This window comes from Patella vulgata, chromosome 3 (assembly GCF_932274485.2).
Source record: "Patella vulgata chromosome 3, xgPatVulg1.2, whole genome shotgun sequence".
Taxonomy (NCBI): Eukaryota; Metazoa; Mollusca; class Gastropoda; family Patellidae; genus Patella; species Patella vulgata.
Genome location: NC_065881.2, coordinates 46,151,052 through 46,223,140, shown reverse-complemented (window position 1 = coordinate 46,223,140; position 72,089 = coordinate 46,151,052). Strand labels below are relative to the sequence as shown.

Genomic DNA, 72,089 nt, shown 5'->3' with positions numbered 1-72,089 from the left:
ATCACCATTGGCAAGTTTTAGAGGATTAATTAGTGTTTGCATTTGCGCGATGCAGCATAACCTGTCGAGATTTAGTAACATTGGCACAAACCTGCTCTACAATATATCCAGTTTCTTTCTCTTTTCTGTGAAAAAGGAATGATAATTCTGAGGTACAGAATTAAGAGAAAAATTTGATGTTAAAGGGAATTAGTATAAATAATTTAAAATGGTGAGTAGCCTGTAAATGAATTACAAAGTTATTCATACTAAATATAATTGCTGGTAGTCTATCTTCACACGATTTGACATTTCTCTCCACAAAAGATGTTAAGCGCTCGGATAATGTTCTAGAAGTCCTTTCACAAACACCCAGACAATGATGAACAAATCTAGGGGTGAACTGCTGTGGAATATCCAATATCTGACATAAAGTACTAGTACATTTTGATACAAATTCACGTCCACAATCGGTGATGAGAGTACCACTATACACACTCCGAATGTTGTGAAAAGTTTAAACAAAGCATTGCTAACGGTTATAGAGTCGGTGTTAGCAATCGGTACAGAAAAAATAAACTTACTAAACATATCTACAGCTGTGAATAAGTCCATATAAATCAGCTTGCCATACTTCAAATGGTGCAGTTGGGGAGGGTATACGATAATTCTTGATTTGGTATGAGCTGTGGTAGCTGGAAGTGTTGAAATCTGGATGATTGTATTGGTGGTGATGGCTGTGGGGATGCAGGAAAAATCTGTGTGAGGGGTATGGAAATGACCCAGTCTTTGCTACCAACAAAGCTTCAAAAAGGGAGACTGGGTTTCCCGCTCTAACAAAACATGCAAGAGATGGTGGGACCCTTGATAAACTTCGATCAAATATCCATTTCGGTTTTTGATACCTGATGAAATGTATCAATGATTTCGCGATCTTGTTTAATCGATTCATATTCAGCTTGGAGGGCCACCACTTTACGGCACATGTCACTTACTTATCGTTAGCAGTTTTATGTCGATTTATGTAGAGTAGACCCACACCTCAGGTTAGTCTTGACAAAAAAATGGCGCGATTCTCTCACTCTCATTCAAGTTGTTAATTTTTAGGAAGAAAAGAGTGCATCTCCACCATGTGACGTGTCATTACGAGGATGTAGATTCAAAGATTTCAAGACATTTGCTTTTATTATCTGGTCGAGAAAGTTCATCGGGATTTTCCGACGTGGTTTCCCCTTGTCAGTGGTGCAGAGCAGAGGGCCTGACATGGACAGCTGTCTAGTCGTTCGGGTGGAACGAAATCCGAGGTCCCGTGTATACATTGACATGCATGTAAAAGTGTAAATCCCTTGGCAGTTGGAATTCCATATAAGAGCAGGCCATGGTGCCGCTGCCCGGGCAAAATTTCCCTCATAGCACACTGTATGGCGTATACCCTGTCTTCATTAGCCCCGTCGGAGTAGAAAAGTAGGACGTTAATCCCCATTTCATTTCATTTCATTTATTATCTGGTATCGTGCATTTACAAAATCATAGTTCACATTGGCGGGTGCTGTCCGCTCCGCGCATTCAGCTCTCCCGCCAATTGTCTCGATCAAACCAGACACCTTTTATACTTGGTCTGAGACTCGATCCTACGAGCCTATTATCAAGTAAAAATGTAACAACTTGTGGGGAAACTCTACAAATGTAATATTAAATATGGAGTACCCCCCTCCCCTTTACATGTGAGACGTCATCCTCTGATGTTGGCGTACCATTATTTCAAATAAAGTACGGGCAACGTGCCAACCGCACATTAGGTTATACTGGATGAAATATTGGACTCGCGTAACTATTTCATCGAAATGCGGGATATTGACCGTAGTTTAAGCTGTTGAATGGTCTCGGGCAGTATCAATATAAGGAGCTAAATCGCTAATATTTTGGACCTAGAAATTGGTACAAATGGGTCGCAACACATATAATAATGTAATATGAATTTATATAAACTGTTTTACATTCAATCGTGTCCATTTTACTGTGAATTGTCATCATTTATGTTCGGTAAAATACGCCAGAAGTCTCAACCGCAAGTCAGTTTCTAACGTCTGCTTATTCCAGTCAACACCGATATTATTTATTGCGCATGCTCTCCAAATAAGAACATGATATTACCGTTTGACATGACTTGCGGAATATGTCTAGCCCCATTCTTTGAGCACCTTGTTACAAATGGCGCTGAAACGCATCATGGTACACGATGGTAAAATGTTTATTTTGTCTTAAATATTGGATATCAGAAGCCCATCTTTTCCAGGTAAGATCACAACACCAATGCTGATTTAAATTGCAAAATAATTCGTGTTTCCAATGTCGAAGATTTTGGATGATATTGAGTTACGGACTTAGCTACTTTAATGAAACGCTCTCGACCGTTAAACCACATAGAATGAATAGCGATCTATGAATTTATAACACTCTACAATATTTTAAGACATCTTGTTGGGGAAAATGTTTTCTTTATTTCATACGAAAAAAATACAAGACCCCAATAAATTAAATTATATATGTTATGTATATTTAATGATTTAATAATGTGGCCAAGTTCTGATAAGATTATATAAAGCTTGTCCCGGGCAATCGGTTGAACCCATGTCTCGATGTCCTCTGAGAACGTAGCTTGTTGAAATCTTTCCCTTGCTGACACCACAGGCGATCAATGACTTGACAGTGTTTAAAGCAGCGCTATTGGGAACATGGCTGTTGAAGTTTCCAATCATACAGAAACCTGAAATAAAGATGGCTTTATGATTGCTTTTAACAAGTATTGGTCACTTTTGAATAACGCCAGAATCTGCACACTACTGACATAGTCTTCATTTCAGTGTTCTCTTTCACAGTACTAATAATTTTCCCATTGGTTTGTTGGAAGAATCATTCGAAAGAAAATTCATAGAACGACTGAGTTGATTGGGCACTGTAACTCAAAAATGTTTGCGCCTGGGTGCTAAAACATCTTAATTGCTCCTCTCTTCTAACCTTTGCTACAAGAGCTTATCATCTACGTGTGGTTTCTCATGCGATTAATTTGAAGTTGCATGCAAGAGCGCGAAACATCAGCGATGACTAAAGCTTTATTCAAAGAACGTCATACCTAAGCCAACAGAATTGTATCCTTGAGTATGAGCACCGACAGCATCCCAGCCTCTACCTTCATAAGCATTACCATCTTCACCAACCAAAAAACTGTATCCAATATCATTCCATCCTAAAACAGACACGTCCGCTAATAAAATAGACTTAAAGATACATTATGCAAGAGCTAAATCTGTCTATTGCAGGTCTTTCTTTAGATCTGAAATGTTATCTAAATTATTAATGAGACATTAATTAACTTATCCAGAACATAATCAACTCTCGATGTCATCGCTAGCCTATGATGTTTACTGGATTTGAATACATTTTGTGGTGGATGATTTAACGTCAAAATGGATAACCGAGACTTTGTTTTTTTTAGCGTACTGACTTAAGTAATGATGACCGAGACTAGGCCTAAAATTCAATCGCAAATATCTCGGTTCAGAGTGGAGCGATTTGACTGACATTTTTTAGCATACCCTATTTACGTTATCTATTCTTTAACTATTATAGCGAGAACTGTCAGCCCTTTATCTAATCTCCCATAATGGCCCATTAAATAAACGCTTTTATGATTTGGGGATGAAACAGAGAAAATAATAATCCCATTTACTGTTTAGAATACTGAAATCTACAAACATGGCACAAGTTTGTTAGCAATACATAATCATACCATGTGTATCCATGTGGTAGTTTTGGTAAGACCTCACAATGGCAGCACAAGAACTCGCCGAGCTACAGGAACCACTTTCTCCATGGTGAATAAAAGCATATTTAACAGGTTGGTGAGAGAGGTGGCTAACATGCCTTGCTGCTCTGGCTCCCCATCCAGATCGACTTACAATATGTGGACAAGGTACAGCTTAAATTTAAAAAAAATAAAATGTTTTTAAAAAACACAACATTTAATACATTTATATTTATCCCGCTCGATTGCTGGCGACATAATGTTGCCAGTGGTTAGCATATAACAATATGTTAACATACCTGCAGCCGTAACAATAAGAGTTAAAGTAAACAGGGCCAACATGTTGACGACTTGAATAAGATATAAATTTATGTTTATAGTTGGAATATATTTTTTATCAGACACGTAGTGCTCACATTCTTATCAGTGAAATTATCCACACCCTAACAAACCAATTTAGGATAAGAAATTGGTTGTTTGTTCAGTTCAGTCATGCCTTAATTTATAGGTTTGTCTTCGAAAACTGTCTAGTTCACAGGCACTTGAAGGGATTAAAATAAAATTTCCTACTACTGCTTGACCATGTTTATCACCCGCCATATTGTTTTGACTCTTGACGACATTTCGTCTGCTATCATCTCACAATACTCGCTAAGTCTTCCACTTCCCGTCGGTTTTATTGCCAACGAGACTTTATTTGATCATTATGCAGCTCGCGATGTAATAATTGGTCCTTTTACGGCGTTATTAATTACAAATCAAACCCGAAGCGCTATCACTTGGCGATTATCAACTTCGTTGGACCGGATTTTGCACGAAATGAGATCAATGACGTCGCGTTGGGAAAGCCCTTATTTTTGAATGACAGAATGACAGCTGAATACTCTCATTAGTATGTAACATACTTAGGAAAATTGAATTGATCTCTCGGGCAGGCAGTTAAAGCGGTAAAAAATTAATATAATATTTTTTATGAGAAAAATATTTGGCCTTTTAGTTGGCAAAATGAAGTGCCCTAAATAAAGTCCCCCTCCTCCCCGCCACTGCCCATAATATTTCTTAAAACATGAAGATCACCATTTTCATTTCTGAATACTGATCCCATACGGCAGAGACTGCCAAGTACCAACTTGTAGATGACCTATTCCTGTACATCATACTGAAAATCCACCGAAATTCACCTAAGCTTTTGGGAGTTATCAAAATGCGATGAATTCCCCCGAAAAAAATCGTACGGAAGCAAATATCGATGCCGTCACGGAAGTATAACGTCACACTTTTCTCCCTCCCTGGAAACCATACGCGCGTTCGATATACCCGTATTGGTCGAGAAAGTTCAACGGAATTTTCCGGCGCGGTTCCCCCTTATCACTGGTGCAGGACAGGGGACCCTGGACAACGTATACTCGTTCGGATGGGACGTAAAAGAATACTAGGCAGTTGAAATTCAATATAAGTGTAGGTCGTATCGCCGGTGCCCAGGCACAATTTTCCCCACTGGACACAATAATATAACGTTAAACCACATTTCATTTACCTTTAACTAAAAGGAATATACGTTTTTATGTAATTAACATAATATTAACGAATATAATTTATATAACATTAAACCTCCTGCACTACAACTACAACCACTACCACCAGCGCAAACGATAACACCACGGCCGCCACCATACTCAAAGAAAATAAAATTAAATGAATAATTAATCCCCATCTTATATTAAAATAATATTGTAGACGCCTGCACTGCCAGTAGAAATCTCCGTTCTTCTAACATCTCTAACTAGGCAGTACATTTTCTATGGAATAAACAACAAAAGCCAGTTCTTGTCAGTGGGCCATTTCGAGAAGGAGAGGGGCGAAGAGATAAATGGGATTTTACGCCCACTCGACACAAACTATAATTCGATTGCACATAAGGTCTTTAGATTTGGGAGGAAACCAGTGGGCCAGAATAAAAGTCACGAGGTTAGACGGCGACCCTGTTCCTTGTTACGTACGAAAAATCACGCTTTTGCTTGTGAATATATCACTGTTACACCCTAATGATGACAAAGTTCGAATTTCGTGAAAATCATGGCCGCCCTCCGTATGCAAATAGTGTAAATATATGGTATATCAAGGTTGTGGACCCTCTAGAAGTCACAATTTTGATCCGATTTTGATGAAATTTGACATACAAGGTTATAACCCAAAGGTCTTGGTCCCTTTTGATATTCGCACCCATTGGAACGTAACTTCCTCAATTATGACCCTTGAATGTACGTAAAATCGCCTTTTTTTAGCTTGTTCTCTATCCATCTCTTGCAAAATGTGGGCGTAACTTGCCTGGCAGCCGCTGGTTAAAAAAAACCCAACCTATTCGAAGACGACCGATGTATCGAATAGCTTGTTCATTTATTTTAATCAATGTTATATACCTTATTTATTTAAGTATCGATTACATTCACTTTCGTTTTGTCGTTTTTTAAAATTCAAATATATCTATTGATGCAGAACAGATGATGGTGTAAAGTTATCTTGTATTATTAATATAGCATAACATTATGATCAATCAGGGAAAGTTAAAGATGCCTTACGTAAGATTTCGAAAAAGAGCTGACAGTTCTCACAATAATAGATAATAAAAAGGGAATATGTTGAAAATTTCAGTCAAATTACTTTATCCTGAAAGGAGTTATCGTCGTTTACAGAACAGTATATAGTCTCGATTGTCCTTTTTAAATTAAATCATAAATCTGTTGAAAATCAAAACCACCCAAAGTTCTAGAGGCTTCATTATGGGCCTGGTATGTAAATAAATGTAGCATAAATGATTTATATAACATTTGAGGTCAAAGGAAAGATCTTCAATAGGCAAAATTAGCTCTTAAAAATGCCTCCTTTATACTCAGTTATTATAAAATCTCACAACATTTAGCATGATTTAACCTTAAAGATAAAATCTCAACACGTTTCATTACCTTCGGCATGATTTATTTTTAGCGATAAACGATTAGTGTATATAGATGTCATTTTGTCGGCCATTTGATTGTAACTTAAAAATTTCATTCAACGTCATGATATATATTTACACGTACTCTTTCAAACGGGTCAGTCGTACAAATAAATAATTTATATAGTGTATTTGAAATAAAGGTATTTTTACAGCTACAAAACAAATTATGTTGTTTAGATTTTTTTTAAATGCAAGATGATGCTAATTTCATATGACATACGAATACAAAACACGCTGATATGAATATTATATTGTGACACTACAGGTAGGGTTACGTCGTGACTATCCTTTGTCACGGCACTAAAAATAAAACGACTGTGACACTACCAAAAAAGAGATGGGTATGGCACTACGGGGACAGATGTGACTTTAATCTGGAACTTCCAGAAAGCGGCCCGCGACACTAGGGCGACACTTTGATCAATTCGGAACTAACTTTGACATCACTTTTACTGAACCTGATTACATTACGGCGTAGTGATACATCATTTTTTGACAGCAATTCAACTATTGCAAAGTCCTTTATATTGACCCGGTGTTTCCATCAAGGTCAATCAAATAAAAATAATTCATTTTAATAAAAAAAAAGAAGTTACTTTTAATAAAACAAAAATGAACTCTTCTTTGAAAAGTAGTTCCTTTTTAACTGACCAATCAAAGTCTTTATCTGATTGGTCAGCTTCACAGGGGCTACCCTGGATTTCTACTCATTATACTTACATGGGTACCAAGGAGGGCGGCTATCCACGTTTCTAACGCATGGGGTTGCCATATTTGGATTATCAGACTATGATGTCATTGCCCGATTTTATCTACCAGACATCCTTGTTAGCCTAGTTCTTGTTGTCACTGGTACTAACTAACGACTTCAATACATTAACCAGAGCATCTATATAGAGAAGTTAAATAAACTCCACGGTATATAGGCCCTATAGTATTACAATATGACTTGAATTTATATTGTTGCTATGTATTATCATCCTAAAACATTCGTGGAAAATATCATATGATATACGAATACAAATTAAGCTTGTGTGAATATTTCATAACTTGATTTTCAATTGTTGCTATGTCGAAAAGTGAAGTAACTATATCAACATTGCTATATGTATATTTATATTAAATCACGTCAAGCATACTGCCTCAGGTTTTTGAAAAAGATAATATATGTTCTATATAAAGGCGTAACAGGATAACAATAAACAATATAACAATAAACCATACAAGTCACTTTAGCCCTGTTCGCCTGCACCCATGTATGTAAATTTGCTCATAATAATAATAATTAATGTAAATAATGCTGCAGTGTACAACTCGAAATGTAATATATCAAACCCTATACTAACAAGCCGCAATCCCAAAATAAATAGATGACACATTATTATTAATTACACATTTATTTTTTTTGAAAAGTATCAAGCAATCAACATGATTATCTATTCTTTGTTCACGATCGAACTCAGTCAAGGTTTTGAAGTACCTGGAAGGGAAAATCTACACTTAAGTTTCATCACTCTCCATCAGTTATCTTGTCCCAAAGTATTGAATGATGAAATTATTAAGCTATACTTAACTTTAACGGAAAATGTTAACCATCAAACTCAGTCAAGACATTGTACTTCAATTAAAAGCTACGTTACGTTCCAAAATCTTGGCCAGTCAAAATTATCTTGTCCCAAAGTATCAACCAACCAAATTGCTTAAAATCAAGACTCGAGACTCGAGTGTTGAATGATTTTAATTGATCCCATTATTAAACAGACATGCTGAAATATTGTAATTCTCGTTGAGAAAAATGGCAGCTTTTGCCCCCTTGGTTTGTGAAATTTCAGTTTGTTTTTCAGTTTGATGAGTTAATTATAAACGAACCCAGGACACCTGTAGAAATCGCACGTGACTCCCAATAACCCTAGGTGTATTTCGATGAATTTTTAGTATGATATACAGGGAAAGGCGCTTAATAAGTTGGTAACAAAAAAACTAAAGGAATTTGTGGTGGGTTCGTCCCCATATTGGCGTATTTTGACTATAACAGCATAGTGGGCGGGGTGATTGTGCGTTTGTGCATATCTGATTATCTTCTACATACTTATCCTGCAGATAGGGGAAAACTCTAACCAGGAAGAGGATAAGGGAATTTGAATTAATGATTTAAGAGATAATAGTCCTTTAGAGTTTTTAACAGATAACAAAATTGTCGATCATTTATGGTTTTAAGACGTGTATCGCCATAACCAGTTTCTATAGTTATAAGTAAGAAAAACAAGTCAGCTGGGGATGATAAAGAATCATTTTCATTTCTTATTAAGAGAGTGTTAGAGAATAACTATGATCGCTCCCTTTCAGGCAACACTTTTTAATGTTTAGTTGAGTAAATATTCAGGGAAATACGGCATTTTATTATAGTGGGTACCGGTAAATTAATTGTATTTTTTTACTCGTTTGGTTTTCTCGCTCAAGTCCAAAATTTTTGACACTTTTTCATCTGCCATTTGCTTTATCCCCAATGAAAAATGTGGTGTGGCGTCTTTTACTAGCACGATTTTGGATCAAAACAATACAACTTCTGTTCAAACAATCGTGTTATCGTTGATTGGTGAATTGGGGTTCCACTATCCCAGTATAAAATGATGGGTGTTGCATATTTAGGTGTTATATTACATACTCAGCTGATGGAGGCTAGTCTTCGAAGTAAGAAACTTGTCTGGACAAAAGAATTACTTTCACTGGTATAAGTAAGATCTGGACGATGGCTTACTGCTAAATGGCCCTCGGAAATCATTAATTCGAAATTTTTTTTTATCTTTAATAGCTTTGTTAGAACTGTATCCACTCTGTATTCTAGTTTGTAGGGACACAGCATGGTGTACAAAACAAGTAGTTTTTCACTGTGATACTATACAGATAACCTGCAAGGGCAGAGCCTCTTATAAATGTACCTTAATTAAAGATACATTATGGGAGATTAGATAAAGAGCTGACAGTTCTCACTATAATGTATATAATAGTTAAAAACTAGATAATGTAAAGGGAGTTTGCTGGACCCTCCGTTGTGCTCTTCGCGCCATCAGCGCTCGCATCGTGCGGTGCACTTTATAAAACCGGATTCTTGCCTCAGATCACTGGAAGTGGCATTTCTGGCCTCCTAGTGTTAGAAATTTTCCAGGGGTGTCCACACTGGACCCTCCGTTGTGCCCCCCCCCTCCCATTCTCTGGACCCCCCCCCCCCTTGGACACCCATGTTTTGTTCCCGACTACCTATCATTAATACAGTGCTAGATTTGGAAGTATAATAGATGATCTAAGGGAGATAACGCTATAGCACCTTCTACTATTGAATGGCCTGTGTGTTGTTTTATTTTGTTGTCGTATAAACAATAGAATTTTAAATTAAATCTAAGCTTATAATTTAATACAAAATTAAGGAGTTGATGAAATGCTAAACTAAAAGGGGAATAGAAGATTAACCATTTTGTTTTGAATTCTGGTCTTTTAAAGATGGGATAGGCTAATCACTCTCCATTCTTTTTTTACAAAATCGCATTCAGTGGCCCATACTGAATTTGTTCATTTTATTTTAAAAAAAAACCCAAACATTTTTCTCACGAAGTTAAATTCAGCGATCTTACGGTATAAATAAAAACCAATTACTAAGTCCCTGAACTAGATTTGCTAATCCGCTTAATGCATTGTTGTCGTATAGAGCTTTAAATTCCAGGGTATTTTTGTGTTTGCTGTTGTGACTTTTCCCCTGTGTGAACCATTGTTATTAATACAAAGTTGGCTTTTTTCAAGTGTAATACCTGTACCGTTAGTTTTGAATTCATAATCAATTTTATTTATAACGGACATAAATACTATGCAGTACATACCGCCCATTTGTCACATGCCATAGAGTTTGATTAAATAATTTCATGTTTAATATCAAAAATATGAAAAATTAAATATTTTAGCTGTGTGAACTACCCAAATAAAACGGGTGTTATAGAAATTGTAAACTAGCTCGTTCCATGGCGTTTTAAATATTCGTGGACAAAAAATAAATGAAAACATGAATCGTTAATATTTCTATATTCTTGTTTAACAACATAGCAGCATTGATTAAAGCACACATTAAATGTAGAATCTCGGTACAAATGCATTATTGTTATTCTTAGTGATGTGATTTGAAGGTGATCTCCAATGACGGTTTGTAGAAAGATTTTTCCTTCAAACACTCGTTTGGGTCAATGAAGACGCGTTACCTATGGCATTGATCCTATAATCTCTCACATTAAACAATATGATAACTAAAATGGTTTAGTCCCTCTAGATGTTAATTACAATTCATAATAGATGAAAAGTATAAACAAAGAATTTTGATACAGCTGATTAGGGAAATGTATAACACAACGTTAATTACAATCACATACAATAAAAGAGGGTAATTTAAGTGAATTAAGACCCATTAAAATACTCATTGAATTTCAATAACACAGTGCGGATTAGTACGATGTATTAAACATTTACTAGTGGGCTGAATTTATTATTTGTGAGAATAATTATGATTTGGATTTAACTGAATTGAGGGTATAATAATTAGAGTTCACATTCTATTCTCCAACAATACATAATTATCCAACCATTGTAATTTCTTCTCAGGTAAAGCTTAAATGCCTTAATCTCATAATCTCTTTCTATGTTCATATATAGTTATCTGGCTATCAATCCTTTAAAACAATGCTTTTCTAATTAGACATATTTCCACTCTACTTCACTCACAATTTTATAGCGGAACAGATAGTTTGGAATTTCGAAAAGCTAACTTCTCGATGCCAAGTCAAAACTTATCTTGATAACGTTAATTATTGATCAGACATTGTGACCTTACAGACAGGTCGGTCCTGAAAAACAAAAAACCTTGTCTAGAATATCGGACAACAGGAATGTTCTTTCTTTCTACAATGTTCCTAAATTATTTTGTCACCCAGTAGTACATTCTACAATAGATATCGCTTGTGTGATATATCAATATCGCTTTACATGAATTTGATTGATCAGTTGAAAAGGAACTACATTTTTTTATTTTCAAAGAACAGTTCATTTCTTATTAAAAGTAACTTTTTTTAAAATTAAAAATGAACTATTGTTTTTTAATTGACCTTGATGGAAACACTGGGTCAATATAAAGGACTTTGCAATGGTTGAATTGCCGTCAAAAAATGATGTATCACTACGCCGTAATGTAATCAGGTTCAGTAAAAGTGAAATCTACAGCAAAGAATTATATTTATTTATTTGTGCATGTAAGAAAGGAATGGGTGATAAATAAAATCTCCTACTCGTCTTTTTTGATATCAAAAAACCCCCCCAAAAAACTCGTAGGAGATTCTCTATATCCATATTCTTCTTATTTAGTACAATTTACGCACGTCGATATGGGATGCTACCTTTTAAACATCGTTTATAAAATGTTTTATTTTTTTCAACAGTTTGTACCTTCTGACCAATAATATATATATATTTTTTTAAGTGTATTATGTGACATTAACAATAAATCATAATGATCAAACTCTTTAATTTTTATGTTATATTATTATTATTATTATTATTATTATTATTACAGCATATTTATAGTGCGTTCGTATTTATGAAAGAGGTACTATTCTGTTATGTTCAGGATGCATCAAACATGTTTCACATCATATAGATATCTATGCAAGTACTTGTTTCTAAACTTAAAGCGAGGGATTAGCAAATATTGAATGTTATTATAACGACGAAATGCCTATTATTCAATCAACATACAGTTTGGCCCCAAATTATCAGTATATATACAGTATTATATTTCTGGGGTATAAGATAAGTGTGCAAATTACTGGTGTGAACTCCCTGAAAGGCCAATATCGCAATTAGACCATAATTAAGAAGTGGCGCTATGTTTTCTAAAAGGATTGTGCATACCACGCCAGGTAGACGGCATTTATCACTAGCACACGTAACATAATTTCTCACATAAATGTATATAGAATAAATTGCCATAAAGATGTTGGTCTCAAAAGGATCTCGGTAATGTGTTGGTGAGACGTTATACCCTATTTACGTTATAGCTATAAACTTTAAAGTTAGATTCACACGAAAGTATTTATATGGTAATTATGTCCAACAAAAGTATACCAAATTTGGTATATATGGAAAGTAGAGACACACAATCTTTCTAGGAGGATTTGAAACAATCTTTTGATAGACAAATTAGTTTGAATATGTTTTTAGCCCAAAAATATCACCACATCACAGTACGTGAGAATTCACCTTTATCGTAATGTTGATATCGGTGGTCATAGATATGATAACAATACATGATAACCCGTATATCACAAATAGAACATGTAAATTTAAACCAACTAAACCATCTTATTCGTCATTGTGTGTTCTGTATTGTATTTCGAAATAGACGGCTTACATACCACATGTGACAGTAATGGTAAAGAAAACCCCCCGACAAAATGACTGTTATGTGGATTTGAACTATATTGAAAGGTAGGTTTTTTATTAATGCTGAAAATGTGAAAATAAATTTAATTTGTGCGTGTTTCGGGAATTGGTTCGTTAAAATAATTGGGGGGGGGGGGGCAAAGCACATGGGGACTAAGGAAACAGATTAATTCGATACATACATAAATCTACTTAACTTTTATCTCGCTATCTATCGATATGTGTATATTATGTGAATACAGTCAATATCAGTATCAATACGGGACAGACAATAATCCGCTTTAACACATAAGTTTTTATAAGCATTCAGATGAATCACTTTGAAGATATTTCAATTTGCACGCGTAGTAGGAAGACACCCAAAAGTAAGGTTCGCTTAAATTGATTTTTTGCAAACGAACAGATCGTAGTGATTTGGGCGGATAATAACAGTAATTTCCGATATACTTTCAACCTGTTAATTCTAGTAGGTAAGTACTAAGTTCAGTGTATTTTATCTATAATCGAATATTGTTGAAGCCAGGCGTGGTTCGATTTTTCATATACGGGTACTTTTGTCTGGCAGCAATTCAGATGTTTTAAGGAACATAAACCAAAATATAACACATCTACCGCTGTCAAAATGAGTGGGTTTTCTTTTCTTTTCTTTTTTCACTTGCAAGATCCTACTTAATTAGCACTTACTTTGGTTCAAATTTGTCAAACACTTAGCTTGAATTTGTTAGATTTTTTCTCCAGGTTTTATATTTTGACAAACCAATGGAATTGGTCAGATTTGTTTGATGAGTTTTGTATTTTGACTAACTAGTAGAATCGTTCGCTTTCGTGTTGTATTTTAACTATCTAGTCGAATTGTTCTACGTAGGTCGCATTTTAACTATCTAGTAGAATTGTTCGCTATGGTGTTGTATTTTGACTACCTAGTAGAATCGCTCGCTGTGGGAGGGCATTTTGATTATCTAGTAGAATTGTTCGCTGTATTTGACTATCGGTAGTTAGTTATGATCGGTTACACGTTTCTTAAAGGACCTAAAACCGTAACTCAAAATCCTCCAAAATCTTCAACATCAAAAACACGAATTATTGGTCAATTTAAATCAACATTGATGATGTAAACTTACCGGGAAAAGATGAGCTTCTGATATCCGATATTTAAGATAAAATAATTTTTTTAACATTGGTACACGAATCGTGTACCATAATGCGCTTCAGCCCCAGTTGTATTGAGAGACTCGGGGGACGAGGCTAGACACTTGCACCAAATCAAATCGAGTTATGTAGACTAGAATAACTAGACGCTAGAAATTTGCACTCGTTTGAGATTGCTGACTTATTTCGCCGAACATAACTGATTTGAAATTGGAGTAAAAACGGAAACCATTAAATGTAAATCAGTTTATATACATTCATATTACAGTATTATATGCGTTGCGACCCACTTTTGTGAATTTCTAGGTCCCAAATGTTAGCGATTTAGCTCCTTTAAACACACATTATGTAAGAGCTAAATCTGCCTATTGCAGGTCTTTCTTTAGACCTGGAATGTTATCGAAATTATTAACTAGACATTAATTAACTTATCCAGACCATAATCAACTCTCGATGTCATCGCTAGCCTGCAATATTTACTGTATTAGGATCCGATTTGCTGCTCAACTTTCATTCATGATTAAATCATGAAATAGATAATCGAGACTATGTTTTTATCGTACCGACTTTAGTAATGATGATCGAAGCTAAGCCAAAAATTCAATCGCTAAATTCTCGGTTCAGGGTTGAGCAATTTGACTGAAATTTTCAGTACCCCCTTTACATTATATAGTTTTTAACTATTATAGCGAGAACTGCCAGCTCTTTATCTTTATGTAAATATTTAACACGAGAATGAATGATTGAATATGTTGGCATCTAATACTATTAACTGAGCTAGGAATATCATTTTCCTTTTTTAAAAAATCATAATCAAAATTAAGGTACATATAGAGAATCGCATACTGTAGTAGATAAAGATTTGAGTTATGAGCTTTGATCTATCACCTATTGTTAGACGACATCTTCTGGTTTGTTTATGATGTTCATGATTGAGAGATGAGGTATTACCCACACTCCTACCGCTGTGCTATAGTTTGAATGTGTGAAATGGGGCATTTATTAAAAGTTAATAATACTGTATATATATAAAATATGAAATAAAAAAACAATACTCATATAATTGAAATGAAATTGGGTTTAACGTCCTACTGTTCTGCTCCTTACTGGGTTAATGAAGACGGGCATACACATATAACATGAAAAATTACATATACTCATATAATTGAAATGAAATGGGGTTTAATATCCTACTGTTCTGCTCCTTACTGGGCCAATGAAGACGGGCATACACATATAACATGAAAAATTACATATAACATATAGAACATTACATATAGAATATTATATAATATAACATGTAGCACATATTATATAACATATAAGAACATTGAGTTTTTAAACTATATACTAAGCAGCAAAAGAAACGTCAGGTTGGTATGTTACTCTGAATAGACGCGTTGCATAAAACTTGCCAAATGTTTTTATTGTATATTTGTGACCACATCTTTACCTGAGCAATAAGGCTCCTTCCGAAACACAGAATTGAACCCGGAAAATGTTCTCAAAAACGCAACCTGACTTTTGAGATGGTAATGTGTTCTCCATGATTTTCATGCAACTCATGCTGCACGTTCTGCTCACTGGGACCAGCTCTATAAAATGCACCCCCATACCTGGTTGAATCATTCATACTACAACGTCAGCAGCATGCCACGACTCACGACAGCCCAGAGGAACCAGGCACTTGGAAGACTTGACGCTGGCCACACTGCCCAAGCTGTTGCCAATCACTTCCAGGTCAATGTTCGGACCATATACAGGCTTCAGCAACGCTTTCAAGCCACCAACACTACGGATGATCGCCCCCGAACTGGTAGACCAAGGGTTACCACAAGGCGATAAGACCGCCATGTTGTGCGACAGCACGTGCAGAATCCCTTCACACAGGCATCTGGGACAGCACGTCAGACAGTGGGAACACACGGAAGACCCATCAGTACCGATACAGTGCGCCGACGTCTCACCCGAGAGAACATCCATTGCCGTAGACCTTACCGTGGACCGATCCTCATCCCTCGCCATCGACGTGAACGTCTACAGTTTGCCCAACAACACCAGAACTGGCGACATAGGCAATGGAGAACTGTTCTGTTCACAGATGAGAGTCGGTATTGCGTATCAACTGTAGATGCCAGGACCAGAATATGGCGTCGACGTGGCCAGCGTTATTCTGACCAATGTGTCATGGAACAAGGCTCATGGGGAGGTCCAAGCATAGCGGTTTGGGGTGGAATCGGACTGAACCAGAGAGTGGGTCCTGTGGTGTTCAAAAATCTTGGTCCAGGGAGAGGAAGCGGCATCACAGCAGTGAGCTACATCGATCAAGTTCTCAGACCCCACGTCATACCACATTTCGCACGTCATCGAAACAACGTTTTCCAGCATGACAACGCCCGTGCCCACACCGCCAGAGTTACTCGGGACTTTCTACAGCAGAACGGTGTCAAGGTTACGCACTGGCCAGTCCTTAGTCCGGACTTAAACCCGATTGAACATCTTTGAGATGAAATTCAGAGATTAATAACGTCGTACCGAGACCAAACACAGCCGATGGATTGCGCCAGGCTTTTCTGAGAGTGTGGTTCCAGGTGCCAATGGCGTTCATCAATCGTCTGGTCCACTCCATGTACAGACTTTGCGCTGCTGTTATTGACACTCGCGGTGGACACGCCAGATACTGATGTATAGACTGTGTACAGACTCTATACCTTCTCGTAATGTCTTGGAATTGTGATGAATTAATCACTAATGTGTTAGCATACTGTTCACAAAAAATTGCTTTGATCCATTTAGTAAGTCGTTTTCTAGAATGATTTGATTAAAGAGCCTCTCTGATTTTGAAATCGTACTGACGTTTTTATTGCTGTTTAGTATATAAATATGTACCTGTAAGCCAATATTCTCGTGGAATTTACACCGCACATTGAGATTTACGAATGCAAATTACACTGATAATTATTTTCCCTGATTTCATACAGTTTGTTTTTGGTCGGACCTCTTGGTTAGTGAGTAAGCGACCCACCCAAAGAGTCACCGTGGCTCACGTTTAATCAGTCAAAATTTTATCACAAAAAACATCGAAGGAACACATCTTATTAAAGGGCGTATGGCTCTAATGTTTGGAACCTTGAAATAGAATAAATGGTTCTAAAAGCACGTATTAATGCAATATGAATGCATGTTAAGTGATATATTCAATTTTTGAAAAAAAATATATTGTAATTTCTGATCAATTACGTTCGGTGAAATACGTGAACAGTTCAAATTGAACGGCAGTCGTTTACGCTTGCTTAGTCCATTCTACACTTTTTATTATTATTATTATTTTGTCGTTTGTGAATCAACCTTTACTAATTACCGCCACATTGTATTATATGTTTTTATTTATCCATTACATAATGGCACCCAAAACTATAGAGTACAGGACCCGTGTACAGATTATAAAATGTTAATTATGTCTTTAATATTGGATATTAGGATCCTATAGTTTCATGGCAAGATAACAACATCAATAGTGATTGAAATTGACCAATATTGAATTCTAATTCGTGTTTTTAATTTCAAATATTATGGAAAATATTAAGTTAGAGATTTAACACAATTCAATTTTATTATGACCTAAACAAAAGAGGTACTCTTTGAGATGATATCGTGTATGAAATAACACACCTAGCTGTTTGATTTGTGTTCTGACGTTATTGGTTCCACAAAAAAAACCTAAGTAATCCTTACCGCAAACCTCATAGTATGAATAAAATTACATGGTTTAATGATAATTGTGTTTGTGTTAGAAATGATTTTATAAAGAATAGAAATGTATTTAATAAAGCAAAAACTGAACAGGGCCGAACTAATTTTGTTAAAAATAGAACAAAATATAATGTTATTAAAAACTATGCTAAAATATTGTACAGATATAGTTCTGGTCTAGAATTATGTAAAAAGGCTAAAGACAACCCGAAAGGATTCTGGAGATACATTCAACTGTACAAAAATAATAAAGATACATCCCAACATGCCACCCAGTTGAATTTGTCTGATTTTTATGACCATTTTCAGAATGTCTTTCAATCTCATGGTACTCATCTTATATTTGATGAAAGGGATTACCTTATTGTGTGTGTTTAGCAAATTATTTTCTGTTATAAATAAGCGTCTGCTATCGTGGGCTATAAAGGGAGATGTACTCTCAAATAGGCAATTCGGTTTTCAACATCATAAAAGTACAGTTGATTGTATTTTTGTTTTACAAATGATAGTAAATAAATACCTGTCATCGGACAATAAGTTATATTTTAATTTTATTGACTATTCAATGTATGACAATGTAAATATATGTTAAGTACAATGGTAAATACTCAAATTATTTCTCGTCGTTTTCGGGAGTTAAACAAGGGGATAATCTCTCACCTCTCCTATTTTTAATATATTTGAATAATTATATGAATAACAATGCTGTGGATTCTGTTATTTTAGATAATCTGATATTAACCTGTATTATGTATGCTGACGACATTACTCTAATATCTACGTCAGCAAAGGGGTTGCAACATTTACTAGATAAATTACTTATTTATTGTAATAATTGGAAGCTAACTGTTAACACAGAAAAGACTAAAATTCTGATGTTTGAACAATTAAAGTGTAGCAATTATAACTTCATATGTACAATAATAATAGGTTTGAATGTGTAAAAATCTTTACATATCTAGGAATAGAGTTGTCTTCCAACGGTTGAACAACAATGTTTTTTATTCGATACCTATGTTGGTTATATTTTATCTTACGCATGTCCTGTATGCGGCTTCCATAAATCATCAGACATCGAACGATTACATCTAAAATTTAACAAAAGAAACTCTATGTTTAAAAAGATCCACCCCAACACCAACAGTCTATGGTGATCTTGGCAGAGTTCCGCTTCAAATTACACGACTTCAACTTATCATTAAATATTGGATACATATTATTTCATTTAAAACAAGTCTATTATATCAGGCGTACAATGCTATTCTTCACGATGTATCCATGACGAATAAAAATAATGGCTTTAATTGGGCGCCTGCCTTTTCACCATTGCTTTATCACAGAAAGAATATTTATCAAATATCTTAAATCATAATTACTGTGTATCTCTATCCAAATTTAGATGTGTATTACATAACTTGCTAAACAAAACGGGAAGATACGACAAGATTACCAGAAGTGATAGAATTTGTAATTTATTCAAATTTAAATAACGTTGAAGATGAATATCATTTTTTACTCTGTTGTCCATTATATAAAGATTTAAGAGAACAGCCTATTCTTTTTTATTATAGATATCACCCTTCACTCCAAAAATTTATAGATATTATGTCTTCCACATCACCAGTTATTTTACACTCATTAGAAAAATATATACATTTATCATTTATTAAACGTCAGTCTATTATTTAGTTTTGCTTTAAGTCGTCAAGTAGGTCAAAGGTCAAAGATCATCGACGTATAGTATAGTAAAATAAACCTTAATAATCGTATCATTCTTTCCGGGTAGAATAGATATATATATAATTCACGTGACAGCAATGTCGATGTCCTTCTTAACGTCATGTGTTTCCGGGTTCAAATAGTTAATACTGTTGATTTCAAATTATCAATGTTAATAATGTATACGGGTATAATTTCTTCTATGACTCTGTCGTTTGGTTTTTCAGATTTTTTTCATGAGCTGCTTCAGTAGAAAATTATCTAACATGAATGTGATATCTTCCTTTTTGGTGGCTGTGTTTTCTGGTTGCGTCTTAACCACCGTTTACGTATTGCTGACACACAACCTGCTCCATCGACACTTACATACATCGATAAACATTGAAGTCCATTTATCAAATTTCTCCTATATGTCGAAGCTTTTGGACAAAACACAGAAGTCATTGCCGAAACAGATAGTGCCAGAATCTCAGAAACGAATAATTATTATTGATGAAAAGAAAAATGGAAAGAGTCAAGTAAAACAGACACACAGGGATATAAAAAAGATAAGAAGTTATGCTTATCACCAAGATCTAGATATATTAAAGTGGGTATGTCAAATTTATCAATTACTTTACAAATGGCCGCTTGTAATTTGTTTTAATCTATAGATTTTATTACATATGGGAATATTAACTCAATTTAAATAAATGCATATCCATTTTATATTATAGTCCCAAGTGGGAATGGAAATACTGTACAACGTAAATTGTCAACAGTGGAGTCATATGTTCTAGAAAAAGTAAGCATATCCTGCTTCGAGTAATAAAAATAAGAATAGCCCTCAAAATGCGATGGTCTATATGTCGGTCGACGCTCGTATTTAACTTCTGTCGAAAGATAACCAGGCCATGTGCTAATGTTTAGTCGTAGCATGTTTTTACTGGGCATTTTATTACATTCCATTTATCACTCACTATATTACTGTCTTATTTATGGGATACAAAACCGGTTGATAAGTATATGATGGTCCCCATATCACCGTCTATATGGAGAAAATATTTATTGCACACCGGTTTTTATCTGATGTGTAAATATTTGTCTAAAGTACGTGGTTTAAGTATCTGGTTTATCTTCAAATTACATGTACAATGCACTTCGATGTCTTATACTTCACTATGAATTTACGTTTATACTGACAAGTTTTGAATTTCTAAATATCCATGTTATTAAAATAAATACGGTAACACAACAAATACAGTGTTTAAATACTTATATACAACCGAGGCACTGAGCTGGTGATTCTTTTGGTGACATGACCTTAAGCCTCAAAAGACTAATCTTCTACCCGGTTGCCCTGTAGTACATCCAGTTCGAAGCCTTAGGCCGAATTATCAAGTGGTCGTAACTGATGACGTTCACGGGTTAAGGTATGGTTATTTTTTCCAGAACACTTGTTACTTCTAATTTGTTACGCTCACATAGCTAACAAACATTTGTTGTATTTTTGTATAATCAGAATATACTCATATAAGTTGTAATTTATTACACAGAAGAGACCCAGTTTTCTACAAGAATACAAAAATCCATGCTGGCTCGAAACAAAACATACGAAAACCACGTGCAGACATGGCGCTTTCTATCATGTGAAATTTAAAGAAGACCTAAAACCACCCATCCTCCGATGTCTGCCATATTTTTACATGGTGGGTCAACCTAGATCTGGACTTACAAATATATATGAAAGATTGATTAGACATCCAGATATAATTGCACCACATATGAAAGATATTTTTTGGATACAAAGACATAGATTTCGTAAGTATGCGTATTTACGACTAGGTTTGTATACTATAACTAATTTAATTTCTGAAAAATCAGATCGCGTGGTCTGATTGTAATTTAATTCCGCATAGTTTAAAGTGCAAAGATAATAGCATTGGGAGACAGACCACTATTAGATTTCACCATCTTGGTACACCGAATTTAGTTCCTTACAAAACTAGTCTTTCTTGAAGAAAAGGATTTGAAATGAGATTTATGGCAGGATTTGGTAAATGTTTCAGGCTTTAGACTTTTAGAGGTTGGTTACGGTGATATGTACGATGGATATATATATATATATATATATATATATATATATATATATATATATATTAGTTACATGCTTATTAATAAGCTACTTCAAGTTTGTTTATCTCAAAATTTCAGTGGTCAACCTCATACACGCTCTGGAGCAAACACATAGCTAGTTGTTGCTCCATCAGTAGTGTAAAGCGTTAAGCACAACGAAAATCTGAGAAAAAGTTGGAACCTGGCATAGAGACCAGAATTAATATTGTCAATGGGGAGATTTATGGTGGTCTGCATCCAATCAGGATCTAGTCCTTTGATAGAGTCTACAGGTTGTCTTTCCCATAACCTTAAAGTTCCAACTAAAACAAATTCCTAAACCTTTTTTTTATTGCAGAACTCAGGTGTTCCTCTGTGAATACATATTTGGATTTCTTCCATGAAATATCAGAGAATATACGGATGAATGCAACAATAGATATAAAAACTAATACATCATATTATAATAAAGTGACAGGTGAGATTAACATTATTTTACATAGTATAGTAAATAGCTGTAAACAAATACAGGTTATTTATCTGACACAAGAATGAAGTAGAAATGGGTTTATTTTCTAGTCAACAAAATACTTTGTTCACATTGTGATAAATATATGGTCATTTCTGTTTCTATGTGTACAGTGCGAGGTAGGATAATCATGTCCAGGCTGTGGCGTTCTAGCCTACTCTTCAACTGTCAAGGAGCCACGGTGGCTAGGTGGTTAAGACACTGGCTCGCTAGCCTGGAGGTAGGGTGTTCGATCCCTGCATTGGCCGAGAAAATTCATCCAGATTTTCCGACGTGGTTTCCCCTTGTCAGTGGTGCAGAACCCAGGGCCTGACAAGGACAGCTGTCTAGTCCTTCGGATGATACGCAAAAACCGAGGTCCCGTGTATATATTGGACTGCACGTAAAAGATCCCTTGGCAGTTGGAATTCGATATAAGAGTAGGCGACAGTGCCGCTGCCCGGGCAAAATTTCCCTCATAGCACACTGTATGGCATATGCCCGTCTTCATTAGCCCAGTATAGGAGCAGAACAGTAGGACGTTAAACCCCATTTCATGTCATGTTCAACTGTCAAGGGTTCTGTTTTACGTGCACACCAGTCTCAACACGAATTGAACTCGGTTTTTCGTTCCATCCGAACGATCACTTCTACACACACACACACACACACACACACAAGGCCGGGTCTAAACAATCACTGGGGTTACTTCTTTCTTGAATTTAATTCAAACTGTTTTTATGTACATGTACATGTGTTTACTACAAGAGAGTTATATTGCATTAAACCCCAGTAGTCATTATTTCTTATTATTCACAATTATCATTTCTTATACATTCCCATTCTTCCTAGGTTTGGAATTTGTAAATTGTTAATTGTATGATTAGATCAGAAGTTATCGGGTGTTTCTTCTGCATATATTTAACTGGGCTTTATAAATACCATGCCATTCGGGGTAACTGTTCGGTTGCTGAGATGAGACACGACAGCCACATTCCTTAATTTAAAAAAAATCTGTACTACAAGCCTAAAGCTCACAGCAAAACAAATACACGTCGTCCTCTTTAGTCTACACATCCTAATTGTTAGAAAATAGACTTACAGTCTATTAACCAATTAGGTAATTTCATTAAACAAATTTGTTTGCGCATATTTGTATTTGTCTCTTGCATGCCTCGAGATGTAGTTTTAATCGCAGATGGTTACACAGCGCACTTATTTAACGTCTGTAAATTGTTGCTTTTATTACCAGCGATTAAGTTGTTTTATTTCCTCATCTTAATAATCCTTTTTTTTCTCTCAAGTAAATTAAATTCTCATCGTGTAACTTTGGAGTGCATTCGAGAGCGCCTTATCTCTTAGCCGAACCCCTATTATAAATAAAACGCCAGTTAACGATTTGATACGGCTTTAAGAAAAAAATATGTTGTCTGACTAGGGACTAACCATCATTCTATTAATTTTCAGTTTTAATGATCCTAGATTTTCCAAATCCGGGCTGATAAGGAAATCTAGTCGTTCAGAGCGGACGAAAAAGCGATGGACATTAAAAGAATTATTGGCAATTGGAAATCAAATAAGAGCTAGTGGAAACGCCACTGTCAACTATCAAAATTCTCTCATCTCGCATTGCACACCTAACCATAGAAATAAAAATTACTACAATTACCACATATTTGCCACAAAATTACCACATATTTGTCCCAAAACTTACCACATATTTGTCTCAAAACCACCAAAGCATTGCGTTGACCATATTCTAATCCATTGCATATACAGTATACAGTTTGCATGGACGGACAGTGACATTACAACATGCTTGCGTAAAATGATAGGCTTGGTTTCATTTATATGATCGCAATAGTTAAAGATGTAGACAATCATACAGGGCATGCTTAGTTCTTCTAAACATCTGTATACATTTCTCATTTCAGGGAAATTCATAAAATAATATAACACTTTCTGTGGTACCTTCGCATTGTTAATGTAAGAAAAAAAAACTTTTGTCCAATCTCTTTGTATTGTACGGAATGAAATTATTTTAAACTAATGTAAACTAGTTTATTAAATTCTATCATTGATATGCGTATTGACAGGTGATTGTAGTGGTGATGTTATGTGGGATAATACACGATGGCAAGATTTATCTGGTAATGAAAACTGTACAGAACCATGTCTAACTAACGCTGATTATATCAACCATTTAAATCCATCCGCTAAAATCATCGTAGCTTTACGAGATCCAATAGACAGGTAGGTAAATCAACAAAACATCCATTGAAATGGGATTACCCCAAATACCGAAGTACTTCGTAACGATAGCCCATGGAATCACACTGGAAGTAAAAACTTTTAAATATATATAATATGGAGTGGCAATAAAATTCAAGCTAAATCGATCATAACCCGTTGTCAATATTTAGAATCCAATTGACGAATTCAGCAGAATCGCGTAACGACGGCAAGTGGACTCGTCACATCAGAAAACTCCTATGAAATGGATTAATAGAGACTCTGTTACAAATGAAATGGGATTATAATAGTTAAAAACTAGATAATGTAAAGGGAATATGCTGAAAATTTTATTCAATCACTGTAGCCTCGATTGTCAACGTTACCGATAATTAACAAAGTCTCGATTATCCATTTTTGCGGTTAATTATCAATGGACGTTGAACGGCATATTGGATTCAAATCCAGGGAAAATCGGACAGTTAAGATTGCATCGAGAGTTGATTATGTTCTTTTCATGTAAATAGATGTCTAATTAATAGTTTATATTATATAACATTTCAGACCTAAAGGAAGACCTGCAATAGGCAGATTTAGCTCTTGCATAATGTTTGTTTAGCTTCTAAAACTATAAATATTATATTTTATTACAGGGTATATTCAGATTATTTAGCTCAATCAGTATGGCTGAAATATGATCCTGATAATGAGCTGTTTAATAAACTTGTCATAGAACAAATATTTCAACTAGAAAAATGTTTAATAAATAACCACACTATAAGATATTGTGTATATAATCGAGATATATACCATTCAGATAGTCAGGTAACTTCATTTTTTTTTTTTCGTTTTTAACGGTTAGGCAAAGGGTGTTGGTACCTCTTGGTGATGTGTCTTAGTTGGTTTGTTAACAATACTGTGGGTATAAAACTGTAGGAATAGGGCGGAGTTTGATATGAGTCAACTTAACACTTTTGTTATTTGTGTCCTAGTTGGTTTGTGAACAATACTGTGGGTATAAAACTGTAGGAATAAGTAGAGTTTGATGTCAACACAACACTTTCGTTATTTGACAAGAAAAAATCCGAGATTTGTGCCCTCCCGGATATATAACCATCAAGGTATAGATTCCAATGGACTCATTTCCGGTAGATTCTGACGAGGAGCAACGCTGACTCAGCGAGTAAGACGTTCACTCACTAACCTGGAGGTCCCGTCTTCGATCCTTGGGTTGGTCGAGAAAGTTCATTGGGATTTACCGGCGTAGTTCCACCTTGTCAGTGGTGCATGGCAAAGGGTCTGGTAAGGGACAAGGTACAGTCGCTGGGCTGGGACGACCTGGGTAAATTGGCGTACACGTGAAAAAATCCCTGGGCAGTTGGAATTCGATATAAGAGCACCGCTGTCCAGGTAAATTTTCCCTCAAAGCATACGGAGACGAACAGTAGGGCGTTAAACCCAATTCCATTTCAGATTACCGGCATAATACTCGGGGTAAAATTCGGGTATATAGCATAAGACAATAAATTCCCGAATGATCAGCTGATAAATAATCGCCATTAATGCACCATTAATAAAATAAATGTTATTTTCTATATTATCAGGTACGAGTTGGTATTGGTTTATATGCTATTCATCTCGAGGATTGGTATCGCGTGTTCCCTAAAAACCAAATGCATATCATACAATTTGAGACATTTATTACAGACACTGAGAATGAAATGTCCAGGATATTTAAATTTTTAAATTTACGTAAGTTAGTTCATATACTTCAGATAATTAGTGTTAAATATTCAGATACATACACTATATATGTATATATCAAAAACACATCTGGTTTTTGATATAAGTGTATGATGGTTAAGTGTATGATATTGTATTATCAGCATCCCATATATTCACTGCCTAAGTTTACACCAGTCACCAGTAAAAGACCTATCTGTCGATATCAACCGACTCCATGTTTCTCCGTGTATTCCAGACACTGGATGCCACAGTGAGGGCGGAAATGGGAATATTTTGACGTTTCTGGGTGCACTTTCTGTCTAGCCGTTTTATAAATTGATATATTATCATCATATTTTCAGAAAATTTAGGCAGCTCAGAGATGAAATATATAATGGAACCTGTGTTTAAGAATGTCCGAACAAGGTTTGCGGAAGGACCTGATATGTGGATTGAAACCAGAAAAATATTAACAAAGTTTTATGAACCCTATAACATTCTATTATCTAAACTGTTATATGATAAGAAATATTTATGGAAATCTTGACAAGAATACAAGTAAAAGAAAGCTTATGTCCTGTCAGGTTATGAATGGATCTCCATCGGTGATATTTGCGATAATTATATATATATATATTTATTTATTTTCTCAAATTCTGATAACTTGAGCAAGATATTGTGTTTTGACGCAGACTCGTGAGTGTATAGCCAGTTGTGAAATCGTTATTCTGTTGAAATGGATGCAATCTACAATAAATATAAGCATGTGCCCAACATCCTTTAAGTGTAACGAAATCAGCAAGCTACGCCCAACAAGTGTAACCAACTAAGCAAGCTACACCTAACAAATGTAACAAACTAAACGAGCAACACCTAACAAGTGTAACCGAGATTCATGATCATTGAACGCTCGAATGGGTGTAAATGTAAAAGTTAAAGGGTGTTTGGATCAGGTACACCCCAACGAGTGATAACGACGAGGAAGACTTGTCGAAATGTTTCGAAAGTTGCCAGCGATTGTTATTCATAAAGTTGTGGTTGTGGTATTTCAGAGTATATACTGGTGTGATTAGTAATATAGAAACATTCCCAAAACAGTATCAATTTTAAACCGTAAATGCTGGGTTGCTAAAGTGTTTGTTAACCTAAATGTGGGTGTTCTTGAGAAAAAAAATCCCCACATTTGGTGTTAATCTTATTAGCACTTCCAGAACATAACTTATTATTTTGCGTGTCCAAAGATATTATTGTGTATTATATTTTAAATGGCGTATAGCTCTAGCTCAAAACCGTTTATTATATATATCTTACCGTAAAAATATGAGCTCTTGATATCCAACATATAAAACAAAATGAACATTTTAAAATCAGTTCGCATTGGGAACTGTTCCCAATGTCAAGTTCTGTATGTTCTCGATCGCCATTGTAATGAACAAAGGAAAGCAATCTTTAAATATACCCCACAAGTCAATGCAAAGATAATTAATAATAGCTGAAAGACAAAACGGGAAGAAAATAAAACGTGTAGATTAGAATAACCAGGTGCAAACGACTGTTATTCATTTTAGACGACTCTCCATTAGGATTACTGTCTAAAAGTTTTAAAAATCGAATGTAATTCAGTTTATTATCGAATGTAATTCAGTTTATTATCGAATATAATTCAGTTTATATACTACATTCATATCACATTAATATGTGATTCTCGGTCTATTTTCGTTTATTTTGAGGTTCCGAAGAATAGAGCTACACGCCCTTTAATTAATTATTCTTAAATCAGATGTCGTGAATACATGAATAAATTCATTCGATAATTATTAAGGTGCCAAAGTGCTGAATATCAGTTAAATTTGAATCAACCTGATGGATATTTATAAATTTAATGTCTTGGGTGTAATAATAAAGAAAAGTTGTTATTGACCCATGTATGTAAACTATTTAAACTCGCCTTTGAGTTTAATGTTGTACTATAACAGGAGAGAAGTTACATCACTGAAAGTGGCAAGTTTGTGTAAACTGACGTTTTGAATAGTATGCGATGGGGTTATATTTTTATATTACGTGTACGTTACTGAAATTCACTATTCAAACCAAGGATCTGATCCATTTCATGGTCTATTATTTCCCCATAAAAAAATATAAAAGAGGTCTATAGTTCTGTGTCAATAGACCGACCCTGTTCTCACTGGTGACAAGGAACGTGTTTCGGTGCCCACTCCTATATTATAGTTTTGTGTCGCTCTCGCATTGGTCATACGTATTTAACTTTTTTCTGTGTCTTGAATCGAGCAACTCAACCATAACATCTATTCTGTTAAGTTTTCTTGAAATTAAACACATTTTGATAAAGTGCCAGTATACTAAGGATATAAGATCTACTTACTACTCTTGCCAGTCCTTAAATCGTATGTTCTCCCAACCGGAGCTATATGACAGTGTTCAACTTATTAAAATAGAAAAATTTTGATTCGAAATTTTAATTGAATATATTTTTGGCACCCGTTTCAAACTGTTTTGTAAAAGAAAACAATATTCTCTCCATCGTCATAGTGAAGCCCGAAACTATACTTGGTCGAAGGCCAGATTTGACATACAACTAGTCAACTATGATATAACTTTCCATAAAACATAGACAATAAAGCAAATCTTGGCACCGATTTCACGATTTTTCTTCTTATTATTGAACTAAATATTACTTATGTTCTTTTTATTGGTAAAGATTTAATATAATAAATAATGACATACCCAACGACAATTATATTACTTCCCTGGTGACTGCAATATAGGTTTCTAATCTTTAAATATATGACCACAGTAGGTATAAATCATAGTATTTCGGTGTTAACTATATAATTAGGTAATAGTTATCAGACGATAACGAATGTAAAATTAGTTTCCTCTTGTTTACAAGCCAGACACTGTTGTGAACACGCCAATTTTCATCAAGTTCAAAATTACTCAGGTAAGACATGTATTTCTATAGAGAGAAAGCATTTGACGAGATTCCCATATTTAGTCATTTGAAGGAGATTCTTCCCGTTGTCATTTGGTATATATAGTCTACCACGGCCGAACACTTAATGGCTTTTAAATTTTTAAAGGCAAAGTCTAAAAGTTGGTTTTCAGATGGAATTTATCGAAATATAATCAAATATTTCTTAAAGTTTTCATATTTGTGATGTTTTTGTCGCCCTTCTTTCGAAGAAAGCAGGGGAATATTCTGATTGGTCTGTCTCTTATGTCCGATACACTTTTTGGGGGACACAATAACTCTATTTACAACTCGGCTGGAATTTTAAACTTGATGCAGATGTTCATTAGGGTAATGAGTTTGATGATGAACATTCTCTGCATTAGTCGGTATTTAGGGACAGAATAACTCTGCTTCTAATTGAAGTGTAATATTCGAATCAGATGTTCATTAGGCGAATATCTTGACTAAGTATATATGTACGCAGAGTGTTTTCTTGGGATTTGAAGCTAAGCAGTTGTCCGTCTGTCTGCCTATCGTTTTGAGACCTAATAATTGAGGTAGAATATTTAAACCGTGTGTACATGCAAATGTATTCAAAGAGTACGGTGATGACATTTTTCTATTAGGGCTAACCTGAACTAAGAAATGTGACTGGCCAATTCTTAAGAGCATAAAAAGTCTTGTAATGATCATTAAGAATGATTTTTACTTTAATTAGTCAGAATCCAAGTTTTCATGCAAAGTCTGCATCGACCGCTTCGCGACTATTTTTGTGATGATCAGAATCGAGAATCTATGTATGTTGACGTGGTTTGTCTGGATTCAAAACGTTAACAAAATAATTTGCTGTACACTGAAACAAAGTTAGAAATATCTGGACGAAGTGTGTAAATTAAGGATTTAATGCACAGACACACTGCCATACTTCTAATATCAATTTAACCATGTTGGACAATGAAAATATTTGGCTCGTCTTATTGAATTCATAGAAATATTAAACACGACTAACTATAAAATTGGCATTTCGATCGGTTATTGTGTGACCTTGGCAAGGATTATTCTTCCGGATTCCTTTGAACTCTATGTGCCAACATTTGACAGCTGGGCTATTTCCAAGGGAGATAACTACAAACATACCCATATGGAAGCAGACCACCATTAATTTCCCCATTGACTTCAATGTTAATTCTGGCCTCTTTGCCCACCTCCAACTTTTCCCCAAATTTTCGTTGGGCTGAATGTTTTTCAATACAGACAGAGGAACAAATGGTGATGTCTTTGTACTAAAATTTGTATGAGGTTGACCACCAAAATTTTGAGATACACAAACTTGAAGAAGCATACTAAAAACATGTAACTAGTTGCCGTACATATCGCCGTAGCCAATCTGATAACCCCGTTATCCTTCCGCCTCAAAATCATGAATATTTACCAAAACCTGACATAAAATGTTAATTCAAACCCTCTTCGTCCATTCTAGACCAAAAACATCAACAAAAATGGGCATGCAAAAGGGGAGAAGAGAGAGAGAGAGAGAGAGAGAGAGAATTGCTATAAATTTAATTTAATGGTGATCTGCCTCCTTATTCGCGTAGGAGTTCGTGAGTTTATTTGAAGGGGGGGGGGCTGAAGTAAATCCACAGGGTTAGAAATGCGACACATACAATCAATAAACGCAACGCTTTAGGTCACTAGGAACCTAGTGATGCCAGTTTCCATTAATATTGACTTAATTTTGAGAATTATTTCAGAAAAAAAGATAAATGTATACTACTTCACTGTGTATGACTACTTCCATTTTGATTGTCATTATATTATCATTTAATAAGCTATAGATATATATTGGAATTCTTACATAAGAATAAATAATTAATTTAGTATAGGCCACACTTTGTGTTCAAAATTGTCTGTGCAAATAATCACACCCTCGTGTTAATTTTCGTCTTAGTTAACCGTACTATAAATAAAGTTACTGAGCTGTTCGTCGCCGATGAAATTCTAAAACTTGATTTTTGATGCAATTAGGGTGCTACGACATCCCAGTGAGTATGGCGATGACACACTATTGAAGGGGGTCTGGTTTTGATCATAGCGTTGGACGGGGCCATTAGAAGGGATTGGACAAAAACCCGAGGTCTATTGTATACGACTAGCAACACGTTAATTCCCATGACCGTTGGACATCGAAATAATTGTATGCCACAGCGCCGTTATCCTGGCAAAATTTCCTATTGCAGAACAAGACGTTAAAATTCATATCATTTCTTACAAACTTCTGTTCACCAAAGATCAAAAGTCGAGCGGTTTCACTCGGTACCTTATTGTTTTAGTTGGAATAAAATCGACCTTAGTCATGATAGTTTTGCGAGTAAAAGGCCAACATATTTATTGTACAAAACACGTTACTAAACGATCCTAACTAGGCGTTGACAAGAAAAATATGTACTTAAATATAAAATACAGCAGAGTGTTTTATAAAGACAGCGAAAACAAAATGAGCCAACACGATAAATCAGTTGTCGACTTATGAAATAGGTGCCTTTCGAGTCTCGTGCACATGCACCGCATAAAGCCATATGATTCAATGAACACAAACTATTTGAAATGGAATTAAAACTATAGACCGCTGTCTGGGCAAATTTCTCCGTAGCAACGCAGTAGTGACGATAGAAAAACTAACCGTGTGTTATTCTCAGAATATTGTGTTGTTCGGGTGTTAAAACTCATTCCTTTCTTTAGCTATGTGAACGCCTCAAATGAAAAGTGAGAAGTAGGTCTTTCAAACAACAGAGATCTAAAAGAAGCTCGAAATCTGACATTGAGCAAATTTGTAGTTACCGTTATTTAACAGTATATTTTTATATTTTCAAATTACCTCTGTGTATTACTTAAATACTCCCACAAGTACGATCTAATCAATCATATTTTACCCACCGTGAACTGCTAATGATAATATTAATTAGTCCAGATGACACGCAACCATGCAGAAAAAAGAATTTGACATACTGAAAATCATCACTAAAATATAAATCTATATTACATTCTTATGTTTACATCCCACACAATAAAAAGATCAGTGTGTAATTTTACATTCAAATTTGATGTATCATACTGCTATTATATCTTAAAATAAACTTCATCTTACGATTTTGACATATTAATAGTAACAGAATGTAAAACAGAATGGCTTTTAACGTACAGAGGGTAAGGTAAGGAAATGCGTCTAGTCGATCGGATAGGACGAAAAACCGAGATCTACCCGTGTACATGTTAACGTGCACATTTAAAGAACCCATAACAGTTGGAATTTCTCATAGCATACTGCATTGTTTATGACCATCTTCATTTGCTCGTTTGGTACAGAAAAGTAAGGCATAGGACATAGTCAGGGAATGGAATATATCACTCGAATTTCCATATATGGGTGATAAATAAAATCGCTTATTCAATTTCGTAAATTTCGAAGCATTTTTACCAATGAAATGAGGTAACGGGGTAATGAAGTGGAGCTCCTTTGCTATATCGACTTATTTTGATAAATTTGAAATATGTAAGTATTTGAAATCCAGCCTTTATAATTATATGTCATTCAGTCGACCTACAATAATATTTATACGTATATACCTAGTCTATGTATGCTATTATTAAGTACCATATCCCAGAAGAAAGAATTTCAGCTTCTAGCTATACAAATTAAAACAGATCACATGCTTGATTCGAACGAACTGAAAACTCTATTGTTCCAAAATCGAGCTGTGATCTAAAGATTTTCTATATTATCAACTTAATCGAGTTAAGATGCGAATAAACACCCCTTCGTGTATAACAATCCCCACAAAACACGATAAATGTTAAGTTTGTTGACCTACCACTATAAATATTTTATTTTACAGTGTATGTATATATAGGTACTTGTTTATCATAAGTTAATTACCCTAGTTAAAAAAATATCAAAACTAAGAAAGATTGTCCTATATCGTCAACCACAGTTATAGAGTTATACGGATAAAATGTCTTCACATTCGCCACTGATAGAAAAAGTCCACAATTTTGGAATTTACATGAAAAAGAGTAAAAGAGCTATATTTCAGGTAAGTAATTTAACATAATGTAATCAGACGTGGTGATCAGCAATGAATTAAATCTGTTTAATTTCAATTTGTAGCCCACCACTTCAAGTTCATCATTGCAGCGTTATATACCCGAAAGGAATTTAACAGTAATTGTCCTTTTCATTTAGTCAACTACCAATTGCAGAACAAATATAAAGAAAGCATTTTTTATCTCCCGCAACAGCAAAGTTTACCACATTACTTATCTTAAACTATTTGCCATTGCATGTTATTGATGTATCAGTCCGGGTTTTCGGGGTAGGGAAGCCGGTGATAAGGTACGGGAGTCGGTAATACGGTACGGAAGTCGCTGTGGGGACTAGTTGGTGTCCAGTTATCTTTCAAGGAATACTTCTTTAAATTGTTATAATTGTGCATACAATTCTTATGGCCAGGGCCCGGTTTCTCGAAATCTTAACTAAAGATAAAATCAAAATTTTAGTAGGTGCTAAGCACTGAAATCAATCTAATATTATCCAATCAAATTACTAGAATTTGGATTTTATCTTAGTTAAAATTTAGTGAAACAGGCCCAAGTTCCATTTAAACAACAGCATAACTTTAATGATGATACATTTATATAATTGCTATTCTTATCGTTGGCCAGCTTGATTTTCCTGGAAAGTCTTTCTACATCATACAACGTGGTCACATAAAGAAAAACTATGGTTTTGATAAACTGCAGCATTATGATTCTGAAGTAAGTATAGCATATCGGATGTCGTTAAAACATTCATATGTAAAAATTCTTAAATGTTTGAATAGGTTAATATTCATATTCATACAGACTTATTTTTCATTTCAAATCATTGGTACCTGTATAATATGTCACTTTTAGTGTCGGACTCATTTATTGTTCAATTGCATCCACTGTACATAATGCCAAACTTGAACATTAACATATTTTTACCTTGACTGTGTATACGCCATGTATAAAATTCAGATTATTATAAATTCACCATCAATACAAGATGAGCCAAGTCGAAAACAAACCAATATTTATTGTATATATTTCAGGAAGGGTCTCATCTAGTGTTAAGGTTTGTAGATGGGGAGATTGAGTTTGACACAGATAATTCAGAAGAAAAATATACAATATGTCGCCTGCTTTCTTTAATTACAGATGGTACATCAGCGGAATATGCAAATAGTAAGTTGTCCCTACAAATGATAATTTTCCACTTTTTTGACATTGTCAAACTAATTTCTTTCTTTAAAATGGGGTCAAAGCCTTGACCTTTCGATCTCACATGGCAATATGTAATTTGCCTAACCTCATGGGTTTCCCCAACTGCTAAAGTCCCAGGTGAACAAGCGAATTATATAAATAAAGATACACACTGAAATGGCCTACTTTTTGTTGAGTATATACGTCAAAACCTCAAACACATGACTCGTCTGCCTTTAAACAGATCTGTTTAAAAAAAGTTAAAGAATTGTCTGTATATTATTTGTGGGTATTTTACAGCAGCATCAGATAGTAGCAGTCTATCTCTATTACCACCAGTTAAAATCAGACAAGAAAGAATACTTAAAGATGGTCTGCTGGAGAAAAAGGGAAATACAACCATAACTACATGGAATAAGTATGGACCATCTGCTTCTCTTCTCTCTTGGTCCAAAAAGATATGATGATACTAGTCTTTACCCTAACCTGGATGGTGTGTGGTTGGACTCGCTTTTCCATTTAGTCCAGTTTCTTAAGCATGGGACTCGTTTGAAACCACAGCGGTTCACTATCTGTTTGATTCCAGGTTTTCATGTGGTACCTGTTTCATCAATCTGATTAAAATACAGATCTATATTTCGTTTCGTGTTTTTTTTTTTTAAATATACTTTCGATGGCCTACCCTACAGGAAGATCTGACCAGTTGTACTGAGAGGTCGCCGTAACAGACCGTTTCATTGACTAATTCCTCACATCAACTAAAACGCCTATTATATAACAACTCTTTCAGATCATTGTAGTGTTGTGAAGACAAGTAAAACGAAATTTTAAACTATAAAAAACGAAACGAAATAGGATCTATTTTTAATCAGATTGCTGTTTCATACAACTACAGAGAATTAATTGTAGATAATTCTTTGCTGGGAAGATTTCCTACCACATCTTTCTGTTTATTATTTACACCTTTGATTTTGTTTCGTAAATATTTATATGTTGTTATCATTTTAAAATTACTATTAATATTAAACTTACTTGGTGCTGTATTGTAAATTATGTAGACGTACCATTTTATTCACAAATCTATCTATATAATATGTAAAGGTCGCTCAATTTCTTACCAAAAGAAGGGAAACTAGCACCCCTTTCATTGGCAAAAAGCTCAAATTTGTTTTAGGATTTTAACTCCCAGCCAATGAAAAGTCTGCATTCTTATCATATTTTAATTTAAGATTTTGGGAATAAAACAACTGGTTAATCTACGACACTGGCACTATTTGGCCTCACAGGATTACGAATGTTTATATATATTCATCGATCTTTATCATGAATGCACGTAATTATTGTTTTTTTATATATTTATAGACGAAGAGTTAAGGTATCACCAGGCGAATTTTCTTACTTCAAGCCAGGAGAAGATGTAAGCGTATTCTTAAGTTTATTTTGCGTAGACAATGATAAAATCATCATTACCCTGTATGTGCATAGTTATCATCATCGATAATCTTAAACTAACAGTCCCATTATAAATACCTTTTGTTTTATTTGCAGTTGGCATTAAATATTGTTCAGATTTGGGATGGTATTTGTCAAATAAAAAGAATAGCTTCCAGTGGTTTTTCACTGACTATACGGGATGAACGAACATATAGGTAATTTTATTTATGAACAGAACTGTTTTAAAATGCATCATTACCATGTAAGGATAATAATATTTTTAAATTATAAAAATGAAGATAGTATAGAAAGTTCTACTGAGGTCGCTTCTACGCCATTAAAGCAACAATGTTATGACATAAATATTGCTATGATATCACTATTACTGTTAGGTCATCAGGTCAGGTTGAATCAAAAAGGTTTACTGCATGCGTCAATTTCAAACACAGATTATTTGAATTGTATTTTTAGTTTTCGATGTATTGGAGATCCTAAACAACGGCTGACAGCTGAAGATGACAGGGAAGAATGGGTTAAGGTAAAGACTTTCCAATTTTAATCCATCATAACTGCTTAACAATACCGAAACGTTCTTTCATTTCAATCGGTTTGCATGTGAACCAATATTAATCTATATTTATATATTTCATTTGTGTTATTATGTTTACCAAATTTCAATGCCAGTGGGCTATTAGTTGCCTCCCTAAACTCTGGCCAGTTTTGACCTAAACTCTGGCCAGTTTTGACCCCAACTCTGGCCAGTTTTGACCCCATGTACATGTTGTGATTTGTGTCACGCACAAGGTATAGTATGTTTACTCTTTACGGGGGTGGGGGACGATTTCTCGTATCATTAACGAGGAGGTCTTTTCTACATAAGCCCGGATAGAGTAGAAAAGTGGGACGTAAACCCGATTTCATTTCCGGATCAAATGATGCCAAATGCTGCTGGCCCAGTCAGTCAGAGAGGTGTCAAGTTCACGTAGTTAACCAATTTGAATCCATCTTAACATTCAACCGGATTGAATTTAAATATCATTTATATCAGTGTAAACCGCTTGGACTGCATTGTCTAATTCATTTTAACTTCAGTGGTTGGATTGTGAAATTATGTTTGTCCCTTCTACAGGTTCTCGAGAAGGCTATTAAGACTCGTAGAAATACATTGGTGTATTTAGATAATAATATTGGTAGAAATGCCAGTATTAAATCTAAACCAGATAACATCTATGAAATGGCCACGGCAGTTATTGGGAATAAGGAAGATACATCAGCTACACAGGTTAGATAATACTGTATGTATTTCCTTTAATAAAAAGTTACTCTCTGGCCAAGAGTTACACCCGGTCAAGAAAAATAAAGACCTAACCAAGGTGGTTGTGCAGGCTTACTATAAATGGATGTGTACATATAGATTATTCGTGAGGAAAATAATGGACACGAAAGCTTTACCACACCACCATTGGGCTTGAAACTTCCAGTGGTGTATTGGTGTAATAAACTCACCCCTTTACGCAAACCCACCCAAACACACACCTACATGTACCTACCTACCTCAGGTTTGTTCTAGGATAAAGCACGAGACTGAGGTTATGCTGGGGAAAGAAAGACTGAAGAAAATAACCCGAGAAAAAGAAAAACCGAGGTCGCGAGGCCGAGGTTTTTCTGTCGAGGGTTTTTTTTTGTGTGAAATCTTTCTTCCCCAGTTTATCTTGCTTATAAACCGTCTATGTTTACATGTACGCAAGATGAGAATATCCCAGAATTCCCGTAAGAAAAAACCTTATATCATGTTTTCTTATGGGGAAAAAATCTACTCTTGAACAATAACCCGTTACAGGTTTAAAGAAAAACTTTTAGAAGAATAACCCCAAATTTCCCAGTATATATCCAAAGCCGCCCCCGACTTTCAGACCGCAAGTTATTACAGGCATACAATATACCCCAAAGATCAAAGAGATTTACCGTTACAGGTTTATAAGTGAAAATAATCTCCTATTGACTAACATCATGCTATATAATACAGTTTTGTTTAGGGGTATTTAACCCCAAATCAGTTTTCGGCGATCTATACTCTTCACTCCCCTCTTTGACTTTAACTTAGTTTTAAAATTTCTATAACTTATTTATTCGTATGATTTAATTTCATTGTTTTCAGTTTGCCTCAGACGTTAACCAACAGCAGGTCAACCAGTTTCAACCACGGTATCAACATTTTTCATAATCATAACCCAATTTAAAAGGTTAAATACATGAATAACATACTCTAAACATTTGAATTATCAGCGTGGTGTTAAGGCGTGAAAATACATTTCTTGAAGAATGTAAAAATGAAATAGAGTTACGAATTTGTTCCATTGTAACTTTTGTTTTATTGTAGAGCACAAGAAATAACAGCTCATCTAAGTGTTAGTGTTAGCTATGTTGGCACATCAGATCCTACTTCTGATAGAACTCAACAGCAAGCGAATCAATCTTCCCCTGACCCAATCAGATCAGGAAAAGTACCCATAATGGCCACATCTACAACAATACCAATACCAGTTACATCTAGTGAATCATCTCGCTCTCCACAGACATGCCCTTCTGAAGCTAATATTTATTCAACTGCAGAACCCATTCTAACAACTAAGTCATCCAATGCTATATTCGAATCACCTGAAGGCAATGTTTCGTCTGCTAGAGCGATGTTTGAAGATAAAATAAAAGTGTTAGCCGATGCGGATGGAACTGATACGAAAACTAAAAGAAGGAGCGGGTCACCCCAGGAACCGAAACAAGACAGACCACAAAGTAACGGAGTACCACCACCGGCGACACTCACAGGAAGACCTGCACCGCCACCACCACCACCACCTGCCCCAGCTCCTCTACTAAAAGTGAAGAAAGCTGGCGTGAAGCTTACAACACTTCCGTCCGTTAAATTAAAACCTGCGCACTGGACTAAAATCTCAAATAATGTGGTAAGTTCAATGCGGATTTAAGTGATGGTGCTTATGGTTAATATTATATATTTTCAAAAAAGAATGTCGTTGATATGTGAACTATTTACTTTTTTTAAATTGAAGGTTTCTGGCTCCATCTGGAAGACCATGCATGACGTAACTAAGAATCTTGATCTTTCTTTGTTGGAAGAACAGTTTGCTATGAAAGAAAAAGAGACCAGTAATGGTAAAGAACCCAAAGAAGGTACAAACAGCGCAGGATTTTGTATAAATGCTATACCCTAAATGATCAGTCTTTTTTAACATCCCGTCATCAGGCCAATTTCAATTAACTAAGGTCACCAAAGGATGCAAAATATATTACCACCAATTCTAAAGGGCAATAGCCAAAATAAAACCTAGAAAAGGATCGATTCAAATATGTGTAAGATAATGTTGGAGCTGCAAACAGTTCAGAATGAAAGAGCTAACGGGTCAAGAAAAAGGGTGGGCGGGGTCGGTCTGTTATTTTACGATGCGATAGAACATTTTCATAAACCGGGAATAGTGATAATACGACCTCAATTAGTACGTGGACAATGGCAATCTTCTCTAAATGTTTTATTTCTATTATTTATTATTATCTACTATTGATCAGGTTTATATTTCAGGGGGTAGAAAATCGAAAGAGTTGCTTCTTGACCCTAAACGTGCTCACATCCTGGGTATCATTGTGAATGGTATGAAAATAACTGGCAATGACAACATGTTGGAACTTTTATCTACAATGACCGAAACGGCAACTTTTCCAGCAGAAACTTTATCGACTATACGTAGGTGGGTGTATTCTTTATTATTTTCTTTTTATGGTTCATTGAATAAGAATAGTACAAGTAAGGAAATTTGTTTTACCAATTGAACTTTGCCCATGTTTTCAAAATCGTAATGTACCGACTATTAAAAATGCATAATGCAAGAGCTAAATCTGCCTAATGCGGATCTATCGGTTGGTTGCAAATGTTATGTAAAAATTACAGTTAAATCCAACGGATTTAAACAAGATTGCCAGTTAATAACTTAATTTAAAATTGGATAATTGAGACTTGGTTTATTATTGTAACAACAGTAGCAGTGCCATTTAAAAGACCATAACTCAGCTCAGAATGAAGTAATTTGCCTGAAATTTTCAACATATTCCCTTTTCTGTATCTATTATAACGAGAATTGTCAGCTCTTTATCTAAATCTTGTTAATGCATCTTTGAAAAAGAAAATTGCTAAAATATCTTTGAAATATTTCTTTGTAAAGCTTTATTCCTGGCTACTATTAAGAAAAGAGGTTGTTGGTGTCCTTGCACTTATACCGTAGTTATGGTTAGAACATTAAAGCTTATAAAACAGTATATGTCATCAATATTACTTATTTCTAAATCCAGTTGTCAACCAACCGACGATGATAAAGAGATGTACAAAGCTTATAAAGGACCTGTAGAAAAGTTATTACCAGTTGATAAATTCATGAAGAATCTTTGTGAAATTCCTTACATTGGACTACGATTAGAACTTACACAAACCATCTGGGAGTTCCCTAGAACATACGAAGCTGTACAAGAGGTAATTTATGGGAACGTGGTGAAGGAACGGACAAAGCCCACATGGTTAGGCAGGCAATCCACCCTACTCCTTCTCGCAAACCGTGATTCCTTGTCATGAACAAGTATTGCCAGATTGGATCTCGAAACCAGACCTTGTGATTTAATTCGGCCAGCCCTGTCTCCATGCTTTTGATGAGTAAGCCAGAAGAACCATTTTTATGTCATCCGTTGCCTTCAATTCAATAGTAATGGTCTTTCGGTAAAATGAGTAATAATAAAACAAAACCAAGTACGAACAATCCAAACCATTAGATAAAATTCGAAGTCCTAAAAAAATGGTATAGGCAAAATAATGTATTCGGCAATGCTTTCTTTTTTCAAAACAAACGTTAGCTCACGTGGCTATTTAAATGGTTTCTTCGTGTTTCAAGATAATAATTTTGAAGAAAAAATATAAATGTCTACCAGTTTATCCGTTTTTTTCAATATTTTATAATGCCAGGAAGTAGAAGATATATGGATTGCGTGTGATGAATTAGTTGGCTGTAGTAAGTTGGTTAAAATACTGGAATATATTCTGGCTATTGGTAACCTTCTGAATTCTAAATGGTCCTCCGGATATGGTGTTCAGGGTTTTGAAATAACTTCTATTGATAAGGTATACATGTTTGTTTTTAATCCATGATCAAAATGATCAGATAGCGGTATTTTCAATATTACGTTTTCGGGTCTTTTACAGCTTGTAGTTTTCACACTGAAAAAGGCTTTGGATAACTATCATGAATACAAACACAAACATCAACGAAACAAAACTATTATTTTGGATGTCTTTTTAAGATTTTAGAAGTAAAAGGAAGAGACCCTCATCTGACAGTTTTGAGTTATTTGGTAAATACGCTGCGTGCTCAAGATCAAGATTTGTTAGATTGGACATCGACTTTAAAACACGTATCATGTTCTGCTGAATACTCAGTTAAAGCTATAGGTGCTGAAATAGAAGGTAAGTTAATCAGTCCCGGCGCATGGACGTACAGGAGGTATATCATAAAATATACCCCTTTCTTCTTGGTCCATCTAATGGCTATTTTAATGCTTGGCATCCCGATAAAGAGGTCTTGTGTTTTATTGTTTTTTCCGGGCCTTCAATTTATATTTCTCTTGCCCGTCCAACATACAATTTTATTGATACACAATTACTGAGTTTGATACTAAGCGACGTTTCGACGAGGATACTCTCGTCTTTATCAAGCAAATGATGAGAGTATCCCCGTCGAAACATTGCTTAGTATCAAACTCATATTGTGTATCCATAAAATTGTATCTTGTGTTAATATTGTTCAATTACTAAATGCCAATCAAAGAACAATCAAATATGTCAAGGTTCGGTGATGACTGGGTGGGTAGTAATGACTTTGTTGTAATATGCAGCGTATCATTTTGTGCAGAATTTAAAATTTAATATCATTTTCATAAAAAAAAATCAAATAATTTAATTATCCGATTCTTTTGTCCGTTTTTTTTTTGTAAAATTGTACGTTTGATTTAAGTTCTGAAGAATGATTTGCAAAAAGTAAAGAAAAACATGAAAGTTCTGAAACCTTTGATGACGTCAAATCAAGATAAACAGTTCCAGTCGGATGTACAGGTAGATATCCCATAGTGCCTCACGACTTCTACCCTCAGTTATACTTCATATGGGAGCCACGATGGTTCAGTTAGCAAGGCATTAGCTCACAACCCAGAGGGCCCAGGGCATGCACAAAAATCCTTGACAGAGTAGGCGGAAACACCGCTGTCCAGGAAAATTCCCTCTCCGTTAGCTCGGTTGGTGCAGAATAGTAGGATGTTAAACCTCATTTCATTTCATTGTACTTCATCGATTTGTGACTAGGAAATCCTGTATAATTCATATTGAATAAAATCACTGAGCTAAAAGTCTACAAAATTGCAATGTTTCGTAAACACCATTGTCCATGTAAACATCGTTGTCTCTCTTTACCAACTCGAACTGGCAATATATCAAATTGTAATGTTTGTGTTTCTTTGACAGAATTTTGTTACCGAGCATGAGAAGGGCCTGAATAAATTAGACACCAAGGCAACTCAACTTATTAATAAATATAATAGAACACTGGTAAGTCGAATTGCACATAACTAATTTCGGAAAGGTTAATGAGAATATTATTTTAGTATTTATTTTCACTTTAGATGATGGTAAGTCTAATTCCACATAACTAATTCCGGAAAGGTAAATTAGAATATTATTTTAGTATTTATAGATGCATGTATACATTATTATTGTATTGCATATCCAATATGCTGCATAATTCTTCTGGTAATAAGTCTGCAGATTCCTTTTATATAAATTATTATCTGAATTATTAATATAAGGTTACTTTGCTTGTTTTGTATACTATTCTTTATGCCTTTAAATGATACAATAATTTCGATACTGTTTAAACCAATTATCTGAATTATTTCAGGAAATGTTTGGTGAGAATTCGGATCGTCCATCAGATGTTTTCTTCTCTAGTATAAGTCGCTTTATGGAGAAATTCGAACAAGCCAGGGCCAAACGTCTCAAATAAGACAGAACATCAAGATATCTTGAATCTTATAAATTATAGTAGCATAATCTATTCTTTGCCATTGTATATAGTGTATTATAATACAATATTACTTTATCCATAATCATATAACATTATTAGACGCATCCTCCCCAACGATTTGTAATTTCCCCAGCCAAATTAACATAAATTGACGTTGTTTGATAATAAAGACTAGAGAAGCCTAGTCGAAACGTCGCGCTGTAATTTGAGTAATAAATAAAATGAAATGGGGTTTAACGTCGTACTGTTCTGCTGCGACTGGTGCTCAGTAATAAGCTGTAATTGTATTCCATAGAACTCTGACCTGTATATTCGATTTCTATCAAAATTTTCCATTAAACATGCATTATGCAAGAGCTAAATCTGCCTATTGCAGGTCTTTCTTTTGGCCTGAAATGTTATATAAACTATTAATTAGACTATAATTAACGTATCCAGAACATAATCAACTCTCGATGTCAGCGCTATCCTGCGATAATTGTTGGATTATGATCCGATTTGCTGCATAGCTTTCCTTCTCGATTTAACGATTAAATGATAATCGAGACTATGATTTTTGTCGTACCGACTTTAGTAATGATGACCGAGGCTAGGCGGAAATTTCAATCGCTTAGTTCTCGGTTCATAGTGGATGAATTTGACTGAAATTTTCAACAAATTGCCTTTACATTATCTAGTTTTTAACTATTATAGTGAGAACTGCCAACTCGTTATCTAATCTCCCATAATGTATCTTTAATATCTCCATTAATACCACGTGAGAATCTAAAAATGAAACTAGATGTAAATAAACTATACATAATATATTCTATAATGTATTAATTGCACTGATTTGAGACACATTCTATTGATAATTCTGTAGATGATATCATGGGCAATAATGTAGCTAAATTCGCTATGAAGGTTGGAATGACCAAATGTCATGAATCAAGCACCAAAGGTGCTAATTTGTACAGGGGGGGTTCAGGTGTATGCTTCCTGCACTTACTATTATGTACAACTTGAGTTAAGTAAAATACATGTATTACCAGGCACTTGTCACAGTGTGAATCCCCCATATGTATTAAAGCTATACACCAGATATATACACATACACCAATGTAACACCTTTTTGGATACAGTACAGTAAAACAAAACCTAAAGAAATTTCAAAATAAATTTATTGAAAGATAAATAAATTACAAATATCAATCTAACAATAACAAACTGTGTGAATGTGCCATTAGAATTTTTTACATGGTTGTGATTTTCAGTGCAGGTAGATACTTGATGTCAATTTAACAAGCACAATGCATTATATATTTTTTGATCCTATTTATTTAATAAATAATCATAATTTGTTTCCGTTTAAACACAAACAATATGAACAATTGTTAAAAAAACACAACATAATTTAATAAATTTATAATATTTAATTCATTTTTACATACATAATATTATGAAGTACCAGTATCCACAGTAAACAGTATTACTATACAAATGTTTTCATAACCATACATAATACTTTAGACTTATAACCTTTTCTTGAGTTCCTTAAAATATTTGACATTAAATTAAAGATTATCACTTAAATATATATTTATTTATCTTTCTAACATGAAATGAATTTTATTAAAAGGTATGATTTGTTCTAACCCCTGGAGTTTATCAAAAGATATATTATTTATGTACATATATCAATACTTTAGGTTTTAAAAGTTATTCTGTTATATTGGTATACATTATACTTGGCAAGTTTGCTTTTGTAGAAAAATAATAAAATAATCAAACATTCATGGATTTATTGTATAATAAATGATGGCATAAACAAATTTCCATTTTCAGTCTTTCCCCATGTAGAATAGTGTAAATAAGTTTAATTTATTAGGTTACTGAAGCAAAATACCTGGCTGGAGTCATTTTGCTCAACTTAAGAATTATTCAAACTCAATCTAGGCCTTAAAATTAATAAAGGTGACCCATATATTGAAAAGAGTGGATGTAGTAGTATGTCGAAAGGAAAATATTTCTACTTTCAAAACTGAAACCCCACCTGTATTAAATTACTTTATTATAAGTAACATATTTCTCAGCACTAAAGCAGAGTTTAATGCCCATTCAACACTAACCAGGTGATTCTGGAACAAGTATATTGTAATATTTCCTTCAAAAATCTGCTTCCAGGGTTTTTAGCGGGCAACCCTCTTCCTTGTCACAAATGAGCCTGGAATCAAAAACACTTGTTGCACACACTAGGCTACTGCCTTCCCACCCCATTTAATTACAGTAAATACATTTCAACTGTTTTGGAGTTAAGAGTAGAAGGAGTCACAATATTATTTACACAACTCCATAAAGTTGAGTAAATAAAGCTTGTTGAGTGTATTCATTCATTATTAACAATAATAGAAACACCTCTTGGATTATAATGTCCTACAACACATTACTTATATAAGGCACATTATACCCTGCTAATAATTATCATATAATATAATAAATTAACACCGTGATAAATTTCAACTGTCTCCGCCTAAATTCTTTAATAATTCTATAGCCACTTTATGTGCCTGAAAAATAGTGAAAAGTATCTTATGACAATGTAAACATTATGTCAACATTTTCGGGGGGGTTGATGGGTTAGTGGGTTGATATCTATCCATGGGATATTGAAATTTTCGAAGGTTCCCTTACTCCCAAATTCTTTAATAATTCTATAGCCTCTTTATGTGCCTGAAAAATAGTGAAAATGATGTGAAGTAAGAAAAATGAATTGAAATTGGGTTTAACATCCTACTTTTCTGCTCCATCCGGGATATACGGGTATAGGTCTACACAATGCAATGCAGTGAATGCACTATGGGGGAAATTTGGCAAGACTCATTATTTCAAATTTCCTCTGTCAGGGGTTCTTTTATGTGCATGCCAATGTGTACACAGAACCTCAGTCTTTGGTCTCATCCAAATGACTATACACTGTTTCTGGCTAGGCCCTCCATCTTGCTCCACTGACTAGGAGAAACCAAACCAAAAAATCAAGAACTTTTTCGGCCAATACTGACTGGGGTAATATGCGTGACCTCAATTGTTCTCTGGGTCAGTGAGCCAGGATCTTAGTCACTGAGCCACCGAGTCTTCCATGATATAATACAAATGTACGGATTATATGATTTCATACAAAGAAATATGTACAGGTGTAGCCTATGTATTGTAAACTTCCATTTTAAAATCAAAAATTAAAGGCACAATATTTTTGACTGTAAGGCAAGTATAGACTTTCAGTCCACACAAAAGGCTTCATAAAATGCATAATGGTCTAAAATTATTTAAATCGATCAATCTTAATGTAAGTTATGACCATCCAAAGTTCTCATTAGGGTTTCACACTGCGTGGCTTGTGTGAAACACTATTGTTTTTGTTAAAGATTATCATTTTTCTTATTATATTTTTTTTCCACTTGAACTTTCTGCGACAATGTGAAATGTCCGAAATCACCAAGTTGTAGTTTTTTTAAATATTGACGTAATATTAACAATAATCATCGGATGTTCGGGTGAATAAAACTGCAGTCATTCGCTTGGGACATAGTTCTAGATAAATTAAATAAAATGGGATGTCATTCAGATAGTGGCCATGTTTGCATGGCATTCTTGCTTTTGTAACATTAAGATGGAATAGGTAACGGTGGGCATGTTTCATGCATTGGTGTATTTGTTTTAGTTCACAAACAAAATTAATAAGAGTAGGTCAAAAAGGAAGGAAGGAAGGAAATGGGGTTTAACGTCCACTCGACACAAACTAGGTCATGTTGGGACTAACATATGGTTCAATTTTATTTCAATAATTCGCTTGCGCGTAGGGGTCTTTAGCAGTGGGAGGAAACCAGGGGACCCAGAGAAAACCCACAAGGTTGGACAGGCGACCCTACTCCTTGTCACATACAACCGGGAATCGAAACCCCGCCAGTTGACTCGATGACAGACCTTATGATACAGCGCGCACGGGCTAACCATTCGGACATCCACCCCGACACCCCTGTACGTCAAAAAGGTGAGATTACCGGTAGTAGATGTTTGTGTAACATGGATAATATTTATACAAATTAGGATAACTAAGTCTCATGGGGAAATGTTACCAGCGGCTGCCAGGCAGGATACGCCCACATTTTCGAGAGATGGATAGAGAACAAGCTAACAAGAAAGTGATTTTTCCTACAATCAAGGGCCATAATTCAGGAAATTACAATTCGATATGCGTGAATATCGAAAGGAACCGAGATCTTTGTGTTATAAACTTACATTTCAAGTTTCAACAAAATCGGATAAAAATTGTGACCTCTATAGTGTCCACAACCTTGATATACCATACTTTTACGCTATTTGAGAACGAACGGCGGCCATTTTGTCTGTCAATTTTAGGCCGATTTTCACGAAATTCGAACTCAGCCATCCTTAGGGTGTAACGGTGATATAATGATACGTTTTTTTAAATCGGATAAAAATTATGACCTCTATAGGGTCAACAAGCTAAAAACGCGATTTTTGGTACAATCAGGAACCATAATTCAGGAAGTTACGGTCCGATATGCGCGAATATCGAAAGGAACCGAGATCTTTGGATTATCAACTTAGATTTCAAGTTTCAACAAAATCGGATAACAATTGTGACCTCTATAGTGTCCACAACATTGATATACCATATTTTTACGCTATTTGAGAACGAACGGCGGCCATTTTGTCTGTCAATTTTAGGCCGATTTTCACGAAATTCGAACTCAGTCGTCCTTATGGTGTAACGGTGATATAATAATACGTTTTTTTAAATCGGATAAAAATTATGACCTCTATAGGGTTCACAAGCTAAAAACGTGATTTTTCGTACAATCAGGGGCCATAATTCAGGAAGTTACGGTCCGATATGCGCGAATATCAAAAGGAATCGAGATCTTTGGGTTATAAACTTACATTTCAAGTTTCAACAAAATCGGATAAAAATTGTGACCTCTATAGGGTCCACAAGCCAAAAAACGTGATTTTTCGTTAAAATCGGATAAGAATTGTGACCTGTAGAGTGTCCACAAACAAATTGTGGACGGACGGACGGACGTCTGGACTTCCGGACGTACAGGGGCGACGGCATAATACGTCCACATGAAAATGTGGGCGTATAAAAACAATTACAGTTCAGACTGTCTGTGTTAGGGTTAAAGTGAATTATCATAGGACATTGAAGTGATGAACTTTTGGAGAGCTTTTGCATGCGATTTTTGATTTTTGATTATTTGTGTTTTTTCTTTGATAGCTTTGTTTTATGAGTTTATTGGATGGTAATCGTATAGTAATCGTATATATTTGCATGTTGCATGAATAATTATATAATTATATGGATGTTAGATTAGAAAATGGAAAGTTTTCAAGGAGTCTCCTAACTACATGTAATAAGTAGCACAAATCCTAAAGCAGGGGAGGTAATATAGTAATATGGATGGCTAAAGAACACATATGTAAATAATATTATGGTCTTGATTAATTATTCTCCATTGTCAAAATATAGCTATGGTATAAGTTTATTCTGAAACGCAAATTAAATTGTTTATGAAATATTGTGACAATAACGGAAAAAGGGGTCATAAGACAAAGAATGAAGGAATATGATGGCTGAAACAATATTGTTATCTTTCATATTATTGATTCTAACTTCATAACCAAAAATATAGAAAGTATATGCTGGTTATTTTGACACCTTAACTGAGCTATAGATTAATGAACATGTTGGTCATTTACATTTTTCTTTGTTATAAAACATATATCATATTTGTTGACCAAATTAGGTAATAATTCCTGTCAATATCCAGATTGGGGTGCATGTCCATTTCATATTTGGAATTTAGTAGTTATCAGTCTTTTACGTAAACACGACAGACAAAAGAAAAGGCATCTATAAATAAGAGGGAGTGAGGGCTAGAATAGTCAGACAAGCATTGGATTCTTTAGAGATTAGACACGCATTGGGTTCTTTAGACGACCATTTCACCATGTAGTGGTTTCCTGAGTCTAGCCACGCTGGTTAGACTTTTACAGGAGTGGGGTTGAGAGAAAGACATCTTAATTTTAAATATTGTAATGTAGACTATTGTGTAACTGTTGTGACATAAAAACGTATAGCAAAAACTATTTGAGTCGGTATCGTAAGAAAACACAATGGTGAAGTCCTTAAGAAGAAAGATACAACAGTAGCCAGTCCAGAGCCAAAATATGTAGTTAAGAAACGATGCATGGGTTATATGCCGGATGTGGCGACTGGTTTTTCGGTGTGGCCGCTTTCCTAGTCTGACAGACGATTCATGGTGCTACGCACATGGTAAACAAGAGCATCGCTAATGCTGCAATATACGTCCACATTCCAGCTTTGATTGATATGGTACTTTATAAAATGAAGAGAATGAAATATGAAATCGCTGTAATATGACACGAGGCAAAGAAGGCTAGGCATTGGGTTTGTTTTGCCAAATTTACAGACAAAATATTATCAAAAAAGTGGGTATGACACTGCCTCAGGAGGTCGGGGCATGCACCAAAATAAATAGTTGATGTCTTTACAGTATAAAGAATAAATATGCAAAGTTCCAAGATGATCCATTCAGAATTGCAGCCTGTAGATGATAAATACAAAAATTGGGTGTGGCTCTGCCCCTGGGGGTTGAATATGGAACAATATAAATAAGCACCAGCCTGTTATTGAAATGACATCAATAGTTGCCATCCTTAGGGTATAAGGAATAAGTATACCAAGTTCCAAGATAATCCATTCAGTATTGTGGCCTTCGCCCCTGGGGTTCAGGGCATTCACCAAAATCAATAGTTGATGCCCTTAGGCTATAAGGAATACATATACCAAGTATCAAGTTGATCCATTCAGAATTGCGGCCTGTAAATGACAAACACAAAAATTGGGTGTGGCGCTGCCCCTGGGGGTCGGCACATGTAGTTGTCATCCTTAGGGTATAAGGAATAGGTATGCAAAGTTTCAAAAGGATCTGTTAAGAATTGTGGCCTGTAGGCGAAACACAAGACACACAACTATTGATGTTTTCATTTCAATAGCAGGGTGGTGCATATTTATATTGTTCCATATTCAACCCCCAGGGGGTCGAGCATGCACCAAAAATAATAGAGGACAGCCTTAGAGTATAAGGAATAAGTATAAAAAAAGTTTTCAAGACGACTGATTAAGCATTGCATGCTGTAAGTGACATACTGACACACAAAATAAAAATGGGCGTGCCTCTGCCCCTGGGGGTTGGACATTCACCAAAAACTATAGGGATGTTCCTTAGGATAGAAGGAATAAGTATGCAAAGTTTCAAGGTAATATGTTAAGGAATTTGGTCTGTAGATGACAAACAAATAAATACAAGAAATGGGCGTGGCTCTTCCACTGGGGGTCGGGCATGCACCAAAACAAATAGGGATCATCCTTAGGGTATAAGGAATTCATACGCATTTTTTTTCAAGACAATCGATTAAGAATTGTGGCCTGTAGGCGATACACAGACACACAAAAAGAAAAGGGGTGTGGCTCTGCCCCTGGGGGTTGGGCATGCACCTCAAACGATAGGGGTGTTCCTTAGCGTACAAAGAATAAGTATGCAAAGTTTCACGTTGATACGTTAAGAAATGCGGCCTGTACATGCCAAACAAATACAAAAAATTGGTGTGGCTCTGCCCCTTGGGGTCGGGCATGCACCTAAAAAAATAATAGTGATGATCCTTAGGGTATAAGGAATAAGTATGCAAAGTTTGAAGTGGATTCATTCAGAAATGCGACCTGTAAATGACAAACAAATACAAAAAAAGGATGTGGCTCTGCCCCTGGGGGTAGGGCATGCACCAAAAACAATAGGAATCATCCTTAGGGTATAAGGAATAAGTATGTAAAGTTTCAAAACGATAAGTTAAGAATTGCGCCCTGTATGCAACATACAAAAACCCAACAAGAAAATGGGCGTGGCTCTGCCCTGGGGGCGTGGCTCTGCCCTGGGGGTTGGGCATGTACCAAAAACATAGTGATGATCCTTTGGTATAAGGAATAAGTATGCAAAGTTTAAAGTGGATTCGTTAAGAAATGCAACCTATAAACGACAACCAAATACAAAAAGAGGATGTGGCCCTGCCCCTGGGGGTAGGGCATGCACCAAGGGCATGCGCCAAAAACAATAGGGATTATCCTTAGGGTATAAGGAATAAGTATGTAAAGTTTCAAGACGATAAGTCAAGAATTGTGCCCTGTAGGCAACATACAAATCCCAAACAGAAAATGGATGTAGCTCTGCCCCTGGGGGCTGGGCATGCACCCCAAACGATAGGGATGTTCCTTAGGGTACAAAGAATAAGTATGCAAAGTTTCAAAATGATACATTAAGAAATACGGTCTGTAGACGACAAACAAACATAAACGAAAAATGGGGTGGTTCTGCCCCTGGGGGTCGGTCATGCACCAAAAACAATAGGGATCATCCTTAGGGTATAAGGAATAAGTATATACACACACACACACCCACAGATGACTGCATAATACGTCCACATTATGAATGTGGACGTATAAAAATGTATAAATGGAATTGATATTGCTGTATTTGGTTGATTCTGCGTCCATTTGATAACACGAGTGCAATTCTAATTTGGAAATCTGTTTTACGGTTTCATTGGTACCGGAAGTGACATGAATTCAAGGGTAACTTGGCACTGGAAGTGATATAAGTTCAAGGGTAACGTGACACCGGTGAAACCCGTCATTACTGCATCGCAGTTCTAGTTACTACTCGTTTCTATACATGAACATCAAGATTATGATGGCATCTAACCATGGTTTTTTGATGTAATTGTACTGATTACTATCTACATAGGACACAATTCAATGGAATACAAATATTGTTTATTTCTGAATACTGAGTTACCTTTAAACTAGGCTTCTCTAGTCCTCTACACACTAGAGAAGCCTCCTTGAAACATCACTCTGTAATGAACAGTAGTTGTATTCAATACAATTGTGTGCTGTGTAATTCCAGTTCCACTAAAAGATGAACTTGACTACCAGCCTTCTAGCACATTGAGTTTCCATGAAAGAATGAATGAAATGCAGATAAATGGCTATTTTTATGCACCATACTCCATACAGTGTGCTATGAGTGAAATTTCGCCCGGACAGCAATTGAATTCCAACTGTCAAGGGTTCTTTTACGTGCATGTCAATGTGTACATAGGACCTTGTTTTTTTTATCCCATCTGAACAATTAGATGATGTTCCTTGCCAGTCCCTCTGTCCTGCCTTCGAGTTACTAAGCAAACATGTTATAACTACCTGCTCATCATCTGTTGTTTGTACTGGATAATCACGTGCTTTTATTAGGTACTCCTTGGCAACATCTTTATTCCCCAGTCTCTCATACGTCTTGCCCAACATCAATAAATTCATACTATAGAAATTTGGTTCCACTAAAACAAAAAAAATGACACCTATAAAAGTTTTTTTGATGAATCATTCCTTAGTGTTTTTAAGGGAACAAGCTTTCAATTAATTTTATAACACCGGTGTGATAATAAATTTAAAATGTCAAATCTATACTATTCAAATATTATTGCTTGAATATTTCATTCTTCAAAAGCAATTGTTAGTTTTGAACAAAAAACATTTTTAATCATATGTGTACATGTATAACTTTATTGCTTTCCTATGATGTATGAAAATAAATGTATATTACTTTTTACATATTGATTTTATTTTCTCTGTTCCATTAAACAGAACATTCACTACACGTCATATACAAGCTGCATGAATAAATCCCCAACATAAATACACAACAGAATAACATCATTAAACCACATTTTACATTCTGCTCACTTTATTACACTAATTTACTATAGTCCAGTCGCTTAGGTCGATATTTAATAGAATCATTTCCTTTTTGACAAAAGCATGGGTATTTTTTGATGTTCTCTTTCAAATAAAAGTGGGACACATGCGATCTCACCCCATTTTCGGATGCCATTTTGGATTCAAAATGACTGCTTCCGAAATATGAGATTTTGGCTTCATGATACGATAGAAACTTGATCTAAGTGTCGAAATCTATGTTTTAGCACCCACTCACCAGAAGTGCTTTCATTACCATATTGTCATGTTTAGTTACCAAAAACACATATCTTTGACTTTCATGCTCCGAACTTCCGAAAATTGCCATGCCTGAAATCAACATTCACACGGTTTTCGGATTGAACTCATTATAATATTAACGATAATAAACGATTTCTAGATAACTAGTTAACTTGATGAGCTTGTAAAACTTGAATAAATGGAGCAAATAAAATTGAACGGGAGGATCAACTAACTTGAAAATTCACCCACCATGTTCATTCTTTTATTGGTCACGTTCGATAACAAGTTTCATCGCTGGTACAAAGTTCAGTATATGATAATGAAGCTACTGTACATTTACAAGGTGCCTTGCAGACATTCTTGCAACCATATTTGATGAGTTCTTTACAATGTATGGCTGCCTCGGAAGGAGATGACCAGTATGGTATAGATAAGAATATTTGTTTCAGTTGTCCATCCCCAGTTATTCGGGCTTGAAAGTTTTTGCTGCAGTACTAAAGCTTAAGCCCAAATATCTTCTTTATACACCAAGCTTATATTTCGGAAAATGGCGGCTGAAAAATGTGGTCAGTTCGCATATGTCCCACTCTTATTCGTAAGAGAACATCAAAAACTACCGTATGCCAATTTTCATGCTTTTGTCAAAAAGGAAACGTTTTTTCACTTAAGCGACCGGACTACCATGGATGGGTATATTTATCAAACCACATTAAATAAAACCTGTTTTTAAAGTAAGACATTTTAAGATTGACTGTTTTTCTGACCACGATTGACATGAAACTTGGCATGCTTGATCCTTGGACAATTGCACATCGACTTTTGATACGATAACTGTGATGACTTCAGTCTGTTTGATTTTAACACATACTACTCCAAGGCTAATACTTAGGTTATTTATTTTATAACTCTAATCACTTTTTGCATAATACAATATTTACACAAATATAACAATACTCCAAATATACACAGAGATTTATATCCTTGATGTACACAATATAGATACCAGCAACTGTACACGACACCAATTCCTACCATGACTACATACCAATATGAACATCAGATGAACTCAGTGTTAACAAAACTAATAAACCCCAAACAGAGTCAAGTGATTTGTAATGATAAGAAACAAAAGTTAAATAAAAAATTTAAAAAATTAATTATCATGAAAGAAATGAAACAAAAGTGCTAAATATAAAACTTTGTATAGAATAAAGAGAGGCTTGTAATTCAGTTATAAAAAGATTTTTGATAAAATAAATAAAATATGAATAAACAAAACTATTTTGTTATGTTGTGCACTAAAAGAATGCTGGTGCAAACATTAGTCCAGTTCATAATTATTGTATGAGTACTCACCCTTTTCTGCCAGAAGAAAATATTCAAGGGCCTGAAATTCAAAAGAGAAATACTTTTTTAGGAATAATTCAATCACATTTCAATAGAAGACAAGATAAGAGTCCTGGATGGCAAGTTAAATTATTATACTATCATAAAAGCAACACCAGCAATAATGTAAAGGTTGAGGCAACTATAATATGCAGATGTGTACATTCCATAGTAACATCCATAAGAATATAAATGTCTAAATATGATATATGTAAATAACGAAATAATCAACTTTACATAAAGTTTTTGCATTTACCTCTTCATATGTAGAGGAAGGTGGTGTAGCTAGGAGAGTGGACGCTAATTTTCGTTGATACCATGGAAGATCAGCAAATACAAAACACCTAATTTAAATAAAATGAGGAAAGATTGTTATAGTAAAGGACATTACTGAAATAACTAGACATGTATGTATGCAAAAACTATTCTTTAATTTTCTTAGTGTATTATATACTAAACAGCAAAAAAAAAGTCAATACGATTTCAAAATCAGAGAGGCACTTTAATCAAATCATTCTAGAAAACGACTTAATAAATGGATCAAAGCTAGGGTGACCCGTGCACTCTACAGAAAGTTGGTCTCAACACGGCTAATGTGCACGCTTCAGTGGTTGTGTCTTAAACTATGATAATAGTCAGCGGTGGAGTGTATGAGACTATAAATAGCCATGGCATGTGCAATTCTCTACAAATCTATCAACTATTAGAGCCGTAAAAAATCTATTGACGATTTTGAATAGCAGTAAAATTTAGCTTCTTGGTTATTACAGCAGCTTTAGAAATTACGTTCGTTTTATTTTTTAAATTGCTTTATCATTAACTGCACTGTTAAGAGCGGCATCTTTTCGTTTAGTACAAATAATATCTCTGAATCACTTTCATGAGCAGGAACATGATACTAGCAGTAGTTTCATTTTACTTTTACAAGTTTCTTAAAACAATTGTTGAGTTGGCTAACGCGCGTATTTCTAAATTCAATTTCTTGTTCCAGCTTTCTGTTATGTTTCGTAAAAAGGTAGTCTGGATTATCCCGACCTGTCAATCAGATTTAGAATGGTGGGTACACTGGTTTAGAGGGACTAATTTCAAAACAAGGGCACGTAACCTATCTTTTACTCAAAATTGTCTGGATTTTATGGACAACACTTGGAACTAGTTTCAGTCTATTATTTATAGATGATTAAATGGTCATAGCTTATTAAGTACAACATGATCCTTTATTTAGTGACTATAATTGTGTGAAACTGATTTAAGGCTTGGTATATATATAAATATTTTAGCGTAATTGTCGAGATATTTGGAGATATTTATTTATGGTGGGTCACACTATCAAAGCAATTATTTGTGAACAGTATGTTGACACGTTAGTGATTAATTCATCACAATTCCAAGTCATTATGAGAAGATTTAGAGTCTGTACACAGTTTATTCACCAGTATCTGGTGTGTCCACCGAGAGTGTCAATAACATCAGCGCAGCGTCTGTACATGGAGTGAACCAGACAATTGATGAACGCCAATGGCACATGGAACCACACTCTCAGAAAAGCCTGGTGCAATCCATCGGCTGTGTTTGCTCTCGGTACGACGTTATTACGTCTCCTCTGAATTTCATCCCAAAGATGTTCAATCGGGTTTAAGTCCGGACTATGGGCTGGCCAGTGCATAACGTTGACACTGTTCTTCTGTAGAAAGTCCCTAGTAACTCTGGCGGTCTGGGCACTTGCGTTGTCATGCTGGAAAACATTGTTTCGATGACGTGCGAAATGTGGTATGACGTGGGGTCCGAGAGCTTGATTGATGTAGCGTACTGCTGTGATGCCGCCTCCTCTCCTTGGACCAAGATTTTGGGATGGCATAGGACCAACTCTCTGGTTCAGGCCGATTCTGCCCTAAACCATTATGCTTGGACCTCCCCATGAGTCTCGTTCCCCTGGTCAGAATAACGCTGGCCACGTCAACGCCATATTCTGGTCCTGCCATCTGCAGTTGATACGCAATACCGACTCATCTGCTAACAGAACAATTCTCCATTGCCTGTGTCGCCAGTTCTGGTGTTGTTGGACAAACTGTAGAGTTAACGTTGATGGCGAGGGGTGAGGATCAGTCCACGGTAAGTTCTACGGCAATGGATGTTCTCTCTGGTAAGACGTTGAAGCACTGTATCAGTAAGGATAGGTCTTCCATGTGTTCCCACTGTCTGGCATGCTGTCTAAGATGCCTGTGTGAAGGGATTCTGCACGTGCTGTCGCACAACATGGCGGTTTTGTCGCCTTGTGGTAACCCTTGGTCTACCAGTTCAGGGGTGATCATCCGTGGTGTTGGTGGCCCGAAAGTGTTGCTGAAGCCTGTAGATGGTCAGAACATTGACCTGGAAGGGATTGGCAACGGCTTGGCAGTGTGACTAGTGTCGAGTCTTCCAAGCGCCTGGTTCCTCTGGGCTGTCGTGAGTCGTGGCATGCTGCTGACGCTGTAGTGTGAATGATTCAACCAGGTATTGGGGTGCATTTTATAGGGCTGGTCCTGGTGAACAGCACGTGCAGCATAAGTTACATGAAAATCATGGAGGACACATTACCATCTCAGAAGTCAGGTTGCGTTTTTGAGAACATTTCCTGGGTTCAATTCTGTGTATGGGAAGGAGCCTTATTGATCAGGTAAAGTTGGAGATGTGGTCACAAATATACAATAAAAACATTTGGCAAGTTTTATGCAATGCGTCTATTCAGAGTAACATACCAACCTGACATTTCTTTTGCTGCTTAGTAAATGTTTATTAGAATTTACTTACCAATAACCTAAAGAATATATAGATGTAGCATCTTTTGGATTTAATTTTATGGCTTTCTGAAACACAACAAAAGGCATTTTGTAGCAGATTTACTCTTTTACATTTAAGCAATTGACTTATTAGGTATCAAAATAATTTAAACTAACCAAAAATTATTTTTAAATATTTTATCAGAACAGGATTTATCTGAACAGAGTTCTATAATTCACTGTTCAGGATGACCCACTTTGAAAGGACAGCATTGTTGTGATCCAGTGCGATAGCCAACCATACAATTGCAAGATTCAACAGTACGAATACAGATATCCTTAACTGATAATCTGTAAGATCTGATCGCACAGAATTTATGCAACTTCTTTCAAGAAAGCTGTTTTCTACTTTGAGATTTTAAGTCCAATAGGTTACGACCAGCTACAACTGGAAGTTGCAAGGAATCATAGAAAAGTCCTGCCACACGTCCTGGCTGAAAAGTCCTGACTGATTTTGGGGAGTTACATGACCGTAGGGAGGTTTGCCTGTAGCCAACATAATTGTAGCTATTCTTAGGTAGGTCTATAAAATTATCATGATGCAAGTCTTATGTTGTTGCAATTAGTTATAACAGTGTTATCACAGACTTGTGCGAGACTGACTGTGTAACAAGTCATGCAATTAGTTATGAATTTCAAAGACATCCTGATAGGAACATGTAAGGGGATAGGTCTTATGGCGTCTGATTCACAATGTGTGTAACCCGACCTGGCAAAAGCTGTATTTATAGTTACTCGACCAGTTGCAGACAGTCATGACCAGTGACATGACCTGTTGTAAACAGTCATGACCCTTCCTTGGAAACCATAGAAGGTAGTCTTGGGGGACTGTATGACAAATCTGGTAATCAATCTGCTACAAATCATAGCCAAGTATTGTATGGTGACTGCATAAAGAACTGGTCTAGTAACATTGTTAGTGGTTATTTCTCTTACCAAAAAGTGTTCCTTGACTTTGTATGAATTTAAAATTCTAACTTTTGTTCCTTCATATTCTGCTGTATAATCTAGCAGTATAGCATACCACTGAAATTTTAAAAAATAACCAAAGTTTAACATGTAATTGTGAAATATCTCTTTTAGATCATTTTGAGATAAAGACATGTCATTTACAGCATCATCAATCCACAAACACTGTCACTCATTCCAACTGCTAAGTGTTTTTCTATATACACTGCAATCATGTAAAATCAAATGGGACCCCTGTTTTATATACAAGGAATGAAATTAAATGGGATTTAAAATCCTACTGTTCTGCTCCTACAAGACTAATTAAGACGGGCATACACCATTCAGTGTGATATGAGTGAAATTTTGCCTGGGCAGCAGCGTTACAACCTATTCTTATTTTGAATTGTCAAGGTTCTTGCACATGCCTGCCCTCCATTATGCAACCACTGACAATTGGGAAACCACACCGGAAAATTCAGAGGAACTTCCTAAACCAAGATCAGGATCAAACCCTGGGACCTCCAGTTTAGCGAGCCAGGACCTTAATTACTAAGCCATCACGGCTCCCACAATACAAGGAAAATATACAACATATAGACACATGTAATACAATTTGTAATTAGTGTTGCAACTGTTAACTAATCATGTTTTATACACATTCCGTCAGGGAATAAATTGTTATCTAACACTAGATAGAACAGGAAACGATCTAAATAGAGTGAGGATTAAACCATTGCAATTATTTCCATAGTTAAAATTATGAAGTATTTGCCAATATTCATTAAATGAATTTCACCTTATTACATGGAGAACTGTTTTCATCTAAAGCCAGGGCTTTCTTTGAATATTCACATGCTTCAAACATACACTGCTTACGTTGCTCCTTGTCACGACTGAACTTTCCTTTATCACAAGTTGCTCTAGCTAATCTCCATAGAACTTCTGCATTCCCTTTATCTTTATACTGCACCAAGTAGTCATAGAGTTCTAAAACTTTATTAGATTCATACAGACGATCAGCTGTACTAATAATACTTTCAAATTTACTACTTTTCTCGGCTAGAAAAAAAAAATAATGTTAATAAAACTTACCCTAATATGGCAATACCATGCAGACTACAGAGTATTATATGCTTGTGATTGAAGAAAGACAGGGGATCAATTGTTTCTGAAAGAGTGGATTGTATTAGTATGTAATTCAAATCCTGATTAACAACCTATACTTTAACCATTGATGTACCCATGATTCATATTGTCTACTGCATAATTTATTGAAGTTCTCAAAATACCAGGCATTATTCAAATGTCACCATCCATTATTAAAGAATATGAATTAGATCTCATTACTGCCTTTATTAGCCCTTCCCCAGTCTCTAATAGATGAAGCTACATGTATGTAATGAATAATATAGTAATAATGTACTAATCTTATCAGATTGTCTCGATAAATTTATTAATAGTTCAGTGAATATGTTCGGGGAGCTGTGTTGATGCAGTGAGTAAGACTGCTAACTTGGAGATCCTGTGTCTGATCCCACTGTTGGCCGAGAAAGTTGCAAAGGAAAATGTATAGATGTTCTGCTGTGACGAAAAACTGCCACTGTGCACATAAAAGAGGTCCTGACAGAATTTGATAGAAAAGTAGACTGTAGCGCCACTGCCCAGGCAAAATTTACCCTCAAAGAAGACTGTATGGCATATGCCCATCTTCATTAGCCCAGTCAGGACAGAACAGTAGGAAGTAGAACCCCATTTCATTTTTAAGTTGTTCACTTAGTGTTAAAAGCATGAAACTTGGCAGACCTGTACAATTTCTGTGCTGATCAACAGCACTACTACACTACTACTAAAAAGAACATACAGGTAAATTGATGATCTTAATCTGTATGATTATTACTTGAAAGCATTTTGTTTTGTAATTATTCATAGCAGCAGTTTATATTAGTGGCCTCGATAACAATTTTACACCCATGGTTGGTGTATTAATCAGAAGACTATTTTGTGTTTGTAGCCAATCCAGGTGCATTGTTAGTTTACTTGAATTTATTCTGATCAAAAGGGCACAGTAAATAAAATGATAGTAAATGGGGTTTAACGTCCTATTGTTCTGCTGCGACTGGGCTAATGAAGACGGGCATACGTCATACAATGTGCTACAAATGTATGAGGAAAAATCTGAATTCAAAGTTTCGAGGGATTTTTTACATGCTTGTCAAAGTGTACACAGGAACTCATTTTTTCATGCCATCCAAATGACTAGACAGCTTTCCTTGTCAGGCCTTCCTTCCTGCATCACTGACAAAGTGAACCACGCCAGAAACAGTAATAAGGCTGCAGTGACTGTCTTGGTTTTTAAATCGGATAAAAATTATAACCTCTATAGGGTCCACAAGCTAAAAACGCGATTTTTCGTACAATCAGGGGCCATAATCCAGGAAGTTACATTCCAATATGCGTGAATATCGAAAGGAACCGAGATCTTTGGGTTATAAACTTACATTTCAAGTTTCATCAAAATCAGATGAAAATTGTGACCTCTAGAGGGTCCACAACCTTGATATACCATATTTTTACACTATTTGAGAACGAGGGATGGCCATTTTGTCTGTCAGTTTTTGGCCGATTTTGACGAAATTCGAAATATATGTCCACATGAAAATGTGGGCGTATAAAAAAAATAATAATAATAAGAATAATTTTAACAAAAACAATAGTGTTTCACACAAGCTATGCAGTGTGAGACCCTAACTAGGATCTAGAAGTAAACCACTTATTCAATAGCTATATTAGGTTGTATCGCTGATTTCATATCAAAACAAATTATTCTGTACTTTATTGTTTTATTTCATTATGAATTTTAATTAGGATCTGTCAGGATTTAATTGTGTTAATGTAGGGCTATATTTGCGTCTTTTGAGTGGAGCTCTCACAATTAATTATGAATATATTGAACTACATTCCACTTTTGTATGCTCATTTTATTTGCTCTTTCGGACTTAATCTATTAAGATTATTTCACGTGAATAGTTTATTTTGAATTTGTTTTAAATTTGTAGCTAAGCTTACATCTCACAAATCTATATACCTTCTAGATCTTTAGATTTACTCCAACCAAATCCAATAGCTTCAACTGTTGGTATCAATGGAAACATGAACAGCCATGGTGCTTTGTATTGTCTACTGATGATACTTCTACTAAATCTGATAACATTCTACATTAAATAAATAAAAAATTATAACCAAGTTACAAATTACATCCCAGAATTCATTTATTTACCCAATTGATCAGCTGAAACCTACCTAGCTTTAAACAATTTCAGATACATTTATCTGAAGGTTTTGGATTCGCCCAATATCACATATATTCCTGATGGGGTTAAAAGAATTCATTTCAGAAGTTTTTCATTGCCAGTGTTGATATAATTGCCCATGAAATAATGTCTTTTGTAAAAGGGAATATCAACAATATCCACCTACCATCAGACAATTACATGTCATTTTGGCCCTTCGTCATTTCAGACTTACAACATTTCGGACTCAAAAAAAATATGGCCTCAAAATTTTAGACTTGGGTAGGTAACATTTCAGACTCAGGAATAAGTTGAAAGGAAAGGCTGAACACAACTGTCAAATCAATTTATAAGCCAAAAGAGATTTTATCAAAATTATATGCAGGTAAAAGTACAGAATGTGGAATCGTGGATCACACACCTTACAGACCTATGTATAAAAAAGTTAGCTGATGAATAGGCCAAAGCAAAACACAAAACATGTGGTTATTAAAAGGCTCCACCAATTGATAAAACATTAGTTGCACTTACGGTTCTTTATCATAGTTTCCCGTAAAAGTGATATATATCTTTAAAAAGTATTTATTTCAAAATGACCTACACAAAAACAAAAGTAAATATTTACTTGACATGCACTGCTTTTACAAGCCCCTAGAAATTTTTTAACGATAATCCGTAAGCTACACGTTGACATGCATTCCTCAACAAGCTTGCCATAGATAGCAGTACCAATCGATAAATAAGTGCATACAAAGAAAACTCTTTTCGGAAATGGCAACGATCAAAGTGGGATAATTAAAGCTGATTAACCAATAATACCGCTCTTATTGTATTATGTGCAAAGAAACTTTACGGTTCTTTGGTGGATGAGAAAAAAAGTGAGTTGACAATCATTGATAATGGCGGCTGTGTGTTGATTCGAGTACTCCGACTCTCGTAAAAGACATTTAGGCTTTCACAATCATAACGAGCAACTGCCAGGCAGGATACGCCCACAATTTGCCAGAGATGGATAGAGAACAAGCTAAAAACAAACAATCAGGGGCAATAATCCAGAAAGTTATGGCCTGAAATGTGCGAATATCAAAAGGGACTGAATCGGATAAAAATTGTGATCTCTAGAGGGTCCACAACCTTCGTATTACACACTTCTACACAATTTGTGTACAAAGAGCAGCCATTTTGTTGGGCAGTTCCATTTCGATTTTCCCGAAATTCGAATTTAACCTTAATTATGGTGTAATGGTGATGTATTTAAACGGTTTTTAAAATCGTAAAAAAATTGTGACCTCTAGAGAATCCGCAAGCTAAAAATGTGATTTTTCGAACAATCAGGGGCCAGTTAAGTTCGGGTATCCGCAATTATCAAAAGGAACCAAGATCTTAGTGTGTAATGGTGATATATTCACACGTTTTTTTTTATTAAATCGGATAAAAATTGTGACCTCTACAGGCACCACAAGCTAAAAACGTGATTTTTTTTGTTCAATTAAGGGCAATAATTCAGCAAGTTACGATCCGATATGCATGAATATCGAATGGAACCAACATCTTTGGGTTATGAACATGCATTTCAAGTTTCATCGAAATCGGATCAAAATTGTGACCCCTAGAGGGTTCAGAACATTGATTTACCAGATGTTTACACTATTTGCGTACGAGGGGCGGCCAATTTGTCAGGCAGTTTTGACTCCATTTTCACGGAATTCTAACTCAACAAACATTATGGTGTAATGGTGATATATTCGAATGTTTTTTTTAAATCGGATAATAATTGTGACCTCTAGAGGGACCACAAGTTAAAAACGTGATTTTTCGTACTCAGAGGTCATAATTCAGGAAGTTACGACACGATATGCGCGAATATTGAAAGGAACTGACATCTTTGGGTTATAAACTTGCATTTCAAGTTTCATCAAAATCAGTTCAAAATTGTGACCTCTAGAGGGTTCCCAACTTTGATATACCAGATGTTTACACTACATGTATTTGCATACGAGGGGCGGCCATTTTGTCCGTAGTAGTTTTGGTCCAATTTTAATAAAATTCAAACTCAGACAACATTACGGTGCAACGGTGATATATTCAAATGTTTTTTTAAATCGCATAATAATTGTGACCTCTAGAGGGACCACAAGCTAAAAACACGATTTTTCGTACAATCAGGGGCCATAATTCAGGAAGTTACGATTCAATATTTACGAAAATCGAAAGGAACCAAGATATTTGGGTTATAAACATGCATTTCAAGTTTCATCAAAATCAGATGAAAATTGTGACCTCCAGAGGATCCACAACCCTGATAAACAATATTTTGACACTATTTGCGAACGAGGGGTGGCCATTTTGTCCGTCAGTTTGGTCCGATTTTTACGAAATTCGAACTCAGTCATCCTTGAGTGTAACGGTGATATATTCAAATGTTTTTTTAATCGGATAAAAATTGTGACCTCTATAGGGTCCACAAGCTAAAAATGCGATTTTTCAGGGGCCGTAATTCAGGAAGTTATGATCCGATATGCACGAATATCGAAAGGAACTGAGATCTGTGGGTTATAAAGATACATTTCAAGTTTAAACCAAATCTGATAAAAATTGTGACCTCTACAGTGTTCACAAGCTAAAAACGTGATTTTTCGTACAATCAGGAGCCATAATCCATGAGGTTACAGTCCGATACATGCCAATATCAAACAGAACCGCAATCTTGGGGTGATAAACCTATATTTCAAGTTTCATTGAAATCAGATAAAAATTGTGACCTGTAGAGTGTCCACAAACAACCTTGATATACCAGTTTTGCCGTTATGCCGTGGTAAATTCTAGCATAGGCGGTATGATTGAGATTATCATTTATAAAATGTTAGTAAATGTTGATTACAATATAAATCCTTAAATTTGTCGGCGTTCGTAGAATGTTTCATCGCTACCAGTTGATTATGATAGCTTCTGTCTTGTCAATGTCACGTGAAATTTTCCCGCTTTTTCTATCTATAAGTTGAAAATATCTATAATAAAGCATTGAGTCTTGTATCACACACACGGCAACTAAAATAAAAGGGTCATGTGTCATTTTAAGTAAGAGACTAGAGAGAATGCTTTGTTCACAATTTGAATAATATTTTATGAAAAGATTTATTGGCTGCCGAGTCATTTTGAACAGATATCGGCTACGCAAATATCGGTAAAATTTCTTCTGATAGGCCACTCATCGGCCAATTAGGCTACTGAATAGTGAAACCGATAATCGGACCATCACTAAAAATAAATTTAAAATGATCGCCTTCAAATTATAGTCTCATGATTTTATTTCGTTTAAAGAATTCCGTTCGTAATGTGCACCATGACAGATTTCAACTTTCGCCATTGTAGGTCATTTCCTGTTTCACTGTGTTTTGTTGCTTGTAGGCGAAGATTTTTGTGAAATCTCTTAAAAAAGACAGCAAAATTTTTTTTTCGGAACCTACATGAATATCATATGTAAGTTCAATGTGTTAGCAGTGCAGATAATTGAAAATTATGAATTTTGCCGTCCGCTGAAAGAAGTAAACTAGTTATCAACTTTTGCGACAAGCTTTTGACCGTTCGGATGTTAGATGTTACGTCCTCAGAATATCAAAGAGTAACATCTAACTTGTTGGATTACTATCGGTAGCAATGCAAAAGCTCGCTAGGGGCGCCACCGATACTGTTTTTATCACTGTCAAAAAAATTGACCGCAAAATGTGCTGTTTTTGTTCCGCAACTTCGGGAAGGTGTATGACCACCAACACCGATGACTTTTTACTTTTCGTGAAGAGGAGAAAACAGAGTTTTGGTCATTCAGAAACGTATTTATGACTGATTTTTTATATTTTGAAAAAATAAATGAATACAAAAAGGCAAAAACGATGCTCGTCACTGGAAGTAAACGTATTTTCTCATAAAATGACCCCTTTTCTTGTTATATTGACCTATATTTCATTCATCAACAATTGGAACTAGTGCCAGAACTCGGGAAAACAAATCATGTGGAAGAAAAGAAAAGATAACTCCACCCGATGTGGGGGCAGACCACAGCCCCTTTCTTGTTATTGTGAACGTATTCAACCAAGTTTCCCTTTTGCTAACAGTGGGCTAGTTCAGGGGCACGATTTTTGCGTGCACTTTTTAGGGGTATATAGTCTGGTGCACGGTTTGAATTCTTTCTCTTGTATTGTTACAATATTTTATTGATTCTAATAACACTTCCCTAAAATTATTTTTTTTTTTTAAATTATTTCTTGGATTACTTTCTATTTTGTTGGTGATCAAATGACAGACATATGGAATCTGTTACAAGAAAATGAAATGGAGTTTAATGTTCTACTCCTACTGGGCTAATGAAGACGGTGGGGACGTGAGTGAGGGGAACACGCCATTGCAGTGTGCTATGAGAGGAAACTTTGCAAAACAGCCGTCCAACAGCCTAGTGCAGAGCCTACTCTTTTATTTTGAATTCCAACTGTCTAGGGTTCTTTTATGCACACACAGGACATGAGTTTTCCATTCTATCCAAATGACTATGTTGTAACTTGCTAGGCCTCCCCTCGTACATCCGGGGGGAGGCTGGTGTGTATAACACAATGAATTTGCTCGGCCAATGCGGGAATTGAACATGGCACATCCAGTTGAGTGAGCCAACGTCCTACCCACTGAGCTACCGTGGCTCCCTGTTGCCAGAAAAGAGAATGGGCTAGATGAGTATAGGATGTCCAGTGTTCCATCCCTAGAATTCACTTTGTTTTGCGGATCAGAGAACCTGACAATGATAAGTTGAATGAAAAACAATCCCTAGATACCTACAAATCGAGGAGCAGTGTAGGAAGTTGTTATAAGGATTAATTCTACCAGAATAAAGCAATACCCGTAATTTGGGTTTTTTTTATCCATGTTGCAGACCCAATATCAAACCAAATAAATTATATAGCCCAAATTCAAAAATTCCAATAGATAGTTAATGGTTGGAAGGATATTTCATGAAAATTTGATGCCAATATCTCCAAAAGTTGCTGAGAAATGGTCTTCGTTCGGTCGCTTTTTTGGCATTTTTTTAAAAAAGTGTATACTGACATCCATAAATTTGGGGTCTTAAAAGTGCAATATCTTTTTTATTTGTTAACCGATTTTTAAATTTTGGGGGATTTCTTAAATGGGAAGGGGGTTGGAATGCTAGTAAATATTCAGTTTTAGTCAGATAGAAAAATATAAAAAAAGCTTTTGCATTGCTACTATCGGCTACTTATCTTATGTAGAGTGGTTCGTGCAAATAACAAAAATCCAATAAACCAGCTATATTTGGGGCTTATTTTAACAAATATGATAAGAATTACCATTTAAATCATCATTCATTAACAATTAAACTATTGTTAAGTTGGATATTTGTATGATTTGGCCATTTAAATGGGACTTTCTAATTATATGGAAAAGTTGATCGCCCAAGTAGCGTTACGGCGGTAGATTTTTTCATTAAAAAGAATTATGTTTCTTGGTCACATCAAAGTTTCAAATTTTGCTCTGGAAAACGAATTCTTAATTTCCGCAGTCGGCTTTCTTCGTTTTTTTACGTACGTACAATTAACGATTTATTTTTTTAACGTTTACATGCAATAGACTATAGTTAAAACTTTCTAATAAGGGGTGAATTTCGTGGTTTACAAACGCAGTATGTAGAGAATGCTTACCATACTCATATTGTAGATGTTTAATATCCTTTATGATAATCCTATTTTGTTTCAAATAATTATCATAAATATAAAAATCATACACATCAAAAACAGAGAAGCACACGACATGCACAAAGAAAAAAAGCCTTAAGCATTTTCAAATCGGTTCGGCAGCAGTGGTCCAAATGTCTACCATTGCATCCGGAATTCTGTATAAGAATCTACTTAGAAGTCAAAAATGCAACTCCTACACACTATGCTCTAAACTGTGTTATAAATTATAGAATAAACCGTAAATCAATTGAACCCATTTCAAGGTGGAACTGCATGCTTTTTGATATGATTGGGCTATTTGTGGCGCCAGATAATCCAAAAATAGAAGTCGATACGTGACAATGCGTCTCGAAAAATTCTTTGATCTGTTATATGATGACTGGAAAATTCTGTTATTAAAAACAACCGGCATGACAATGACTACATAATAAGTTGGGAGTTCTACAATAGAGATCTTTTAGTGAAATGTTAGAGAAATTTAAGTTTAAATATATATCGCAGCGCCCTAAAATGATTAGAATCCGAGTCTTGTGACCAGTACCGTAATTTTATTTTAATCATACACGTCTGGTTAATTGAGACTAGGGAAAATAATTTCGTTCCATTAATTTCCAGTATCAGATTTTTTCTGCGTATTTAGAGCTAGCAACAATGTAACTTCTAAAGTAACTAAAGCGCCCACTAACAACAGAGTTTTACGGTTAAATAAAAGTAACTTTCACAGTCTTGCTGTGTCGGTATGTTGCCACGAGAGTGGATTTAAAAGATAGAAAAAGGGCGAAACTACATGAGTTGACTCTGAACCGAGAACCGTTACAATATATACGTCATTGGTTACAATCAACTAACTTAGAAATTAAATCGCGGAGTTTTAGCCAAAATTTTAATCTAGTTCGTAATTTTTTACATGGCTTCATTGATAAATAAGTGAATGAATATTGTCACGTGAATGTCTATCTTGGGCGACTGTTTGCTGCTTACAGTGCACGAGCAAGCCCGTGAGAGCACTTTTCTCATAAACGAAGTTTTGATCCGCGTGACAACATGCTGTTAAAACAGGTCAGTTTATATACTACAGATAATTGAGTCTGTGGGCCACTCTATCTTACATGTATGTCTGGTTCTTGTATCTTATCAATTTTTTGCTGCCAGCTGATCGGTCCACACTTACAGAGTAAAATATTTGAGTATAAATACCTTTCTGAAGTTTTCTGATAAATAATGTCCTTTTCTAAAATACTGTAAATCTTTAAAGCATAGGTTGGAAAAGTTTCGACTAAATCTTCGCATGGAAGCTGCCATCTTGTATCCAAGTTTTTCTAACCTTCAACGCTAAAGAGTTTATCGAGGGTGTTAATTTTTCTTTACCCTAATTTTGCACAACCTTAAGTCTGTGAATATAAATCTGGGTTGACTACAAAAAGCTTATTTATAAAAATGGAAAAATATTCTCATATCTCAATATATTTCCTATTATAACAAAGAACTGATTTTAACACAACCAAGGTATAATATACACATGTCAATCACGGGAAATAAATGTCGCAGGTGTTTGACAATCATGAAGGCTCAGGTGCATTTTGTGATCAGCATGGTGGTACCCCATGCCAGGTTTTCTATATTCACTGAAGAGGGATAATTCTCTTTCTAAATAGTAATTTAGATAGGTGTGTGTTAGTTGGCGATGTGCCCGTGCCAGGAAAGTCTTTATTCAGCTGGCGATTATTAATTTTTATTCCGCTCAGTAAAAGGCTGACCAAATCATAGTCTGTAATGACCAGGGCCAGATTTTAAATGATCATATTTATCATCATTGTACTTACGTCCACAAACGATTTCTAAATGTATCCAACCTATTTTTTTCACATTTAAAACTTGTTTTATATAGAGGCGGTAATAAATCTAGGAAAGCCAGAATAGGTTGGCGTCTTTAATCAGCTTTTTCAATCTTACAAAATTAGACGCCGGTGCATGCATGTTTTCTAAATAATGTCCATTGTTTATATCTCAATAACCTCACTTACTGTAAACAAACGTTGTTTTGGTAGCCAATCACTTTAAGTTTTCAGACTTTCAATTTGAGAAATGTAAGGTTCAATAAGTTTGTAGATGGCCATAACAGTTGGTTTTTACAAATTGTCACATCAGGATTCCAACTTGATTTTTGAGATTTCATATCCTTATCTGAAACTTATTGTCATGATATCAGGTGTAGCAGGGCATTGATTGATCATACGTATATATAATCCACATTTATCATTATAATACTGATTAGATGAGCACATGTACGATACAGTTTATTTTTTAAAAACAATGCGTGGATTAAGTGTACACTGTGGGTGAAGTAGAACTGGATTTAACTCAAAATCGCCTTAACGAGGTTACTTAATTCTATCTAATTTATTTGGGTGGGGGTCGGCCCTCCATTGTCATATATGCGTCGATATCACAATCCAAAAGGCCACTTTGAAGTGCCTTTCCGCTTGCTTATTATACAATAACATGGTAGGAGTCAAAAATACAAGTAATGTAAATAACTACAGGATCTGTTGTCATATAATCGGATTTATGCTTCAAATAGCTTTCTACTAATCTGTAAAAATAAGAGAATATGCGAGAATTAACGTCTACTCAACACTAAGTCATATCGGGACTATGGTGTATCCTCTAGATACATCCCTACAACTAAGTAATTTTAAGATTTTATTTGTTGGAAGTTTTGTAGGCAAATTTAGGACTGGGTACGCCAGCCAGATTTTACTTAATATTTCATTGTCGCCTATTCCGGTGTTGCGCCTTACTTCGCTTCCCGGTGTGGTCTGGTTCCTTGTGCAGGGCCAGTGAGAAGGGCGGGGGAAACTGGGACACTTGTCCCGGTGCCCGGAGCCTAGAGGAGCCCGAAGGTATGCCGAGTAATGTTTTTTTTTTAAGAAAAAAAAGATTTGCTGGTATAAATTAATAAAAAAAACAACAAACAATGCAGATGGTCATAAAGTAGAAGAAAACCGGCAACATTTCTGAATGTGAGTACCTTATAGCGGAGTGGGTAGAATTAGAATCAGATTCTGTCAGTCCACCTTGTTTGGAAAATTGGTGAATTAACAGCTATAAGCCAAGCCACCTGCCCGGGTCTTTGCCCGCACTCGTTCCACGTGTGGCTCTCGTCGCCGTCGGGGTATCCGGACCCCCTTCCATTTGAATTCAGTTCAACATGATTTAAGGTATTGAAAAAAAAAATAAACGAATAGTTTATGTGATGAAAACATTTTATTTTTCATATTTTGGGGAAAAGTCACAGTTTTTGTTTTCCTATTTGTTTGCTTGCTCAAAAGGTCCTGTTTATTATTACATCAGTGTAACTAAAACGAAGTAAATGTATTTGGTATGACATGACGTCGTGTTAAAATCTCACTTTTGGTATTTTAGCAAAGTGTCATCTGGTTACCACAAATACACGCCAAAATGACGCTAGAGACCATGTATCTTTCAAAAATTTCCGAGTTGGTTGTTTCAGGGCATTGAGAGCTCTGTCGCAGGCCCTGGTTCCTTGCACATGGGACTCGAGTGATCGGGTTATATACTTACTCAATCAGATTACCAACTATCGATGAGTGACAAGGTAATTTATCATTATGGAAAACGGTGATTAGTCTTTAAAGTATTGTTTTACTGGAAATCGAATAGCGCAGACCGCCGATATTGCTCATCCTTACTAAACCCACAACATAATGTTGCTTGTGTCACGTATAGCTGTCTTATCTTTCTATCATCATTCGATAGGTATTAACAGATATATTACAAATGCTGGGAAAATCAAATGCTGTCTATAAGCACGATTTTAACTGAATTGCGGTGGGCTATTTAAATGCAGAAATTTCTACAATCTGGATCCGTGACGGGGAAGGGTGCCAGCTGGGACACTTGTTGGTATAAATTAATTAAAAAAGTACGTTACTTGATCGTAAAGTAGAACACCAGTGACTTTTCTGAATGTGGTTACCTAGTGGCGTGGAAAGGGTCAGAATCGGATTCTATAATAGTCCTTTTTTTGTTGAAAAATTGGCGAATTAAAAACCATAAGCCAACTGCTCGGGCCTTCGCGCCATGGGGCTCCGCCCCACCGCCGTTCCCTTTGAAAGCTGACTGTATCCGCTCATTAAAAATGAAACTGAAAACGAAACTTTACTTTCGTCTTCGTTTCGTTATGTTCTACCCCTAAACCGTGAAAGACAAAGACACTTCGCCATGTCAAAATTTGACAGCCTGGCATAGTAGTAGAATTTCAGCACTCTGCAGTAAACTATAGCCCACGGAAAGTTTTATTAGTCGAAAATATATTAAAACCAAAAGAATATCGCACAGTGGGGAATGGGGCGACACAAAAAAAAGTATAGACAAAATCCTGTGCACGAATGAATGCTAAATTGATGTTGATATAAACATAGCATGTCTGGTCGCAATGAATGATACCCTCAAGACAGTCTAATATTAGATTCTTTTAGAAGACATTGCAAATAGAGAA

The 72,089-nt window shown here is 35.4% G+C and overlaps 4 protein-coding genes across 6 annotated transcripts in view; 2 read left to right on the top strand and 2 right to left on the bottom strand.

The window, feature by feature from the left end:
- Nucleotides 1-4,211, bottom strand: part of LOC126816322 (peptidoglycan-recognition protein SC2) — a 21,311-nt gene extending 17,100 nt beyond the window's left edge. Inside the window, exons 1-4 of one of the 2 annotated variants that reach the window (XM_050540767.2) lie at nt 4,084-4,211; nt 3,770-3,958; nt 3,113-3,226; nt 2,513-2,746 (exon numbers count right to left, since the gene is read on the bottom strand). In XM_050540767.2, coding sequence (XP_050396724.1) covers nt 2,547-2,746; nt 3,113-3,226; nt 3,770-3,958; nt 4,084-4,126 — 546 coding nt within the window. In that variant the 5' untranslated portion in view covers nt 4,127-4,211 and the 3' untranslated portion in view covers nt 2,513-2,546. Of the gene's footprint in view, nt 1-2,512; nt 2,747-3,112; nt 3,227-3,769; nt 3,959-4,083 lie in introns of those variants that run through there. The other variant, XM_056100008.1, reaches the window with a different exon arrangement.
- Nucleotides 4,212-20,055: 15,844 nt separating this feature from the next.
- Nucleotides 20,056-28,356, top strand: LOC126815210 (carbohydrate sulfotransferase 15). The gene is made up of 9 exons (XM_056099271.1): nt 20,056-20,065; nt 20,405-20,470; nt 20,594-20,661; nt 21,413-21,677; nt 22,330-22,449; nt 24,576-24,732; nt 25,365-25,536; nt 26,316-26,463; nt 26,799-28,356. Exons 1-9 carry the CDS (start codon nt 20,056-20,058, stop codon nt 26,981-26,983), a joined length of 1,191 nt encoding a protein of 396 aa, XP_055955246.1. The 3' UTR covers nt 26,984-28,356.
- A 5,009-nt stretch (nt 28,357-33,365) lies between these two features.
- Nucleotides 33,366-44,401, top strand: LOC126814584 (formin-F). The gene is made up of 18 exons (XM_050539832.2): nt 33,366-33,501; nt 34,130-34,222; nt 34,540-34,672; nt 34,991-35,108; nt 36,053-36,107; nt 36,239-36,339; nt 36,596-36,662; nt 37,254-37,406; nt 38,283-38,329; nt 38,505-39,087; nt 39,193-39,313; nt 39,720-39,885; nt 40,484-40,661; nt 41,145-41,300; nt 41,480-41,642; nt 42,190-42,287; nt 42,693-42,776; nt 43,126-44,401. Exons 1-18 carry the CDS (start codon nt 33,421-33,423, stop codon nt 43,228-43,230), a joined length of 2,502 nt encoding a protein of 833 aa, XP_050395789.1. The 5' UTR covers nt 33,366-33,420; the 3' UTR covers nt 43,231-44,401.
- On the bottom strand, nt 44,394-68,899 carry LOC126814605 (regulator of microtubule dynamics protein 1). Of its 2 annotated transcripts, none has more exons than XM_050539875.1 (9): nt 68,765-68,899; nt 61,625-61,751; nt 59,336-59,598; nt 58,525-58,614; nt 57,560-57,615; nt 55,026-55,113; nt 54,740-54,770; nt 52,589-52,722; nt 44,394-45,797 (listed from the first exon to the last, which is right to left on the bottom strand). In XM_050539875.1, the coding sequence occupies exons 1-9, from the start codon at nt 68,867-68,869 to the stop codon at nt 45,747-45,749; spliced, it is 945 nt and encodes a 314-aa protein (XP_050395832.1). In that variant the 5' UTR covers nt 68,870-68,899; the 3' UTR covers nt 44,394-45,746. The 2 variants fall into 2 exon arrangements, with proteins under 2 accessions (XP_050395832.1, XP_050395831.1); XM_050539874.2 differs by lacking the exon at nt 44,394-45,797 and adding an exon at nt 45,811-45,960.
- Nucleotides 68,900-72,089: the final 3,190 nt, after the last annotated feature.

What these genes read in the sequence shown, in the direction of transcription:
- LOC126814584 (XM_050539832.2), top strand. Translation starts at nt 33,421, where the DNA reads ATGTCTTCACATTCGCCACTGATAGAAAAAGTCCACAATTTTGGAATT. An exon ending in ACCATAACTACATGGAATAA is followed by an intron (nt 35,109 to 36,052) that starts GTATGGACCATC and finishes ATATATTTATAG; the next exon opens with ACGAAGAGTTAAGGTATCAC. An exon ending in AGTTCCAGTCGGATGTACAG is followed by an intron (nt 42,288 to 42,692) that starts GTAGATATCCCA and finishes TTTCTTTGACAG; the next exon opens with AATTTTGTTACCGAGCATGA.
- LOC126814605 (XM_050539874.2), bottom strand. Translation starts at nt 68,869, where the DNA reads ATGGCAGCTTCCATGCGAAGATTTAGTCGAAACTTTTCCAACCTATGC. An exon ending in TTTTCTTCTGGCAGAAAAGG is followed by an intron (nt 52,723 to 54,739) that starts GTGAGTACTCAT and finishes TTTTTGTTTTAG; the next exon opens with TGGAACCAAATTTCTATAGT. An exon ending in AAACAACAGATGATGAGCAG is followed by an intron (nt 45,961 to 52,588) that starts GTAGTTATAACA and finishes ACTATTTTTCAG; the next exon opens with GCACATAAAGAGGCTATAGA.
- LOC126815210 (XM_056099271.1), top strand. An exon ending in AGTCATATGTTCTAGAAAAA is followed by an intron (nt 20,662 to 21,412) that starts GTAAGCATATCC and finishes TTTATTACACAG; the next exon opens with AAGAGACCCAGTTTTCTACA. An exon ending in GATACAAAGACATAGATTTC is followed by an intron (nt 21,678 to 22,329) that starts GTAAGTATGCGT and finishes TTTTTATTGCAG; the next exon opens with AACTCAGGTGTTCCTCTGTG.